At 51.8% G+C, this 53,145-nt stretch overlaps 1 protein-coding gene and 1 pseudogene across 2 annotated transcripts; both read right to left on the bottom strand.

Moving 5' to 3' along the window:
- Positions 1-4,945: 4,945 nt before the first annotated feature.
- LOC145510808 (MKI67 FHA domain-interacting nucleolar phosphoprotein pseudogene) lies at positions 4,946-5,877 on the bottom strand (annotated as a pseudogene).
- Positions 5,878-8,205: 2,328 nt separating this feature from the next.
- On the bottom strand, positions 8,206-47,451 carry NOTCH3 (notch receptor 3). Of its 2 annotated transcripts, none has more exons than XM_081501234.1 (33): positions 47,226-47,451; positions 44,577-44,655; positions 41,057-41,199; positions 40,639-40,977; positions 40,429-40,551; positions 40,118-40,351; positions 39,026-39,202; positions 38,771-38,956; positions 38,063-38,176; positions 37,715-37,828; positions 36,692-36,925; positions 36,461-36,571; positions 35,786-35,978; positions 35,558-35,709; positions 35,218-35,331; positions 34,103-34,258; positions 32,508-32,733; positions 31,927-32,128; positions 31,525-31,678; positions 30,932-31,116; positions 30,222-30,354; positions 29,880-30,137; positions 29,678-29,796; positions 28,683-29,269; positions 26,722-27,054; positions 23,069-23,223; positions 22,768-22,990; positions 21,217-21,301; positions 18,237-18,399; positions 15,983-16,287; positions 15,570-15,717; positions 11,136-11,233; positions 8,206-10,320 (listed from the first exon to the last, which is right to left on the bottom strand). In XM_081501234.1, the coding sequence occupies exons 1-33, from the start codon at positions 47,344-47,346 to the stop codon at positions 9,265-9,267; spliced, it is 7,020 nt and encodes a 2,339-aa protein (XP_081357360.1). In that variant the 5' UTR covers positions 47,347-47,451; the 3' UTR covers positions 8,206-9,264. The 2 variants fall into 2 exon arrangements, with proteins under 2 accessions (XP_081357360.1, XP_081357361.1); XM_081501235.1 differs by having other exon boundaries at positions 39,047-39,202.
- Between the last annotated feature and the right edge of the window lie 5,694 nt (positions 47,452-53,145).

Raw genomic sequence — 53,145 nt, 5'->3', positions numbered from 1 at the left:
GATGGGACCAGATGCCATGATCTTAGTTTTCTGAATGTTGAGCTTTAAGCCAACTTTTTCACTCTCCTCTTTCACTTTAATCAAGAGGCTCTTTAGTTCTTCTTCACTTTCTGCAATAAGGGTGGTGTTATCTGCATATCTGAGGTTATTGATCTTACTCCCGGCAATCTTGATTCCAGCTTCTGCATCTTCCAGCCCAGCGTTTCTCATGATTCACTCTGCATGTAAGTTAAATAAGCAGGGTGACAATATACAGCCTTGATGTACTCCTTTTCCTATTTGGAACCAGTGTGTTGTTCCATGTCCAGTTCTAACTGTTGCTTCCTGACCTGCATACAGGTTTCTCAAGAGGCAGGTCAGATGGTCTGGTATTCCCATCTCTTTCAGAATTTTCCAGAGTTTATTGTGATCCACACAGTCAAAGGCTTTGGCACAGTCAATAAAGCAGAAATAGATGTTTTTCTGGAACTCTCTTGCTTTTTCGATGATCCAGCAGATGTTGGCAATTTGATCTCTGGTTCCTCTGCCTTTTCTAAATCCAGCTTGAACATCTGGAAGTTCACGGTTCACGTATTGCTGAAGCCTGGCTTGGGGAATTTTGAGCATTACTTTACTAGCGTGTGCTGCTGCTGCTAAGTCGCTTCAGTCGTGTCCGACTCTGTGCGACCCCATAGACGGCAGCCCACCAGACTCCACCGTCCCTGGGATTCTCCAGGCAAGAACACTGGAGTGGGTTGCCATTTCCTTATCCTAGCATGTGAGATGAGTGCAATTGTGTGTTAGTTTGAGCATTCTTTGGCATTGCCTTTCTTTGGGATTGGAATGAAAACTGACCTTTTCCAGTCCTGTGGCCACTGCTGAGTTTTCCAAATTTGCTGGCATATCGAGTGCAGCACTTTCACAGCATCATCTTTCAGGATTTGAAATAGCTCAACTGGAATTCCATCACCTCCACTAGCTTTGTTCGTAGTGATGCTTTCTAAGGCCCACTTGACTTCACATTCCAGGATGTCTGGCTCTAGGTGAGTGATCACACCATCGTGATTATCTGGGTCGTGAAGATCTTTTTTGTACAGTTCTTCTGTGTATTATTGCCACCTCTTCTTAATATCTTCTGCTTCTCTTAGGTCCATACCATTTCTGTCCTTTATCGAGCCCATCTTTGCATGAAATGTTCCCTTGGCATCTCTAATTTTCTTGAGATCTCTAGTCTTTCCCATTCTGTTGTTTTCCTCTATTTCTTTGCACTGATCCCTGAGGAAGGCTTTCTTATCTCTCCTTGCTATTCTTTGGAACTCTGCATTCAAATGGGAATATCTTTCCTTTTCTCCTTTGCTGTTTGCTTCTCTTCTTTTCCCAGCTATTTGTAAGGCCTCCTCAGACAGCCATTTTGCTTTTTTGCATTTCTTTTCCATGGGGATGATCTTGATCCCTCACTCCTGTACAATGTCACAAACCTCTCTCCATAGTTCATTAGGCACTCTGTCTATCAGATCTAGTCCCTTAAATCTATTTGTCACTTCCACTGTATAATCATAAGGGATTTGATTTAGGTCATACCTGAATGGAAAACATACATCTACACAAAGACCTATCCATGAAGTGTTTATGACACCCATATTTAAAACTGCCAGAAACTGGTCACAATGCAGATGTCCTTCAATGTGTAAATGATTAAACAAACTGTGTTATATCCTTATAGTGGAATACTACTCAGAAATGAAAAATAGAAACTACTGAAACATAGAAGAAAAGCTATGACAAACCTAGACAGTGTATTAAAAAGCAGAGACATCACTTTACCAATAAAGGTCCCTATAGTTAAAGCTATGGTTTTTCCAGTAGTCATGTATGGATGTGAGAGTTGGACCACAAAGAAGGCTGAATGCCAAAGAACTGATACTTTTGAACTGTGGTGTTGGAGAAGACTCTTGAGAGTCCCTTGGACAGCAAAGAGATCAAACAAGTCAATTCTAAAGGAATTCAACCCTGAATCGGAGAAGGCAATGGCACCCCACTCCAGTACTCTTGCCTGGAAAATCCCATGGACAGAGGAGCCTGGTAGGCTGCAGTCCATGGGGTCGCGAAGAGTCGGACACGACTGAGCAACTTCACTTTCACTTTTCACTTTCGTGCATTGGAGAAGGAAATGGCAACCCACTCCAGTGTTCTTGCCTGAAGAATCCCAGGGACGGCGGAGCCTGGTGGGCTGCCGTCTATGGGGTCGCACAGAGTCGGACACGACTGAAGTGACTTAGGAACCCTGAATATTCATTGGAAGAACTGATGCTGAAGCTGAAGTTCCAATACCTGGCCACCTGATGCGAAGAGCGAATTCATTGGAAAAGACCTTGGCGCTGGAAAGATTGAGGGCAGGAGGAGAAGGGGGCGACAGAGGATGAGATGGTTGGATGGCATCACTGACTCGATGGACATGAGTTTGAGCAAACTCCAGGAGACAGTGAAGGACAGGGAAGCCTGGCATGATGCAGTCCGTGGGGTTCTCAAGGAGTCAGACAGAACTTAGCGACTGAACAACAACTGAAACATGAATCAAAGGAGGTAGAGTGACTGTTTAGCAGTTGTTTCCACAGAATTCCTGCTTTCACAAAACTGATAACCCTTAAATTTACTCCACCCCCCAGTTCCAGAGCAGAGACTGATTGCTTTAATAAATCAGCACGTTCTTTTTCTCTTTTTGATGGTAAAGCTGAATTAGCTGATGCACATGTCAAAGGCATCAAAAACTTAAAGACTGTTGAAAGGCAAAATCCAACAATTTTATTTCAAGATGGCAAGTTGCCCTTGCATACAGAAAAAACATAGAAAAAGTTTATTTGGTGGTCACTGCATGAATCTTGAAACCAAATTCCAGACTGATGATACTGATAAAAGATGGTAGTTATTAATTAATTCACGTTCAGTTCAGTCGCTCAGTCGTGTCCGACTCTTTGTGACATGAACTGCCGCCTGCCATGCTTCCCTGTCCTTTACCAACTCCCAGACCTTACTCAAACTCATGTCCATCGAGTCAGTGATGCCATCCAACCATCTTATCCTCTGTCGTCCCCTTCTCCTCACACCTTCAATCTTTCCCAGCAACAGGGTCTTTTCAAAAGAGTCAGTTCTTCACATCAGGTGGCCAAAGTATTGGAGTTTCAGCTTCAGCATCAGTCCTTCCAATGAATAATCAGGACTGATTTCCTTTGGATGGACTGGTTTGATCTCTTTGCAGTCCGGGGGACTCTCAGGAGTCTTCTCCAACACCACAGTTCAAAAGCATCAGTTCTTCGGTGCTCAGCTTTCTTTATAGTCAAATTCTCACATCCATACACGACTACTGGAAAAACCATAGCTTTGACTAGACGCACCGTTGTTGGCAAAGTAATGTCTCTGCTTTATAATATGCTGTCTAGGTTGATCATAGCTTTTCTTCCAAGGAGCAAGCGTCTTTTAATTTCATGGCTGCAGTTAGCATCTGCAGTGATTTTGGAGCCCAAAAAGTGAAATCTCTCACTGTTTCCACTGTTTCCCCATCTATTTGCCATGATGAGATGGGACAGGATGCCATGATCTTAGTTTTTGAATGTTGAATTTTAAGCCAACTTTTTCACTCTCCTCTTTGACTTTCATCAAGAGGCTCTTTAGATCTTCTTCATTTTCTGCCGTAAGGGTGGTGTCATCTGCATATCTGAAGTTGTTGATATTTCTCCCAGCAATCTTGCCTCCAGCTTGTGATTCCTCCAGCCCAGCGTTTCTCATGATGTACTCTGCATATAAGTTAAATAAGCAGGGTGACAATATACAGCCTTGACGTGCTCCTTTCCCTATTTGGAACCAGTCTGTTGTTCCATGTCCAGTTCTAACTGTTGCTTCCTGACCTACATTTCTCAGGAGGCAGGTCAGGTGGTCTGGTATTCCCATCTCTTTCAGAATTTTCCACAGTTTATTGTGATCCACACAGTCAAAGGCTTTAGCATAGTCAGTAAAGCAGAAGTAGATGTTTTTCTGGAACTCTCTTGCTTTTGCAATGATCCAGCGGATGTTGGCAATTTGATCTCGGGTTCCTCTGCCTTTTCTAAATCCACCTTTAACATCTGGAAGTTCATGGTTCACATACTGTTGAAGCCTGGCTTGGAGAATTCTGAGCATTACTTTGCTAGTGTGTGAGATGAGTGCAGTTGTGTGGTAGTTTGAACATTCTCTGGCATTGACTTTCTTTGGGATTGGAATGAAAACTGACCTTTTCCAGCCCTGTGACCACTGCTGGGTTTTCCAAATTTGCTGCCATATTGAGTGCAGCACTTTGGGATTGGAATGAAAACTGACTTTTCCAGCCCTGTGGCCACTGCTGGGTTTTCCAAATTTGCTGCCATATTGAGTGCAGCACTTTGACAGCATCATCTTTTAGGATTTGAAATAGCTCAACCGGAATTCTATCCAGTTACCCATGCTAGCCCACTGCAAACTAATTTACATTGGTAAAAATGATCATATATACATAAATGAGTCTCTATTAGTACTGACACCTCCTTCTCACCCCTCATAGAATTTAAGTGATAGTTTCAGCCATCTTATGGGTTCAATGTTCTTGGTCTAACACAGAACTATTTAGATGTTGTCAGGCAAGATTTTATTTGATGGTAACAACAGAGGCTACAGTTTAGTACTTAAACCAGCAGTTAATAGTGACCTTCTATCCAGGCAGAGTAACTAAAAGCAGCTGTGAAAACTGCAAAGAAAACTAGAGACAGGACAAGAGGCAACAAACGCCTGACTGCTGTAAACTGGTACACACTCCTGCATTTCAGCAAGCGCAGGGAAGCCAAAGTCACTGACTGCTTTCTTCACTGACTTGAATTGACAGTTTCTTCTCCAACCATCTTGTTAAGGTTGCATTCCACTATATCTAGTTAAATATAAAGAATCAGTCTCCATAGTAAAATCATCTTTTCAGAAGAACTATACACAATACATTCAAAATCACCGACTGTTTTTTTCTTCTTTTTTCCCTTGAACTTGTAGGTAGTTGAGTCTTTTGTGTTTCCTCTTTTTCACCAGATATGGGCTGTTTGAAAACTATTTCATTATCTCTATCATCATCATTCATTTTAGCCACTTCAGATTTTTGTTTCTGCAAAAATGTTGGTGTACAAATTGGTGTGGGACCCTGGCTATCCACAGCCTTCTCAGGAGTGTTAGGAGTGACTGAAGCTGGCTTTATTCTTCTTACATAAAACCTGGTGCTTTCTGAAACTTTGAGGACCAGTGTTTGAAGCATTTTCCTCATTTTTATATAAGACCTTAACCAATGAAGGGAAACTATAATCAATTCTCTTTTTAGCCAGTCTCTTCCAGAGTAATTGTTCCTCCTTTTTAAACCACTCTTCCATCCATAGCTTTTAAAGCAGTGACCAATTCTGATTGTACCATTTCACTGCTGGATATGATGGCCTTTTAAATGGCATATGCCACTCTCTAAAAAGTTCTTCACGTACCTTTTCAGGTGGTATAAAATGACACTTCAAGAGTCTTTCACCAAAAAGGTAGCTGTTCATTGTTTCAACAGCTATTTTGGCAACATCTTCAGACTCAAACTCTACAAAGCCATAGCCTTTGCTATTTCCAGTCTTTTTTACTCCTGGACAGTCTGAATTTTATAATGGTGCCAAACTGGAAGAGATATACTCGGATCTGGGTTTCATAAAGTGATGGTGGTAAGTGGCCCACATAGATTACTCCAGAAGTAAGTTTTTGTTTCTCTTGTTGTTGCTTGGTCACACGCCAGCAAATCTGAGCCACCTCCTTTTTAAATTTGGCATCCTCCTGCGGGTTTAGAGACAGGAGTGGCTTAGCTGGGTCATCGAAGGCTGCCATTCCACCAACTTGTACGCAGATGAGAAATCAACACATTCTATATCCTATTGCCATAGTGATTGGCTAGCACAGTGGTGCTCAAAAGCAGTTTTTCATTGCTTGGCAATTGGCAACATCTGGAAACATTTTTGGTTATCACACTGGAGGAGTGGATGCTGCTGGCATCTAGTGGGTGGAGGCCAGGGATGCTGTTAAACATCCTACAAGGCACATGACGACCTTCTACAGCAAAGAGTGATTTGGCCCTAAATGCCAATAGTACCAACATCGAGGAGCACTAGGCTAGAGGATAAATATGTGACCCAGTTGAACTCAATACAAAATCAACACCAAGACTAGAAGCTTCTCAACTCTCTGGAATGTACAAGATGGTCTATGATCCTTACACCTATTTTGTTAACACAGAGGGAGGATCAGAGCTGTGGAAGTGGGAAGAGAAGCCAGGTTGGGCACCACGTGGAGCCCGAGGATGAAACTGACACCCAGGGAAAAGTCTGTAGAGATGAGGTCAAATGTTGACCTCATTTGAGCCACTAGATCTAATCTCCCTGAAGCTGGCCCTTTTCAGTTTTATGAATTGAATGGTTTTTGTTTGTTTTAGCTAGCTGGATAGACTTTTGTGTTACCTGCAACCAAGAGTGCACCAGCTGACAGGGAGAAACAATGAACATTAAACTTCCCCTTTCCTGGAGGAGCCCAGCATAAACACAGCCTTGTCTTGTGCACAATTATCTGCAAGACATAAAAGCCCATTCAAGCTGGAGGACTTATTAAATGATGCAGCAGTCTCTCCAAACCCCAAGGAAGCATGAAGTATAGTTGAGATCCATGCAAAACCAGTCTTAGGCACTTAGAAGGCAATTAATAAATACCCACTGATTGCAAAGCTATGGTTTTTGCAGTAGTCATGTATGGATGTGAGAGCTGGACCATAAAGAAGACTGAGTGTCAAAGAATTGATGCTTTCAAATTGTGGAGCTGGAGAAGACTTTTGAGAATCCCTCAGACAGCAAGGAGATCAAACAAGTTAATCCTAAAGGAAATCAACCCTGAATATTCACTGGAAGGACTGATGCTGAAGTTGAAACTCCAATCCTTTGACCACCTGATTCAAAGAGCCAACTCATTGAAAAAGACCCTGATGCTGACAAAGATGGAGAGCTGGAGGAGAAAGGGGTGACAGAGTATGAGATGGTTGGATGGTATCACCAATTCAATAGACACGAGTTTGAGCAAACTCCAGGAGATAGTGAAGGACAGGGTAGCCTGACATGCAGCAGTCCATGGGGTCACAAAGAGTCAGACACAACTTAGCGACTAAACAACGAACAACACTGATGTCAATGGAATATATGTTCAATTAACTGGAATTTCCATTTGGAAATGAAGTACTCCCTCCAACATCCTGGAGCCATTTGAGTGCTCATCTCTGATTCTCCCATAGAATCTGATTCTCCCATAGAATCTGATTCTTCCATAGAAGACTGCATAGCTCTAGTCTTCTGCTGTTTTCTCATCAGTACCCAGTACCCCAAATTGCCCATCAATATTTCTCCCTCTGTCTCAGCCTTAGTAGCTCCACCAAATGATAGCTTTCTTGGCATCCTCATTTTAAAAACATTCTCAAGCAAGAATCTGATTGGCTCAACTTATTCAGGTGGCCACCACTAGTCCAATCAATGGAGTCATCCATCAAAAGAGGAAGCAAAAGTGGGTCAGCAGGTGAGCCAGATGGTTTGGCCCCAGGATGAGAGCTCAAGTTACCAACCAGGGTTCTTGGCCACCTTCATCAATAGAAATTGATCAGAGGCCAGGTAAGAAATTCAGGCAAGGTTTTATTGGGACCCCTGTTGCAGTAGTGGGGAGTGAGAACAAAAAACAGGTTTCCTTTACTTGCTCATTTCCCAACAGCAGAGAGGGGCGAGCTGGTTCCTTATGGGGTAAGTGAGGGCGGGGGTCCAGGGGTTGAGCTGGAGGGGTGGCTTAGATGGTACCCAGCCCTCAGGTGGTATTGTGTGCAGGAGGCATGCACAGTACCCTGTTCTTGCTCCCAGCTCTTCAGAAGTGGCAGTTGGGGTTTTCTGGTCTTTTTGTATCTTGTTGTCCATAATTTGCCCCCAGTACGCATGCCTGCAGGTGTTTTTAGTCCCTTATAGTTTCTTTGTATTTTGTTGCTCCAGGAGACGTTTGTCTAGGTGCAAGCACTGCAAGAAAGGGTCCCAGGTCCTGTGTCTCAGCCTGTCTCGGCCTGTCTCAAAGTTAACGCTGAAGAGACCGAAACCCCACACTACCAACACCCTTCCTTACCTAGACACACAACAATGAAACTGAGTGTTAACTATTCCTTTATTAGGTGGTGAGGGAACAGGGGGCTGTACAATGCAAGGCCTGGAGACTTAGCTACACAGGGATTGTGACCAGAAGCTATATTACAAAAATAGCCTACAAATACTTCTGTTTTGCCCTGGGGCTGGGCCAGGGGAGTACCAGGAAGAAGAGGTGCCTGGCAGGCAGCTCCTTCTCTTCCTGCAGGCCCACTGTTTACAGGGAGACAAAGTAGAATGCACACATCTCCCCTGGTCCTCATATTCCCACCAGCTACCCCACTCTCCCAGTTCCCAAAGGGAGAAGGCCCACACTCTAGGATGGGGGTGAGGGGACTGTGGGCGGGCTCTCTGGGCCAGAGGGCAAAGCTCTAGAATAAGTTCCATCTGGAATGCAGTGAAGTGAGGGAGGTGGAGCAGGGAGGAGGCTCCCAAGTCTCACCCGACCCCTAGCCCCGGAGGGTGCGCCCAAGGGTGCCTACTTGGTACACACCAGGGTTGTGTACTTGGTACACAGGAGCCCGGTCATGCCTGTGTACTTGGTACACAGAATCCAGCTTGGCCGAATGGGCCCACAGACTCAGCCCCACGGGGGCACTGGGGGGGTTCGCAGGGGGACAGAGAGCATCTCCATATATATATTTTGTAAAAAATAATAATAATAATAAGTTTGTTTAAATGAATTTGTTTCTATACAAAATGTAAAAAAAAATAATAATAATCCACTTGTGTCAGAGCAGGAGGAGTGAGGGGGGCCAGAGAAGGCAAGAAAAGGGGGGAAGAGAGAATGGGGGTAGGGGGATGTTGACCACAGGATGAGGGGAGAGGCAGGAGGATGTCCTAGACTCACCACAGGACCCAAAGGTGAGGGTCAGCCTGCGCCCCTTATAAATAAAGGAAGACTAAAGCCCTAGGCTGGTGACCTATCTTGGTCACACTGCAAGGAGAGTGGGGTGCAGGAGAAAACAAGCAATAGAATCAAATGGACTAAAAGGGGCAAGACAGAGAGGAATCATGATGGGGTGCCCCTTCAGCCTTCCCAAATCCAGGAACTGGGGAGCCCTCAGGCCAACACTTGCCTCTTGGGGGTGACTTGAGGCTGAGGCCCTAGTTGGGTCTGGGCCTGAGCAAGAGTGCCAGGGACCGACAGGGGGAGCGGCTGGGCAGACAGGGACCCAGCAGCTGTGGCCGTGGCCCCGGTGGCAGTGGCCGGGCTGGGCGTGGAGTCAGACCAGTCCGAGAGTGAGGGGGGTGAGGGGCTGGCCCAGTGCTCGGGGGACTCGGGGGATGGGGTCAAGTAAGGGTGCTCGCTGGGGACCCGCAGGAAGCGGGCCTTGGGGGGGCTGCCGTGGGCCCCAGCCACCGCGGGGAACTCCTCGCCGTGTCCTGGGGCGGCCAGGTAGGGTGGGGGCCGCTCCTGCGGGGACACAGGATTCCCGGGGTTCAGCAGCTGGGGTCCCGGGGCCAGCGGCAGCAGGAAGGAGGGACCTGGAGGGGCGGGTGGAGGCAGCCGAGCCCAGTCGAGGGGTACGGCCACGGGGTTCAACAGGCCCAGGCTGAGCACGCAGCCCCCGGGGGGCTGGCGCCCAAGACCTGCCCGGCCCGCGCCACCCAGCTGCGCCAGAGACACGGCCGTGGCCGTGGCGGCTGCGTAGGGCCCCTCGAGGGGGAAGCCGCCAGGGGACGCGGGGGGCCCGCCAAAGGGCCGCGGGGAGTCCAGCGAGTCCACGGGAGAGAGTGTGACCGAGCTGTCGGCCAAAGGCCCCGGGCAGGCCAGTGTCAGCTTCTTGCCCCGCCCGCGGGTGCCCTGCGGCCCCAGCCCCGCCTTCCCCGGGGGCCTCCGGCTCTTCTTGGCCCCAGACTGCGCCACCTTGAGGCCGGGGAGGAAGGCCCCGGGCGGGCAGAGCAAGGGCCCCAGGCCATGGGGGCCAGGGGGACTACGGGGCCCGCTGGGCTGGTCCAGCAAGCGCACGATGTCTTGGTGCAGCCTCTCCTGGGCCACGTCCCGGGGCAGCCTGTCCAGGTGGTCTGTGATCTCCCGGTTGGCAAAGTGGTCCAGCAGCAGCTTGGCCGCCTCGAAGCTGCCCTCCCGGGCGGCCAGGAACAGTGGAGTCTCTTCCTGTGGGGGCCCGGGAACCCACAAGATGTCAGGGTCACGAGTCAGGTTAAGTCCTGCCTAAGGTCACAGAGGCCTCTAGTCTCTGGGGTAAACAGAGCTAGGCGTTCATACTCTGCAGCCAGACAGACCTTGACTGGAATCTCAGTTCTGCCTGGGGGAAAAACTGGCCAAGTTCCTTCCTGTTCATCCAGCACCTATTAAGAAACTTCAGGCCCCAAAAGCAGGACTAGGGTGAGGAGAGTGAAGCACTCACCTTAGGCATGGAATTTAAGGGGGTGGCAAAAAATTCTGCTATCAAAATAAATGGTATTTAATGCAGTTTTTTAAAGTTAAGATTAATGCAAAAAAAAAAAATCCATAACAAATATAACATGGACATTTTAGATAAAGATGGAATCTACCCTTGCATTCTTTTGAACCTCATTTTTCCATTTGTAAAATGAGAGTAATACCACCTTGCAAGGGTTTCCAAACAACAGTCATAATAGCTATCTTTTGTTGAGGATCCGCTAAGCACTTTACAAAAGCATTAGCTCACTGAATCCTTGGAAGAGGCAATGAAGTGGGTACTGTTGCTCCTCCATTTCAAAAATGTGAACAGAAGTTCAGAAGAGTTAAGTAACTTGCCCAAGGTCACCAGCAACTGCCATACACTTCCTCCTCTGACCCACTATTGGAACCTCTTGGGCCCCGATCCCACCCCTGAATGCTGGCTACAGGCAGGGTGAATGTCCCCACTAGCCTCCCCCAATCTGCTCTCTGCTACCTGTGGAGGCTGTGCCACGGCTGAAGGTGAACCAAAGGCTGGGGCTCACCTTGCTGTCCTGCATGTCCTTGTTGGCTCCATTTTTGAGCAGAGCCAAGGTGGCCTCCACGTTGTTGACAGCTGCAGCCCAGTGTAAGGCCGATTTTCCTGCGGGGAAGTGAGGAGAGGTCAAGGTCAGGACCTGGCTCATTAGCTGCCCCTCCCCCACAGAGGGGAACAGGAAGTGTCTAGAATATGGGCTGGGCTGGGGGTGGGGAGGGGAGGCTTAGAGTATCTGAGTACCTATGTTTGGGTCCATGTGTGCACAGCTATAGGTGTAACTTTCCATATTTGGGGCATATTATGTGGGCCTCACTAAGTTGTATGTAGAGCTGTGCCGTCCAATGCAACAGCCACAGTCACATGTGGTTCTTTAGTTTATATAACTTACAAAAAAAAAAAAAGGAGTTCCCTGGTAGCCTAGTGGTTAGGATTCCAAGCTTTCATTGCTACAGCCCAGGTCCAATCCCTGGTCAGGGAACTGAGATCCCACAAGCTGCATAGTATGGCAAAAAATTAATTAATTAATTAAATTGGTGTCAAGACAGTTTAATGGGGAAAGGATAACTTCTTCAACAGATCGTGCTGGGGGGCTTCCCTGGTGGCTCCGTGGTGGAGAATCTGCTTGCCAATGCAGGAGACACAGATTTGATCCCTGATCTGGGAGGATTCCACATGCCTTGGAGCAACTAAGCCTGTGTGCCATGACTACTGGGCCTGTGGTCTAGAGCTCAGGAGCTGCAAATACTGATGCCCTTGAGCCCAGAGCCCATGCTCTGCAACAAGAGAAGCCACCACAGTGAGACGCCCACACACTTCAACTAGAGACTAGCCCCCAGTCACTGCAACTAGAGAAAACCCACACACAGCAACGAAGACCCTGCACAGCCAAAAATTAATAAAATTATTTTTTTAAATGGTACTGGTACAACTGGATCTCCACATGCAAAAGAACAAAGTTGGACCCCTACCTCACACCATATACAAAAAATAATTCAAAGTGAATCCAATATCTAAATGTAAGAGCTCAAACTATAAAACATTTAGAAAGAAACACAGGAGTAAATTTTCATAAGATCTTGAATTAGGCAAAGGATTCTTAGATATGACACCCAAAACACCAGCAACAGGAACAACAACAACAAAAATAGATAAACTGGACATAATCAAGATGAGAAAACTTTTGTGCTTATAAGGACATCATCTAGAAGGTAAAAAAGAAAACCTATAGGGAAATTCCCTGGCAGTCCAATGGTTAAGACTCCAAGCTTCCAATGTAGGGGGTGGAGGTTTGATTCCTGGTAGGGGAACTAAGGGCTTGCCCAATGGCTCAATGGGTAAAGAATCTGCCTTCAATGCAGGAGACACAGGAGTCTCAGGTTCAATCCCTGGGTTGGGAAGATGCTGTGCAGAAGGGAATGGCAACCCACTCCAGTATTCTTGCCTGGAGAATTCCGTGGACAGAGGAGCCTGGTGGATACAGTCCATGAGATGGGAAGAGTCAGACATGACTGAGCGACTAACGCACACAAGGACATCATCTAGAAAGTAAAAAGAAAACCTACAAGAGCTTCCCTGGTGGTCCAATAGTTAAGACTCCAAGCTTCCACTGCACAGAGTGGGGGATTTGATTCCTGGTTGGGAAACTAAGATCCCATATGCCGTGGGGTGCAGCCCCCACCGAAAGAAAACCTACAAATATATTACACCTACTGTATGTTTGATAAGAGACTTACCTAGAATATAAGAAGAATTCTTATAACTCAGTCACAAAAAGACAAATAACCAATGGGCTAAGAATCTGAATAGGCATTTCTCCAAAGATATACAAATGACTAATAAATGTGGAACAATGCTCAACGTCATTAGCCATCAGGGAAATGCAAATCAAACCACAATGAAATACTAAATCACATCCATTAGGGAGGCAGTACAAAAAGATAAAACAGATAAAAACAAGTCGTCAGTCAGGATGTGGCGATATCAGAACCTTATTTGTACACTGTTGGTAGGAATGAAAAATAGGGCAGCCACTGTGGAAAACAGTCTGGCAGTTCCTCAAAAAGTTAAAAAGAGTTATCATCATGTGACGTAGCAATTCTGCCCCTAGGGATACATCCCAGAGAAATAAAAACATGTCCACACAAAAACTGATACGTGAATTCCATAGCAGCATTATTCATAATACCCCAAAAGCAGAAACAACCCAAATGTCCATCAGTGGATGAATGCATAAACAAAATGTGATGCATCTATATAATAGAGTATTATTTAGTCATTAAAAGCAAAAAAGGGGGTTTCTCTGGTGTTCTAGTGGTCAAGAACCCAGTGGTTAAGAATCCTGCAACACAGGGGACATGGGTTCGGTCTCTGGTCTGGGAGGATCCTACAGATGGTACAGCAACTAAGCCTGTGCTCCACAACTACTGAGCCTGTGCTCTAGAGTCCGGGAGCTGCAAGTACTGAAGGCTGTGAGCCCTAGAGCCCATGCTCCCCAACAAGAGAAACCCCTGAAATGAGAAGCCCATGCACTGCAACTAGAGAGTAGCCCCCGCTTACTACAACTAGAGAAAGCCAGCACCAAAGACCCAGAACAGCCAAAAATAAATGATTTTTTTAAAAAAGAGGGAGTTCCCTGGTGACCTAGTGGTTAGATTCTGAGCTTTCACTGCTATGGCTGGGGATCAATCCCTGTCAGAGAACTGAGACCCCACAAACCTTACAGTAAGGCCAAAAAACAAACAAAAAATAATACTGGTACATGCTATCATGTATATACCTGCTATTTGCAGGTTCATGAACCTGGAAAACATCATGCTAAGTCAAAGGAGCCAACCAAGAAAGACCACATATTGTGTGATTCCATTTATATCAAGTACACAGAATACACAAATCCTTATAGAGAGAAAGTACATTAGCAATTGTCTAAGGGCCACGGAAAATGGGGGTGTGTGGAGAGGTGATGGTTAAGAGGCAAAGGCTTCTTTTTCAGGTGATGAAAACATTCTAAAATTTATTGTGACAAAAAATAAAATAAAATTTATTGTGATGATATTTGCACAACTTTGTGGTTATACTAGGGGGCTTCCCAGGCAGCGCTAGTGGTAAAGAACCCAGCTGCCAATGCAGGAGACATAAAAGATGTGGGTTCAATCCCTGGGTTGGGAAGGTCCCCTGGAGGAGAGCATGGCAACACACTTCAGTCTTCTTGCCTGGAGAATCCCAAGGACAGAGGAGCCTGGCGGGCTACAGTCCATGGAGTCACAAAGAGTCAGACATGACTGAGGCCAACTTAGCACACACAGAGGTGGTTATACAAAAAAATCACTGGATTTTACCCTTGAATGAATTGCATGGCATGTGAATTATATGTCAATTCAGCTATTTTTTTAAAGGCAAAACAAAGGTTACAATATTCAATGAAATAAAAGACTCAGTTCTTTGTTCACCCCAGCCACATTTCAAGTGCTCAGGAATCACCATGCGTTGCCAGTAGCTACCATATTAGACAGCACAGACCAAGAATATTTCATCATCACAGACAGTTCTATTGGCCAGTGCCCTTCTAGAACCATATTTCTCAAGCAGGGGTGATTTTCCTCTAAGGGGCATTTGGCAATGTCTGGAGATATTTTTGGCTGTCATATCCATGGGGTGGGGTGCTACTGGCACCTACTGGGTCAAGACCAAGAACATTACACTGCACAGGTGGCCCCCATGGCAAAGGATGATCCAACCCCCAAATGTCAGTGTTGCTGAGACTGAGAACCCCTGGCTCCAAAGATGTTTCTGAGAGTCCGAGTGGGTCTGTGGCTGTGTGAGGTTCTCTAGACACAAGGCAGGTTGCTGTTGGGCAAGCAAGCCACCTCCAAGCAAGAAGTGATCCTCACCTACAGATTGGCTGATTTGCAAATTTTACACCAGTAGTCCAGCAGGTGGCACCAGTGTACGTTCTTCTAACAAAGCAGATGGAAAGAAAGTGTCTTGGAGAATGGCATGCTTGCTTGCCTGCTCAGTCCTTCAGTCGTGTCCAACTCTTTGTGAAACCATGGACTGTAGCCCACCAAGCTCCTCTGTCCATGGAATTTTCCAGACAAGAATACTGTAGTGGGTTGCCATTTCCTACTCCAGGGGATCTTCTTGACCCAGGGATCGAACCCATGTCTCCTGTGTCTCCTGCATTGTCAGGCAAATTCTTTACTACTGAGCCACCTGGGAAGCCCATGGGGAAAGGCACCTTTTTCTAAATCACTGCAGCACAATATAGGCTAATGGGTGCCATTAAAAAAAAAAAAATGTATGAGAGTGTAAGTCCATGTTGAAACCCTGTTATGAGTGCATGGGTTTCACTGATTGGGTCTCAGTGTGGGTGTGAGCTCACACCAAGTCAGGGTCCAGGTGACACTGTCTCAGCCCCCACCCACCGCTACCTCCCACAGCCTACCGAGCTCATCCACAGCATTGACATCAGCATGGCTGGCGATGAGCTCTTCCACCATGCCCTCCACCGCCAGGCGGGCTGCCAGGATCAGTGCCGTGGAGCCGTCTGCCATGCGAGCATCCAGGTCTGTAGAGCGGTTCCGGATGAGAATCTAAGGGAGACGGGGGTGCAGCAGGGGGAGTCATGGCAAGAACAAGGGAACAAGAAGCACCCCCAAGCCCTCTGAGGACCCCAACCAATGCCTCCCATGGAACCGATAAGTTCAGGGAGCAGCTTCTTGACAGTAACTCTACACTCATATATCCCCATTTCACAAATGAGAAAGATGAGCTCTGACAGGCAGAACCAGGGCTCAAACCCAAGTCTGTCTGATGTGTGTCTCAGCTCTGAAGTCCCAAGAGGCAAGCCGATCTCACCTGGAAGACGCCCTGGGCATCGGCAGTGACAGCTGTGTGCAGGGGGGTGCGGCCAGAGTGGTCCTGGGCATTGGTGTCTGCCCCAGCGTCCAGTAGCCGCTTGGCTGCGTCAGCCCGGGCATAGCGGGCAGCCAGGTGCAGGGCCGTCTCACCAGTGCGGTCAGTCCGAGCCCCAAGCTGTGCCCCCTGGCAGATCAGGTCTGAGATGATGCTGGCTGATGTGTCTTCTGCCTCGTCCTCCTCGGTTGGGATTGGCTCCAGGGCTCCCCCACAGAAGGAGGCCAGCATTAGAGGGGTGAAGCCATCTGCAGGGACCAGGAGTGTGTCAGAAAGGAGGCGGACACAGCGCCTTTCCGGGGAATACGACACTGCATTAGGAGGAAGTGGGATGTGTGGAAGTACAAGATCGAGGGGCCAATCCTCCCATCACACACACGCACACATGCATACACACTTGTGCCATGTACCCCGAAGCCAACCCAGGATGAGGCTTCACAGGCATTTGGTTTGTGACAGGAGGCCTCCTAGGCAGTAGGGTACACAGAACAAGGGAGGAAGGAAGTCAAGCAAGTGGACAATGACCACATTCCTGGAGAGTTATTTCAGCCTGAGTTATTTCACTTTGTCAACAAAGGTCCATCTAGTCAAAGCTATGGTTTTTCCAGGAGTCACGTACAGTTGGGAGAGTTGGACCATAAAGAAGGCTGAGCACCCAAGAATTGATGCTTTCGAATCATGGTGCTGGAGCAAGGAGAGCAAACCAGTCAATCCTAAAGGAAATCAGCCCTGAATATTTAATGGAAGGACTGTTGCTGAAGCTGAAGCTCCAATAGTTTGGCCACCTGATGCGAAGAGCTGATTCACTGGAAAAGACCATCATGTTGGGAAAGATTGAGGGCAGGAGGAGAAGGGGGCAACAGAGAATGAGATTGTTGGATGGCATCACAGACTCAATGGACATGAATTTGAGCAAACTCCAGGAGACAGTGAGGACAGGGAAGCCTGGTGTGCTGCAGCCCACGGGGTCGGGAAGAGTCAGACACTACTTCGAGTTTGAATAACAACATTTCAGCCTGATCCCAAAGGGGAACTCTGAAAACTGAGTGGTACCCAGAGTTATAATCCAGCTTCAGACAAAGGAGCTGAGCCTTTCATATACCTGCATCCACTGCTTAGGAGCTGCACCGAGGGACATAAAGTACCTGGGGGCCTAATGGGAGTCAAAAGAGAGCCACAGGTGCGAATCATTTGGAGCAAAAGCAAAACAGAGCTGCAGGAGGCATATTATAAAATGTGGCAAAGACAGACCCAAGAGGATTCAGACACCATGGTCTGCTCTACTCTGCAAGAGCATTTGCTCCTGTTTCCCTTAGGAAGCCACTAGCACCCCATTCTCCATTCTCAAGCCCTAGGTAAAGGCAAATCCCCCCTGCAGGTACAGGCTTATAGCCCAGGCCTGTCAATCTGCATGTTCCACGCCCCAGGTCACACTGATTGGTTCACACATGGGGCACGTGACCTTAGACCATCCAATCAGAACTCATCCTGGGAGGACTTCCCTGGTGGCCCCTTGACTAAGAATCTGCCAGCCAATGCAAGGGGACCCGAGTTGGATCCCTAATCTGGGAAGATCCCACATGCTGCGGAGCAACTAAGCCCGTGTGCCACAACTACTGAGCCCGGATACCCTAGAGGCGTGCTCCACAACACGAGAAGCCGCGGCAACGAGAAGCCCCTGCAACGCAACTAGAGAAGACCAGTGAGCGGCAGCAAAGAGCCCACACACGGCAACAAAGACCTAATGCAGCCAAAAATTTTTTAAAAATAAATAAATAACTTTCATTGGCCAAAGATACAATAGTTTGAGCATCAACAAGAATGTGTGCATTATATTTAAACATAACAGCTACATTAAAAAAAAAAAAAAACTCATCCTGGGACTTTTGCTGTTACAGATGACAAAACGGTTTTGTAATGCCTGCAGGAGAAAGACTGCCTGGACTGGAGCCAAAAGCTGACAAGTCCAGGATCCAAATGTGGCTGAAGCTTCTGTTTACAAGAGCCAGTAAATCCCTTGTTTTACTTAAGTTAGCTTTAGTTGGGCTAGTATCACTTAACGACCAAGAGTCCTGATTAACACACACCCACAGACAGACAGACACACCCAGCTGTCCTCAGAGCACAGACTCAGATGGAACCTCTCATGAGCAGGATGGATCAAGGGCATTCTGGAGGCAGGGGCGCCATCACTGACCTGGACCGCGCACGTTGACATCCATGCCATCAGCATCTGCATCGCCCTGCGGCGGTGTCAAGGCCATGGCTGGTGCCACGCGGATGTCGGCGGCAACCAGGTGGTGTTGAGTCCACTGGCGGCAATCCACAGCGTCCTCAGTCCCCACACCAGGCTCCTCCACCTGGAGGCACAAGGACTCAGGTTCTCACAAGGAATTGGGAGACACAGGGGGACCATGTGGGCGTTCTCACAGATTTCTCTCAGAGATGCACACACGGGGGGTGCCGAGAAGCCATTAACATCCTGCTTGATAGGGGCTTCCCAGGTGGTTCAGTGGTAAAGAATCCGCCTGCCAGTGGAGGAGACACAGGTTTGCTCCCTGGGTTGGGAAGATCCCCTGGAGGAGGAAATGGCAACCCACTCCAGTTCTCGTCTGGAAAATCCCATGGATAGAGGGACCTAGCGGGCTATAGTCCATGGGGTTGAAAAGAGTCGGACACGACTGAGCGACTCAGCACACACAGCAGGACTAAACAGAGCCTGATGAAATCAGACCTGAACTTAAGGACCCAGGTGGGGAGTTTAATTTCATAAAAGGGGAGAGCCAGCTGACAGACAGCTAACCAGAAAAGGTCCTGGAGGATGGGACACCCTTCAATGTGGATTTAGTGTCTGACACTGTCACTTAGTAGGCTTGTAACCCTAGAATTCTGAGCTTCCCATTGGTAAAATCAAGATGATGCAGTCAGGTGGTCCAGTAGTTAAGAATCCACCTGCAAATGCAGGGGACGTGGGTTTGATCCCTGGCCTGGGAAGATTCATTATGCCTCGGAGTAACTAAGCCTAGGCACCACAACTACTGAGCCCTCGCCCTAGAGCCCATGCGCTGCAACAAGAGAAGCCACCGCAATGAGAAGCCTGCCCACTGTAACTAGACAGTAGCCCTAGTCGCCACAACTAGAGAAAGCCCACTCAAAGCAACAAAGATCCAGCATGGCCAAGGATTAATTAATTAACTTTTTTTTAAGAGATGATGCAATAATTCCACAATAGCCACATAAACATGCTGCACCATATACTTAACACCCACTTCTGGATGAGAAAGAAAGAAAAAAAAAGCATGAGGCAAGCAGATTTCTTTAGCTGTAATTTGCAATAGAAGTATCCATTTTAACAAACATTAAAACACAGGCAGGAGGAGAAGGGGACGACAGAAGATGAGATGGTTGGATGGCATCATCGACTCGATGGACGTGAGTTTGAGCAAGCTCCAGGGGTTGATGATGGACAGGGAGCCCTGGTGTGCTGCAGTCCATGCGGTCACAGAGAGTCGGACACGACTGAGCAACTGAACTGACCTGAAAACACAGGCAAAGGGGGGAGACTCCCTGGTGGTCCAGCAGTTGGGGCTCTGCACTTTGATCACAGAGGGCCACAGTGCAATCCCTGGTCAAGGAACTAAGAGTCCATAGGCCACCCAGTGTGGCCAAGAAAAACATAGGTAGGGGAGAGGCAGCTAAGCATGGAGGTATATATCAATAGGTGCTTTATAGCATCCTCACAAAGATGAAATAAGAGGCTTTGTGTACATCCCAGACATTCAGCAAGCTTCAAAGGAATGCTAGCAGGAGCCTGTTATGAACTGTGCTCTCCCCAAATCGTATGACATCACTTTGCCAACAAAGGTCCATCTAGTCAAAGCTATGGTTTTTCCAGGAGTCATGTACGGATGTGAGAGTAGGACTGTAAGGAAAGCTGAGCCCCAAAGAATGGATGCTTTTGAACTGTGGTGTTGGAGAAGACTCTTGAGAGTCCCTTGGACTGCAAGGAGATCCAACCAGTCCATCCTAAAGGAGATCAACCCTGAATATTCATCAGAAGGACTGATGCTGAAACTGAAGCTCCAATACTTTGGACACCTGATTCAAAGAGCTGACTCATTAGAAAAGACCCTGATGCGGGGAAAGATTGAAGATAGGAGAAGGGGGCGACAGAAGATGAGATGGTTGGATGGCATCACCAATTCAATGGACATGAGTCTGAGCAAACTCAGGGAGATGGTGAAGGACAGGGAAACCTGGCATGCTGCAGTCTGTGGGGTCGCAAAGAGTCAGACACGACAACAAAAATCATATGATGAAGGTGTAATCCCCCAACATGACTATATTTAGAGACAGAGCCTTTAAGGACGTAATTAAGGTTAAATAAGATCATAAGGGTGGAGCCCTAATCCAATAGGACCAGTGGAAGAGGAAGAGACACCAGAGTTCTCCCTCATTCTCTGCACACATAAAGGAAAGGTCATGTGAGGACACAGTGAGAAGACACAGTCTACAACAGAAGAAGCAGCCCTCACCAAGAGCCAATCCTGCCAGCACACTGATCCTGGACTTACAGCCTCCAGTGTGTATCTGTGCCTGCTAAGTCACTTCAGTCGTGTCCGACTCTGTGCGACCCCATGGACCGTAGCCCACCAGGCTCCTCTGTCCATGGGATTCTCCAGGAGAGAATACTGGAGTGGGTTGCCATGCCCTCCTCCAGGGGATCTTCCTGGCCCAGGGATTGGACTCACGTCTCCTGCCTCTCCTGCACTAGCAACCAGGTTCTTTATACCATCAGCACCACCTGGGAAGCCCCAGCCTCCAGAGGTGTGAGAAAATAAGCGTCTGTTGTCTGAGCCACTCAGTCTGCAGTATTTCATTATGGCAACACTCGCTGACAAAGACAGGGCCCATCGGTGTGGCCCCTGGACAGGAAAAGACTAGCTGGGGGTGTTCTCAGGCTAGGCACACTGGACTAAGGTGGCCGCATCAGAGAGAATGCAGAGTCACTCTCTGGGATAGGGGATCCTCTCTGGAAAAACGCCAGGAGCAGGATGGGGAGGTTGCCGGGACTGTTCTCCGGAACCAGGAACAGCAGGGATTCCCCTGGCTCTCCCACTGACCACTGGGCCCCCACCCAGGACCCTGAGGGCAGGGGTCACAGGAGGGAACACAACCTTCAGTCGCTTGGCCTCCGGGCACTCTGTATCCATCCAGTCGGTGGCCACCTCCCCCATCAGACTCTCCCCCTTGGCCATGTTCCTGTGGGGACAGTGGGAAGGGGGGAGGGGAGAAGGGACAATGGGGTCAGCAGGGGCAGGGCACACAGGGTCAAGAGATAGGGTCCAAGGATGGGATGCAGGATGCGGTCAGGGTTGCCGGGGGTACTGTCAGGGGTTGTGATGGGTGACAGTCAGGTGGAACTGGAGAAGGGACAGGAATGGGGTCAGAGGTCAGAGCAGATGTTTGTGGGACAGGTGAAGGTCACAGGCATACAGCATGGGTTACAGCAGATGACGTCATAGCTCATGGAAGACAGAGTTATCCTCATAGCAGGTGAGAGATGTAGCCAGGAATGAAGAGGTGGTGGAGAGGGAGCAGAGGGCACAGGGTCACAGGAGAGGTAAATGCAGGGATGAGGACAGGGTGGGGCTGGAATCCTCAGGGGCCGGTCAGGGAGGTGGAGGTCATGGCCAAGGCCAGGACTGAGGATCATGGGGAATGAGCACTGAGTTGGGGTGGAAAGGGGGTGAGAGGTGAGTCAAGAGTCAGGGTAGGTTAATCTTGAGGCTTTCAATGGCTAAGTCAAAGATCTCTGTTGGTAAATGTCACAGTGCACTTGCAAATATGTGGGTTATTTCAAATTTCTTTTGATATTGATTTCTAACATGATTCCACAGTGATCAGAGAACAGACTCTACATGATTTCAATAGCTTTAGACCATGACATTTTTGCACCTTGTTTTATGACCCTGGGTATGGGCCAGTATCTCTTGGTTTATAATCTATGGGAACTTGAAGATTTTGTACCCTGCTGTTGTGTGAAAATTGTATAATCTTAGTTATGTTGAATTGGCTCATACTGCTTTGCAGGTCTACCATATCCCTCTGCGTTTCTGTCTATTCATTCTGTTAATTTTTTGAGAGTTTGATATTGAAACTCTGATGAAAAATCTTAATTTATCTACTTAAAAAATAATTGTAATATACAGTGGAACTATATGTAACTTTCTTCTGTATTTTCCAAATCTCCTGTAAACATGCTATCATACTTTCATAAATTAAAAAATAAAAAATTAAAACCAAAAACAAAAAGTCAGAGTAGGTTAGAGCCAGAGGTGGTACTGGGGCTCACAGAGGATAGGATCAGGGGGTCCAGTGAAGGGTTGGGGTGCAGACAGGGGTCATGAGGTCCACAGTCATGTGGGAACACATTCTGAGTATCAGGGTGAAGTCTGAGAGGCTGGGGTGAGGGGAGGGGTAGTTACAGTAGGATTTGAGTCAGGGAACCGGACCATAGGAAAGGGGATCAAGGGTCACAAATCAGGGGTGATCCCTTAGGAATTATGGAGTCGTTGGTCAAGGAGACAGACGCTGATGTCCAGGCTAGAGTCTGAAGTTAGGGTCAGGTAGGGGTCAGAGGTCAGAGCCAGGTGAAGGTGGGCTCAAGGGCTCATCAGACCCCGCCATAGTCAGGGGCGGGGGGAGGGATCGGGCAGGGTCCTCACTTCATGCCCAGCGCGTCTTGACCCACGGGCTCCCGCCGGCCCTTGTGTCCCACGGCCACATCCTTGTGTAGCGCGAAGCCCTCGGGGAACCAGAGGGTGCTGTGCTCACGCTTGCGGCGGGCCACCATGACGCCGAGGACCAGGAGGACCAACAGGAAGATGCCGCTGGCCGCCAGCAGCGGTAACAGAGGCACGCTTGGTTCCGGCAGCTCCACCGGCTCCCCTGCGGGCAGGAAGCAGGGGGTCTTTACCCGGGGCGCAGGGGCCCACCCTCATCCCCCTACCCCGGGTCGAGCCTCACCCCGCGCTGCTCGCAGTGGGTAGGGGAAGTCAAGGCGCTCCACCGCCGACAAGGCTCCCAAATAGTCCGCCGCGCTCTGAGCGTCAGGGAAACAGTGGTCATTCTCAGGCGACTGCAGGCACAGACGGTTGTCGATCTCCAGCATCACTACAGAGCTGCGGAGACACAGGGGAGGGACAGGAGGCTCAGCAGGAGCCGCTACAAGCCCCGCCCACGCCCCGCCCCCACGCCCCACCCCCGAGCTCAGAAGAGCATCTCTACTCACCAGGTCACCACTAACTGCCATCTGGCATCCAATCCCGCCACATCCCCTCAAACTATCTTTTTTTAAATCCACTTACTATATATTTGGTGATATTAAGGATGTTTTTTTTTTAGCTGTGATCATGGTATTACAGTGTTTTTAAGAAGAGAGCGTTTATTTTTAGAAAAGCATAGTGAAATGTCTACATATGAAATGACATGCTATCTAGGAATTATTTTGACATAGCATGGGAACTAGGACAAATAGAAGGGACTATATATGAAACAGGAATGGCCATATGGGGAACTTCCCTCATAATCCAATGGCTAAGACTCCCAGCTCCAAGTGCAGGGGGCCTGGGTTCAGTTCCTGGTCAGGGCACTAGATCCCACATGCCATAACTAAAGAACCGGCAAAGAAGATCAAAGATCCCATGAGCCACAACTAAGCCAGCGAAGCCAAATATATAAATATAAATATAAATAAATAAATAAATACATATATATAAAGAATGGCCATATGTGTTCATTGTCAATGCTTGGTCCTAGGTACCTAGATGTCCATAACCCTGATCTGGTTTTGTATATGCTTAAAGTTCTTTGTCAGTTCCCAAGCCAGTCTTGCTGTGGCCACCAGTGTCCTCTAAGTCATGAATTCACTGGTCATTGTTTTCCCATCAACATCTCCTTTCTCAGGCTGGTGCATCCATCTCCTGCCTGCTATGAGCACTGGCTTCTAACAGTTGACAGCTGTCCCTTCCCCCACAGAACTGGCCTCAGCAAAGTGGGGAGCCCTTCACCTGGGAGGTGACACCACTTAGGGAAGCCCTAGGCCAGGGATCGACTGATGTGTACAAAAGCTGGCCCTTCTGTCTCAAGGCAGGACCAATTTTACCCTCCAGAGCTCTCCAAGGGATCAGGCTGTGGCCAGACCCTGGCTGAGGCTCCCTCCGGCCTCAGTTCCTGCCCCTGTCCCATCCTGACTCCCTCATCCCCTATCTACTCAGAGCACCCTTTCAATACACTGCCTATATCTGAATCTCCATCTCAGGCTCTGCTCCCAGGAACCCAACCCTCCAAATTTATTCCTTCTTCAGGATACCCAGTACCCCAAGCCCTGGGTCTCCTTCTGTCTTTGCGCCTTCCGCTTCTCTTTTCTGAGCTAATTTCTTTCAACCAATCTTTAGGACTCAGTGTCCCCATGTCATCCTTCTGTTCCCCACACCTCTCCCTACTTCTTCAAGTCCCTCCATGGCTACAATGGTTGCCAAGCTCATTGGTCTCACTCTTCAGACCCCTAGCCGCCTCCTGACGGTCTCCCTGAGACCCCCAGTTCCCTCCAGACTCTACAAGTCACAAAGTGACCCTTAATTTTCACCTGGTGTCTTAATCTTTTTTAAAAGAGATTTTTAAAATAATTTACTTATTTATTTATTTTTGGCTGTGCTGAGTCTTCATTGCTCCACGAACTTTTCTCTAATTGTGGAGAACAGAGGCTACGCTCTAGTATGCGGGCTTCTCACTGCTCTGACTTCTCTTGTTGCAGAGCATTGGCTCTAGGTAACGTGGGCTCAGTAGCTGCGGTTCCTGGGCTCTAGAGCACAGGCTCAGTAGATGCGGTACACAAGCTTAGTCCCTTCACCGCTGGTGGGAGCTTCCCAAAACAGGGATCAAACTGATGTCTCTTTGCACTGGCAGGTAGATTCTTTACCACTAAGCTGCCAGGGAAGCCCTGTGTCTTCACCTTTATGAGAACACTTCCAGCAACTCAGTCACCCAGCCAAGGACTGGCACATCACCCATCCACCCATCTCCTTCATCCCTGTCAGAGGTCCTGCTTCTCACCTCCAATGTCCAGCCCTCCTCTCTGTGTCAGGGTCCTACCCTGTTCAGAAGCCACATCTCCCTCTGGCTCCTCCACCAGGTCACCAGCAGGAGAGTTTTATATTTTCCATTTATATTAATTTTTTACAGTTTGATACTGAAACTCCAACTAAAAGTCATAATTTATCTACTTAAAAATGATGATAATATACACACTCGTGCTAAGTGGCTTCATTCGTGTCCGACTCTTGGCAACCCCAATGAACTGTAGCCCACCAGGCTCCTCTGTCCATGGCATTCTCCAGGCAAGAATACCAGAGTGGGTTGACATTCCCTTCCATAGGGGATCTTCCTGACCCGGGGATCGAATCCACGTCTCTTACATCTCCTGCATTGGCAAGAGGGTTCTTTACCACTAGCACCACCTGGAAAGCCCATAATATATAATGGAACTACATGTAACTTTGTCTTTTATTTTACAAGTCTCCTATATGCTTCCCTTGTGGCTCAGCTGGTACAGAATCCGCCTGCAATGCAGGAGACCTGGGTTCAATCCCTGTGTTGGGAAGATCCCCTAGAGAAGGGAAAGGCTACCCACTCCAGTATTCTGGCCTGGAGAATTCCATGGACTGTATAGTCCATGGGGTCACAAAGAGTCAGACACGACTGAGCGACTTTTACTTCACTATAAATTCTATAAGTTAAAAAATAAAAAATTAAAAACAGGGCAAGTTAGAGCCAGAGGTGGTATTGGATCTCATAAAGCATAGGATCAGGGGGTTCACTGAGGGGCTGGGGTGCAGACAGGGGTCAGGAGCAGGGGCTCTTCTTTTGCTCCCCAAAGGACCATTGCCCATGTCTGGAGACATTTCTGGTTGACACATCTGGGAGGGGGGAGATCTGTTGTCTGTATCCAGTGAGTAAAGGCCAGGGAAGATGCCAAACATCCTACAGTGCACCAGACAGAACAGCCCCTCACACTAAAGAATGATCTGGCCCCAAATGTCAATGGTGCTGAGGTTGAGATGTGTGTATTATATGTATTATATGACTCTGTATGTACTACCAAGAAGGCACTTCCACATGTTGGGCATTTCCTAAGTAGTGAAATCAATGAAAACATAACTGGACTAAATACCTAACCCAGTGCCTGAAACCTACTAGGTGCTTTATCAGATATTTCCGGAGTAAAGCCAAGTTCAGCCACAGAGTTTTAGAGTTTGAAGGGAACTTAAAAATAGCTAGAATAGTGGTTCCCAGATGTTAAGGGAAGTAAAACGCACAAGGGGCTTCCCTGGTAGCTCAGCTGGTAAAGAATCTGCCTGTAATGTGGGAGACCTGGGTTCCATCTCTGGGTTGGGAAGATCCCCTGGAGGAAGGCATGGCAACCCACTCCAGTATTCTTGCCTGGAAAATCCCCATGGACAGAGGAGCCCGGCAGGCTACAGTCCATGGGATCGCAAAGAGTCGGACACGACTGAGAGACTAAGCACAGCACAGCAAACGCACAAGGCCTTATGAATGGTGCCCCTTCCCTAGCATCTGCGTGCGCCTCCCACGGCCCCCCTGGGGGTGGAGTCACTCACCCGATCACCTCCGGGGCCAGCTCCCGCCGGTTCCGGGATTCAGCGCCAGTCCCGGGCCGGTGGTAAGGGAAGACCATGGCCTGGCCGTTCTCGTCCAGACGGAAGCGCAGCGAGGTGCGCAGGATGCCGCTGAGCCGCTGCAGGAAGTCGGCGCTAGAGCGCAGCAGCTCCTCCGGCGGCAGCAGCACCGTGAGCACCAGGACGCCGCGGGCCAGCAGGGCCGGCACCTCACCTGCACAGTCCAGGCCATCCCAGCCGCACTCCTCCGTGTTGCAGCCCTGGTCGCAGCGGCCGTCAGCAAAGTGGTCCGCGCAGTACTTCTCATACACTGGGCTGGGGGCGGAGGAGGGCGGGGTCAAGGGAGCCTCCCCCCCGCCCCCCACCCCCCCACACCCCCACCTTGCCCCCCACCGCTGCACGAATACACCACAAAGCACCCAAGACTCCTCAGGGAGCAGAGAACTGGAATGTATCCACATGCTTGTGGAATGTATCACGCTTTCTGCAAAACCAGCCAGTTGCTTTGCAATTATTAATCAGTCAATAACTATTGATAACCGCGTCCTAGGTGCTGAGGGCAGCTATAGGCGCTAAGGATATGAGTGAAGTGAAAATGTTAGTCACTCAGTCGTGTCTGACTCTTTGAGACCCCATGGATGGTGGTCTGCCAGTCTCCTCTGTCCATGGAATTCTCCAGGTAGGAATACGGAAGAGAGTAGCCTTTCCCTTTTCCAGGGGATCTTTCCCACCCAGGGATCAAACCCAGATCTCCTGCAATGCAGGCAGATTCTTTACCGACTGAGCTACCAGGGAAGTCCACTAAGGATATGGCCCCAACACAAAACCTTACCCACTTGAAACTGTCGTTACAATGGGCAGAAACATATATTAAAAATGATGAATGAGCAGAACATTACAGTATTTTGATTACACACCAATAAAGGCTAAATGTAAACACACACACACACGAATTAAATGCTAAGGGAAAAAATTAAGCAGAAGAAGTGCCGTGGGTGGCCAGGAAGGAGTTCACGGAGAGACTTGTGCTTGAGCAAAGACTTGGAGGAGCCATGTGACTTCCTGAAAGACAGCATCCCTGGCGGAGCGAACAGCCAGTGCAAAGGCCCTGAGATGGGACCAAGCCTGGGGAATCTAAAGACTGGAAAAAAGGCCAGGATGGCTGGAGCAGAATGAGACAGGGAGACAGAGGGACACACAGAAAGTCAGACAGGGCAGAGAATATGGATGGATAGATAGAATGTATAAGACAGATAGACAGGCCTCATGAACAGACCGAGAAGGTCAGAAGGGGGGCAGGGAAAGACAAGCAGGGCCATGGACAGATGAGTGGGCATACAGAGGGGCAAAAACATGCATGGATGGACATAAGGACAGAAGGGGCACATGAATGAACAGGTGGGGCACAAAGGTGCACAAATGGACAGATGGGGCATAGATGGACAGACTGGCATAGAGATAGACAGATGGACAGATGAGGTCCAAGGATGGACAAGCAGGGGTGCAGACAGACAGCTGGGTGCATAGAGGGACAAAACGAATTCATGGATGGACAGAAAGACCAACAAACAGGGTATAAAGAAGGACAGATGGGGTGCAGAGGCAGACAGAAAAACAGACAGAAAGGGCTAATGGATGGACAGACTGCCACACTGATAGGCAGGGAAAAAAGATGTACAGACAGGGCACAAGAATGGGAAGATAGACAGACAGACATAAATGGCACATGGATGGCTAGGTGAGGGGCACAGACAGACAAACTGCACACAGATGGGCAGACAAGGTACATCAAGAAACAGATGGGGCAAACCAAGGGACAACCCAACAGACAGAGGACGGACTGACAGGTCAAGGCAAACGGATGGACAGACAGAGAAGCAGGGCCCACTGGTGGTCAGATGTGGCACATGGATAGACAAGACCCAGACTGAGGACGGACTCACTTGCAGGTGCGCTCGCGGCCGCCGGCGCGGCAGTCGAAGTTGTCATAGAGGCAGGCGGGCGAACTGCAGGCGGGGTCGCAGCGGCTGTTGTTGAACAGGAGCCAGCACTGCAGGGCCGCGCACTGCCGCCAGGGGTCGCTCACGCTCAGCGAGCAGTCGCCGCCGTCCCAGCCGCAGCCGGGGCTGTTGCACTCGCGGTCGCAGTTCTTGTCGCCGCTCTTGGCCTCGCAGGCGGCTCTCGGGCACGCCGGCTCCTCCGGGACCTCGGGCATCGCCACGGACACCTCGGGCATCGTCGCGGGTACCTCGCAGCGTGGCCCGGCCCAGCCTGGCGCGCAAGCGCAGCGGAAGAAGGGCGCGAGTGGCTCCGGGCGGCAGGAACCCCCGTGGAGGCAGGGAAAGGTCACGCAGCTGGCATTGGCGGCCCCGGGGGGCGACCCCCGGGAACCCCGGCAGGCAGGACCCGACAGCCCCGGGGGGCAGGCGCAGCGCGGTCCACGGACCGTCTGCTGGCACGGGACACCCACTGGGCACTGCAGCTCCCGGCAGGAGCGTGCCACCCGCTCGCAACGCGGGCCCCAGAACGGCTATGGGTTGGGTGGGGGGAGAGGAAAAAAAGCGCGGGGGCAGGGGATGGAGGGAGAGAGAGAAGGGGAGGAGAAAGTAGGGAAAGTAAGAGAAATGGAAAGGTGGAGAAGCAGATTGAGGGTTGAAGGGGGAGAGGGAAGGAAATATGGAGGATCAGAACTTGGGGAAGGCTGTGCCTCTGATCTCCCCAGGTCTGGCCCAACCTCTCCCGGCTCCCACTGCCAGCCCCACCTTACAGGTAAGCCCAAGGTTTCCCAAGAGGCCGCAACTCCAAATTCTGGAGAGACACACACACAACTTCCAGGTAATTTCAACATTTCCCAGAAATCCTCTTCCACTTCTTGTCCCCTAAAGCCTCACCCTCTCATGAGGCCACGCCCCCTGACCATGCCCCCCCCCCCACCTACCGGGATGCAGTGGCAAGAGAAGGTCAGCACACCCCCAGGGCCCGGGCTGGGACGGCACTGGCCTCCATGCTGGCAAGGCTGAGACTTACAGGGAGACAAGACAGTCTGACAGCGGGGACCTGGGCAAGCAGAAGGACGTGGATCAGCTGCCTGCGGGGAACACAGGCAGGATCCCAGGCCAGCCCCCTCTTCCCATGCTCACCTGTGAAGCCAGGGTGACACAGGCAGCGGAAGCCCCCACCTGGGTCCTGCAGGCAGTCCCGGGTATGCGCCGCGTGGCAGGCACCTGGGCGACACTCATTGATGTCCCCCTCACAGCGCAGGCCAGTGTATCCTGGGGGGCAGGTGCAGCGGAAACCACCCACCAGGTCCACACAGGTACCATTGTGCAGACACAGGGGCCCCAGGTCCAGGGCTGGGCCTGGGCCACAGTCATCCTCATTAATCTCGCAGAGCACGCCTAGGGGGGTGGGGGATGGGGAACATCAGGAAGGCTCAGAAACCCAGCCTCCCCGCCTGTCCCCCAACCCTGGTCCTGGCCTACCCAGCGTCCCTGGGGGACAGGAGCAGAGATAGTGGGCCACGAGGTCAATGCAGATGCCCCCATGCTGGCAGGGTTGGGAGGCACACTCGTCTACATCATCCTCACAGTTGTCACCAGCGTAGCCAGCTGGACACTGCAGTGGGGCGAGACAGGGACCTCCTCAACCCAGAGGGACACAGATGCTCCCCATGAAGATACAGAGAATCCCAGGGCAAAGGGACACACACAGTCATCCCACGCAGGGAGACATGCTCAGTGAGCAAAAACACACACCCAGTACATGGAAACACCCAGACACAAAAGGATATCCAGACACAGAGCGCTACAGATACACTCAGTGCAAAGAAACACACATACATACAAATGTACAGACAGTCACACAGCAGAAATACCCAGATACAACCAAGACACACACAGCCAGAGATGCACACTCAGACACTGGCACATGTGTGCCACTCATACCTATAGAGACACCATGCACAGAGACACATATGTCCGAGAAATAACTAAAGACAGAGGTAGAGCCAGACAGAGACACCCTGAGATCTACCCAGAGTGACACCCACAAAGATATACCCAGAGTCACAAAAGCAAAAACCCAGACATGCCTAGAGAGGGACACCGCACCAGGCTCTAGATACACAGAAATGTGTAGCCAGACACAGCCAGGAGTGACTAGCCCTCCATCTCCTCCCCTGGGTGCTCCTTACCTCGCACACATAACCTCCCATGTAGCCTCGGCAGGTGCCCCCATGCTGGCAGGGTTGAGCCAAGCAGGGGTCCACCTCCTGCTCACAGTGGCTGCCGGTGTGGCCCTCTGGGCACACACAGTAGTGGGAGCCGTCCTTGTCCACACATTGCCCACCCGCCTGACACAGCTGCTCCGTGGGCACCCCTGAGCAGAGAAGAGCGGCATCAGGCAGACTCCCTCCTCCCTGCCCCCGTCATACACAGCACAGCCAGCATCCCCACTAGCCTCAGTCACCAAGGTGTCACACACATTCCACTGGGTTACCACACATCCCCTGAAACTGACACATACACACACACACACACACACACACACACACACACGCACGCACTTTCAAAGCTCACATAAGCTAGGTCACACACAGCATTGCAGACATCCCAGTTGTTTCACAATGATAGACACACACCACCTTGTCCTGACCAGCTGTCAGACAGTCACATATCCACACACACTCACACACCCCACCACGTCCATAAGCTCTGGTGCACTCTCGTTCAGCTCACACTAGGAGGAAGTATGTGCACACACACCCAATCACGTGCTCCCCCTCACCGATTTGGGCTGCAGCCTCTCTGCAGGGCAGGCTCCGGATGTCACATAGGCGGCCGCTCCACCCGGGGGAGCAAAGGCAGTAGAAAGAGGCCCCCTTCCGGGCACAGCGACCCCCATTCTGACAGGGCGAGCAGCTGCACCAGTCCACCAGCGTCTGTCGAGGAAGGCCAGGGTGTCCGCACTCGGGTACCCCTAGAAACCCTGCCCAGCTTCTCCTCCAGGGTCCTGCGCAGGCTCCAGAACGCCTCTCCAGATTTCTCCCCCAAGATCCCTGCCAGGCCCCTCACCGCAATCCCTCTGACAACTCCTCCCAGGATCCAGGCTGCCTTCTCAACCAACCAAGGTGCCCAAAAGGCCCCTCCCTCTTGACTCCTCCCCCAAGGCTCCAGTGACCCCGCCCACCTGGCACAGAGTGCCGGTGAAGCCGTCTGGGCAGGCACAGCGGAAGCCAGGCTGGGCGGCAGTGCAGACGCCCCCGTGCACGCAGGGCCGCGAGAGGCAAGGGTCCGCCTCATGTTGGCAGTGTGCGCCAGTGTAGCCCGGGCGGCACAAGCAGGTGAAGGAGTTCACACCATCCACGCAAGTCCCTCCATTGAAGCAGGAGCTGGAGGGAAAGGAGGGGCGCGTCAGGCCCCGCCCCTCAGAGGCCCCGACCCCGTCTTGGGGTCCTGGGCCCCGCTCCTGGCGGAAGAGTGACAAGACCCTTACCCCAAGGAGAAGCTTAGGTCCCCAAAAGCCCAGGTACTTCAGGGCTCTCTGGAAGCCACGTGGAGGCCCCACCCTGCCCTGGCCTTGCTCCCTCAGGGACCAGGGTACCTAAGGTGACCTCCCAACAGATGTCCTGCCCCTTCCCGGACACGTTCCCAACAGGCATCAAAGTCCCGAAGTGGGTGTCCAGCCGAGGACTCCTTGTCCCCGGCTCCTCGGGTCCCACGCCCCATATGATGCCAGGGTCCCTGACTCCCAGGAGAGGCCTCACCCACCTGGGACTGCAGTCGAGGAGGTCCTGCTCGCAGCGGAAGCCGCCGTAACCCGGCGGGCAGGTGCAGGTGAAGGAGGCCACGTGGTCTGTGCAGGTGCCTGAGCCGCAGGGGCTGCTCAGACACTCGTCCACGTCTCGGGCGCAGCGGGGGCCAGCAAAGCCAGGGAGGCAGGAGCAAGAAAAGGAGCCCACCCCGTCCTGACATGAGCCACCGTTCAGGCAGGGGTCTACGGTCAGAAGGAAGGAGGTCTGGTCATGCACCTCACCCCCTGACCTGGCCATGCCTTGTGTGGAGGGAAATTGGGAGAAAACCAGGCTTCATTGGGAGGGGCACACTTAGCCAGGGGAACCAAACCCTGTCCCCTCTGTGGCCTCATTCCCTCCCTTATCTGGTGGAAACCTCGTCTATGTAGAAGGGAGGAAAGGTTCAAGAAGCTCCCAAAAGGTCCCTTTGAGCTGCCAAGTGCTAGTTGCCTGTGTGCGTGCTATGTCGCTTCAGAGATATCCGAATCTGTTTGACTCTATGGACTGTAGCCTGCCAGGCTCCTCTGTCCACAGGATTTTCTGGGCAAGAATACTGGAGTGGGTTGTCATGCCCTCCTCCAGGGGATCACCCCCACCCAGGGATCAAACCCTCATCTCTTATGTCTCCGGCATTGGCAGGAGGGTTCTTTACCACTAGCACCGCCTGGGAAGCCCCAAGTACTAGTTGTATCTACTTAATTCCTGAGCTCAGCACAGGAGGTCTCCTCCAGGCCTGGGCAAGCCAGTATGGTGGCCACTGACCACATGTGGCTCTTCAGGACTTGACATGTGGTTGGTCCAATTTGAGATGTACTGTCAGCATAAAACAGACACCAGATACCAGATCATGAAGATCCGTATGGAAAAAGAAAAAAATAGTGTAAAATACCTCAATCATTTTATATTGATTACATGTTGAAATGATAACGTTTTTACGTATTAGGTTAAATAAAATATATTATTAAATTTAATATCACCTGTTGTTGTTTTGTGTGCTTTTTAATGCGGCTATTAGAAAATAATCAATTCAAGGACTTCCCGGGTAGTCCAGAGGTTAAGACTACCTGCTCCCAATGCAGGGGGCCTGGGTTTGATCCCTGGTAAGGGAACAAGATTTCCCATGCTGCAACTAAGATCCAGTGCAATGAAATCAATTTTTTTAAATTAATTCAAAAATAAACAAAAAAAGATTTAAAAAAAAAAATCAACTAAAACCAATTCAATTCATATGTGACTTGCATTATTTGTCTATTGAACAGTGCTCCCGGTGACTCACTAAGGGGCCTATTATCTCATACTTTACATACAATTTTAACTTGCTTGCTGCCAGAGGCAGTTTACAGGCTTCAGAGTCAAACAGACCTGTGCTTCTATCCTAGCTCATCTCTCTACTCGCTGCATGACCTTGGGCAAGTCACTTAACCTCTGTGGGGCCTCAATTTTCATGAACAAATGGGGAAAGTGAGACAACTGTGAAGACGAAATGAAAGCACAGTGCTAGGCATACTGTAGCAACTTGATGAACATGTATCCTAGGTCAGAACCCTCCCCAAAGAGCTCCCTTGAACTCACTGGGCTCACAGTCATCGATGTCCTGATCACAGGAAGGGCCACTGTAGCCCTCGTGGCAGGTACAGCTGAAACTCCCTGCCAGGTTGGTGCAGGTACCATGTGGACCACAGGGTGAGGGGCTAGCACACTCATCCACATCCTGCTGACATCGTGGGCCTGGGGGTGGGGAACAAAATAACATCCAGGATTAGCAGATGCAGGGTAGGGTCCGAGAGTACCTGGTGCTCAGGAGGAACCTTAAGACTGAGATGGATGAAGGCAAGAACAGTTTGCCTCTGGGCGTTTTGCACATACTGTTCCAGAACGCCCCTCTCCTTATTTTAGCGGGTGGAGAATGTGATTCTGTGACTGAGGTCTGCTCCTCCAGGCTCTCCCCAAACTCTTAGCCTGAATTCTAGATTCTCAAGCCCTTATCAAACCAAAACCAGTCACTCCTAAAGGAAATCAACCCTGAATATTCATTGGAAGGACTGAAGCCGAAGCCGAACCTCCAATACTTTGGCCACCTGTTGCTAAGAGCCAACTCATTGGAAAAGACCCTGATGCTGGGAAAGATTGAGGGCAGGAGGAGAAGGGGACAACAGAGGGTGAGATGGGAGGCTGTATGGCATCACTGACTCAATCGACATGAATCTGAGCAAATTCCGGGAGATGGTGAAGGATAGGGAAGCCTGGCGTGCTGCCCTGCATGGGGTCAAAAGAGTCAAACATGATTTAGCAATGAAACAATGAACAACACAGCCCATATCCCTTCCTCTTCTCCTGAACTGACTACACAGGCTGCAAGTGTCTGTGTCTAGCTCTGTTCCTTCCCAGAAGGAAGCTCCCTTAAAAGGCAGAACTAGGGGACTTCCCTGCTGGTGCAGGGGCTAAGACTCTGTGCTTCCAATGCAGGAGGCCTAGGTTCAATCCCTGGTCAGGAAATTAGATCCCACATGCTGCAACTAAGACCCAGTACAGCTAAATAAATAATAAATAAACAATTTACTAAAAAAAAATTTTTTTTTAAAGGCAGAGCCGGGGGGTGGGGGGGACTCCCTCTCTTGGTCCCCAGCATCACCCAGTATGGAGCAAGTTGCAAAGGAGGTGAGGAAGAGAAGAAGCAACTGGTGTACCTTGCCAACCAGGGGTGCAGGAGCAGACAGCCAGCTGGCCAGGAGCAGACTCACAGTAGCCCCCATGCTCACAGGGATTCGGGGTGCAGGGGGACAGCAGCTCACACTGATGGCCTGTAGGGGGCAGGCAGAGTGAGATAGTCTTAAGAGATTCCTTGTTCCCATCTCCCCGCAAGGTCCCCACCTTGATACCTACCTCCCAAGCTCCTGGGTAAGGGTGGGAAAGGAAGAGGAAAAAGGGGCAAATGCAGAGAAGGAAGAGAGAATGAAGCAGAAAGGAAATGAGAAGGAAGAAGGAAGGAGGGAAGAGGCCCTGGGGAGGAAGGGTGGAGACACGCACCCTGGGTGCCAGGGGGACAGATGCAGTGGAAGCCTGTTCCATCACTGGCGCAGGTGCCGCCTGCCTGGCAGGGGTGGGATTCACAGGCATCTCGAGTGAGGCTCTGACTGCACTGAGGGCCACTCCAGCCAGGTTCACACACACAGCGGAACCTGGTGAGGGAGGCAGTCAGGGCTGGCAGGAGGGTAGGGAAGCTGCGGGGGTCAGGGAGCTGGGGAGAGACCTCACCCTCCAGGTGCATCATGGCAGACACCATGACTGCAGGGTTCTTGGGCGCAAGGATGGCTTGGGGAAAGGCAGAGCGGGGGCAGGGAGCCAGGTGGGCAGAGGCATCGGAAGCCATTTTCACCATCCACGCAGGAGCCTCCCTCGCCGCAGGGGTTGGACGCACACTCGTTGATCTCCACGTTGCAGAGGGGCCCTGGGGAGCAGGCAGGCAACCTCGTTCCAGGACAAGGATAGCGGAGCCAACCAGGGAAGGACAACCTTGCCCCATTTAGCACAGTCACACCCTTGAGCAAGGACCATCTCATTTGCTTCATAACACATCAGCTCTTGTGCAAATTAGGACAGCCATCTCCGCAACCCAGAGATACTTCGCCCCAGATCACCCTTGCCCCCAAACTTACGTGAAGTCACTTTCATTTCCGCCAAGGATTGCCTTGGCCCCACTCAAAAACACCTCAACCTCTGAGTCTGAACACCTTCATGGACATACCAGGATAATCTTGAGCCAACATGGGGATACATGCCACTGAGAGAAAGCAAAAATCTCAGGGCAAAGCATGGACAATCCCTAAGGACAAGCACGTGCAAAGAGAGGGGCAAAACCTGGCCAGGAAAAATAGATGATTTCACTCTCACTCTATAAAGACCCCGTTTCCATGGTAGCCACATGCCCACCTGTGAATCCAGGCTGGCAGACACAGTCATAGCGGTTGATGCCATCCCGGCAGACTCCAAAGGTGCAGGGGTTGCTAGCACAATCATCAGTGTTCACCTCGCAGTTCACACCTGGGAAAGGGGAACATGACTGGGATTGCTACCACCGTGACCTGCCAGAAACACCATTCCTGAACCCTCTGTGTCCCATCAGATGTACTATTCCTGTCCCAGCCCAGCCCCTGGCCACACCTGTGGTGCCAGGAGGGCAGCGGCAGAGGTATTTGTCCACCAGGTCTAGGCATTTGCCCCCATGTCGGCAGGGCTGGCTTCGGCATTCATCCACCTGGCTTTCACAGCGCATGCCGGTGTAGCCCGGGGCACAGGCGCACGAGAAACTGGCGATGCCATCCACACAGCGCCCGTGGTGGCAAGGGTCTGGCGAGCAGTCATCCACGTTGCGCTCACACACTGTGCCCTCGAAGCCTGCGGGGGACAGAGGGTCAGGCTCCGCCCACTGGCCAAGGTCCTGCCCACAGCCATGGCCTCTGCCCAATCCTAACTCAGCTCTCCCTCAGGCCCGGCCCGTTGAGCCAACAGGAGGCGGGCTCAGTTCAGGCTCCGCGCCTGGCTGGCCTCCAGAGGCCATCCAGCTGCAAGCTCCGAGACTTGTCCCTGGCCAAGACCCTACCAGTTACATCACACCCCTAGCAAGACCCTGCTTCCAATCCTTACACCATCAGCCCTGATTTGCCTCTCCCTCCACTGGAAATGCAGACACATGGGAGGTTCCTGGGCTTCCCAGGTGGTTCAGTGGGTAAAGAATCCGCCTGCAATGCAGGAGAGATGAGTTCGATCCCTGGGTGGGGAAGGTCCACTGGAAAAGGGCATGGCAACCCATTCCAGTATTCTTGCCTGCAGAATCCCATGGACAGAGGAGCCTGGTGGGCCACAGTCCATTGGCTCGCAAAGAGTGGACACAACTGAAGTGACAGAGCAAGACAGTAAGGGGGGTTCCTGGGAATGGAGGGGGTGGGACGGGGTCCCTCCAATCCAGTGCACATCTATCCTGCCAGATCCTTTGGGCCCACCCCCTAGCCTTACCTCTGCTTATGTCCATGATTGGCTCCTCCTCTTGGCTCTTTCATTGGTCCTGCTCCAGTCCTGCCTTGCTGCAGCTCTGCCCCCAACTTTCCCCTAAGGGTATTATTGGCCCTTTTCCCCCACTAGCCCCGCCTCCAGATTCCTGCCGTCTTGTCATTGGCCCGCCCTCACCCTCTGCGCAGCGGCACTCATAGCCATCTGGCTGGTCCACGCACTTGGCTCCATTCCGGCAGGGTGTGCTGGCGCACTCATCCACGTCCAGCTGACACATGGCCCCACTGAAGCCTGGAGTGGGGAGTGTGAGATAAACAGAGAGACCCAAGTAGGGTCAGAGCAGTCACCCCTCACCAGTGCTGCCAGGTTTGGGTGGAAAGCCCGTTTACTTTTAAATTAACTTCAGTGTTTTTCATAAGGTGGTATCTGCTATATAGGAACCCACTAACATGATGTTATAAGCTCCCATCCTGGAGTCTTTGCCCCAGAAGGTCTTTCTCAGGCTCCCTGGCCCAGAGTCCTCACCAGAGGGGCACGCGCAGCTGAAACCATTGACTCTGTCCTTGCAGACCCCACCATTCACACACGGGCTGCTCTGACACTCATCCATGTCCACCTCACAATAGGTGCCTGTGAAACCTGGAAGGGTAGAGGGAGGGGGATTACGGCAATGAGGGTTTAGCTTCTGGTCTGAAGGGAGAGCAAGGGGGGACATACCTCGCTTCCCCTGAGCCTTGGCCTTGCCCCCAACCCATCCCTAGACTCAGTTTTCAGACTCAGGCTGGATCTTCATTCAGCGTGGCCCCAACTGGTTCAAGGCTTAAGAGACTCCATGTGGGCTTATCTTCAGACCACCTCCTTCCTTCTTCAAACTATGCCTCTTCCCCAGCTCCCAGCCGAGGACCCACCATAGCCTTGTGCCCAATCTCAATCCCACCCTAGCATCAGTGCATCTCTGTCCGCAGTCTCCACTTTGACCTCCACTCCAGACCCTGGTCCTGTCCTCATGTCATTCACATCCCACAGTGTGTCCTGAGGCCCAGACTCCACTCCCAGCCCATCTGACTCCACCGGACCATGCCCCCAGACTCTGCTCTGGCTCTGCCTCCACCTCACCCCAGGCTTTAGTCTCTCACCCTTCCAGTTCTATCTGCTCTGGGCCCCTCTGCCTGAAGGCTTTTCTCACCCCGCCTCCCAGCCTCAGGCCCCGCCCAAGCCATGCCCACCACACACCTGCCATGCAGATGCAGGTAAACTGGCCTATGCGGTCGAGACACGTGGCCTGGTTGCGGCAGGGTCCGGAGAGGCATTCATTGACGTCGGTCTCACAGCGCGGACCAGTGTAGCCACGGCCGCATTGGCACAGGAATGAGCCCTGTGTGTTCACACACCGGCCCAGGTGCTCACAAGGGTTGGCACCTGCAAGGTGGAGTCACAGTCAGTGTGGGTGTGGGTGGCTGAGGAGCAGCCTCTCCCCTCCTTCCCTACCCTCAGACTGCGCCCGCTCACCAATGGAACACTCGTCCACATCCTGGTCGCAAGCGCCGCCTGTGAAACCCGGTGGACAGGTGCAGATGGCCCGGCCATTCACCGGGTTCGTGTCACAGATAGCATCCTCGTGACAGGGGTTGCTGACACAAGCATCGTCCAGATGACACAAAAGTCCTGGGAAAGAGTAAGTAGAGGTCAAGGGCAGACCGTCCCCCAGCTCTGCCCAAAGGTCCCACATCCCTGAACATTGTAGTGTTTTGGTTTTTCGTTTGTTTTTATTAACCAGCAGTGTGTTTAGTGGGCTTCCCAAGTGGCGCTAGTGGTAAAGAATCTGCCTGCCAATGCAGGAGACATAAGAGATGCAGGTTCAATCCCTGGGTTGGGAAGATCCCCTGGAGGAGGGCATAGCAACCCACTCCAGTATTCTCTCCTGGAGAATCCCATGGACAGAGGAGCCTGGCAGGACTGCAGTTCATAAGCAACTTAGCATGCACACACATATTTAGTAGCTATTTCCCCCTAATCATTTATATAAAATTTAAACATAAAGAAAAGTTTATTCATATACCCACCCACCTAGATTCAACTATTGTAACTTTATTTTTTCTGAACCATTTGAAAATAAGTTGGAAACATCCACATATTGTTTTTAAAATCTATTGACTCTTTTTATGCTTCTAAGAGAGTCCCAGCATTAAGTCTTTGCCTCTGCAGTACCCTCTGCCTGACATACCCTGCCCTCCGCTCCAAGTCTCCCCCTCTCAAACATCTTCTCTGATCTTTGCCACTCCCAAAAGTCCCCTCTCCTCCTGAGTCACAGTTTAGCTCTCCATTCCTGTGACTTCTTCCCTGGATTGTCTGCCCTCCCAGGCCCCTCCCAGGCTTATCCTTCACCCCAAACCCAGCTTCTAGCATAAGCATTAAGCCTATGCTTAATTAAGCATTAAGCCTATGCTTAATTAAGAACAATATGTTTAATTATGCTTCTAGCATAGCGTAAGTCTGACTCAAGTCAGACTCCATCCTTGGCCCCACTCAAGAGCCATCAATGGCTCCCTGCTGCCTTCAGGGAAAAAAATAGTCACTCACCAGTTTTGCCCATGGGGCAGGCACAGTAAAAAGAGGCCACACGGTCATGGCACGTGGCCCCGTGGAAGCACACAGCCGTGGCACAGTCATCAATATTCTGACTGCAGCTCTCGCCCGTCCAGCCATTGACACACACACAACTGTGGCCACCCAATGTGTTGAAGCAGGTGCCCCCGTTGTGGCAAGCGTTGGGCTGCAGCTGACACTCGTCCACGTCCTCTGTGCAGAACTGGCCTGTGGCACACAGACGCATCACTCCGGTTACCTGGTGCATACCCATCCAAGGGCTTCCCTCAGGTCCCGCTGCTCACCTGTCCACTCAGGAGGGCACTGGCAGTTGTAGGTGTTGACACCGTCCACGCACGTCCCCCCATTTAGACACCGGTGCCCTGGACAGTCATCCACATTCACATCACAGTTCTGGCCCTCGAACCCTAGCGTGGAGCACAAGGATGGTCACTGCCAGGCGGACCTGCTGTGCCCCCACCTCCGCTGCCTCCCCCTGGGTACAGCTCCCTCACCAGGAAGGCAGGCACAGTCATAGGTGAGGTCACTGCTCTGTCTACAGGTGCCCCCATTACGGCACGGGGAGGGAGCACAGGGCACCGCAGGGTTCTCACACAGTGGCCCAGTGTAGCCACCTGGGCACTGGCAGCGGAAGGAGCCAGGCGTGTTGAGGCAGGTGCCACCATGGCGGCAGGGCCCGCCCATCCGGCACTCATCTACATCACTCCGGCAGCTGCGGCCCTGGTAGCCAGGTGGGCAGGAGCACAGGTAGCGGCCATCGGAGCCCACCAAGCAGCGGGCACCATGGGCACAGGGGCTGCTGAGGCAGGGGTCTGGCAGGGAGCAGTCGGGGCCTGCCGGGAACCAGAAAGGGTGAGCTCAGGCTGACCACACCCGTGCCTGCCTTCAGCTCCCTGCCAGACCCTCCTTTACCTCGGAAGCCCCGGGGACAGCGGCAGGTGAACCGGGCGGTCCCCGCCACCACCGAGCTCTGGCAGACACCACGGCCAGCACAGGGGCCAGAATGGCAGGGGTCTTCCAGCTGACACCGTTCACCCACCCAGCCTGGTGGGCACCTGCGGACAGAAACGACTCGGTGGGGAAAGTCAGGGCAGAACAGCCCAAAACACAAGAGATACACACCAGACAGACCAGAAACACACAGGTAAACAAACGCACACACTCATTCATCCATGCAACAGTTTCCCTGAGCACACCTACTATGTTCTTAGCAATAGGAATACAGCATGTGTGCTAAGTCACTTCAATCATGTCCAACTCTTTGCAACCCCATGGACTGGCTGGCTCCTCCATCTATGGGATTCTCCAGGCAAGAATACTGGAGTGGGTCACCATGCCCTCCTCCAGGGGATTTTCCCAACCCAGAAATTGAACCCACACATCTCTTAAGTCTCCTATATTGGCAAGTGGGTTCTATACCACTAGCGCCACCTGAGAAGCCCAGGAATACAGCAACGAACACAATTAAAGTGGTCCCTACCCTCTTGATGTTCATAGCCAGGTCTGGCAAAGAGAAGATACACAAATAATGAATGAATAAGCAACATGCCGGGGGTGGGGGGCGATGGTAGTTCAAGCCATGGGGACCGTGAAGGATGCAGTTGGGTAGAGTAGTGGCCCCAGAAAAATTATGTCCATGACCAAGAACCTGTGATTGTGACCTTATTTGGAAAAAGAAATGTAATTAACGATGTAATTAAATGATGGATGTCTAGATGAAACCATCCTGATTATCCAAGTTGGCCCTAAACTGAGAGACAACTGTCCTTACAAGAGAAAGGCAAAGACTTCTGGCCTCCAAAACTGCGAGAATAAATTTCTGTTGTTTTAAACCACCCAGTCTGTGGTCATTCGTTCCACAGCCACAAGAAACTACAACACAGGATAAGGAGGACAGAGGGATGTGGGTGGGGAAAAGGCAACCATGTTTTCACAGACAAAGTGAGGGAAAAAAGAAGAGGACTGTGTGGGAGAAGAAAGGGAGGGAGGGGGCCATGGGCCTGTGTGGGGAAGAGTAGAGGAAATGGCAAATGCAAAAGGGCTCAGGTTCCAGAAGACAACCACCTAGGCGCACACAGACCGGCAGAACCCCCAAATGTACCAGACGAAAGGGACACACTAACACGATGCACTGGGCCGGCAAATACTCAGACACCAACCCACAGCCTCATTCACCAATACGGACTAACTCTCACATGCCAGACAGGAGGACCTCCACAAAGCCTCAGTTCCTTTCCTGGGGGCACAGAGACCCTGTCCTCCCGTTGCGGGGAGGAGACGGCCACCAATGCCGGCGCCCCCTGTTGGGGGAAGGTCCTTCAGCCTCCAGCCCCCTCCAAACCCACCAAGGCCACCTTGAGAGTGAGAGTACAGACGGAGCTGGTCTTAAGACTAGAAACCTCCAGAGTGGGATCAGAGGGAGGGACTTGGACCCGCCCCCGACGCTATTCATCCCTCGCCTGTGTTCCTAACTCTGGCCTGTCCCGGTCGCTTGGGGCTAAACTTAAATAGCTGACTCAGTCCTTAGCGTCACCCACAAGATTCCCCCCCCCCACCAGCTCCCAGCGAAACAAGTCGGGGCACGGGCGGGTGCAGAGGGAGAATCCAGTTCCCAAACCCCCTCCCCAAAGATCCGCCGGGCAAGGACCGCCGCCAAGACTGCGCGCCGGGAGGGGGCGCGCTGCGCTGGGCGCCGAGCACTGCGGGTTCTTCCTCCCCCGACCACGCGCGCGCGCGCACGGCAGGCAGGGCGTGGCCGCGCGGCCCCTTCCCGGCGCCCCCGGCGGGTTCCCACGCTCTGTGCCCCGCGCCCCTGCCGACCGGTCGGGCTGGTTCTCCGCTGCCCGCGCCCCGCCCAATCGCCTGGGCTTCACCGGAGACTGATGGGGGCGGGAGAGTGGGGGGGCGGAGAGCATAGACTTGGTTGGGGGACTGGCTGGGGAAGAGGTGATGACTAGGAGATCGAGACTATGGTTTGAGAGACTTTGAGAGTTGGAGGATCCATGAAGGGGTGACAGACTGCGGGATCCACGAAAGGACTTTGAAGGAGACTGGGGATGAGGGCGGGCATGGGATTAGGGTTAGGGTTCCCACGGCCCAGCTCTGGAGACTAACCCCGGAGCTCCGCTCCGAGCGATCCGGGCTCCGGGCGGCCGCGCGGGCCGGTGATTCACCTGTCGGGGGGGGGGCGGGGCAGCTGGGGGTGCATTCACCTGTCGGCAGCTTTCCAGGCGCGGGGTCCCAGAGCGCAGGCGCCCGGTCCCGCGTCTCCGCCTCCCAAGTGAGTAGCTCCAGGTGAGATCACACTTTCTCCCCTATTCCCACCATCCCAACCCGAGGAACCCGCTCTACCAGGCTGAGACCCCCCCATCCAGGTGAGTCAAAGTGCGTGTGTAACTTCAAAGGGTCTCCGAAGTCACCCCAGACCCACCCAGCTTGGGCTGGACACACAAGTTGCTGAATAAATGGATGCATTTAATGAATCGACCAATGGCTACTGGGTGACCTGCTATTACTAATGATATTATAAAAGGAACCAAGCATTTTCCCATAACCTCAGAGGTTCCTCCTTATGGCACCTATTTTCCACATCTCTACCATTAATAATAATAAAAATACCATTTACTGAGCACTTATTGTATGCCCGACACTATGCTGATTTCACTCTTAATCTTTACAATCAACTCCATAAAGGAGGGAACTGTTATTGCCTCATTTTTCGGATGCAAAAATGAGGCTCAAAGAGCTCAAAGCACTTGCTTAAGGTTATCCCAGAGCCCAGAATTCAAATTGATCTCTGTCTGCCTCTGCTCAGCAATTTCCCAGGCCCTGCCCTGCTTTCCCAAACCTCTGCCTTTCCTTGTACTTTCCAACAACTGCATTTGGGGGGACTTTGGTCACAAGTCAGGCAGAAGGACCATATTTTACAGATCAATGAGGTTCAGAGAGGGGAAGTGACTCACTCAAGGTCACACAGAAAGTAAGTGGCAGAGCAGGGCTCCTGCGGCCCCACCACTAAATCTTGAGATGTGGGAAGAAGCAGCTGCTATACCCACTACTGCCAAACCACTGTTACTAGTCCCTGAAAATCTGTTGATTGAATAACTATCTGTCCATCAGGGGATTTACACAAGACCGCAGGAAGCAGAGAACTCTGTGTAGTTGGCATTAGTGGGCCCATTTTCCAGACTAGGGCACTGAGGCTTAAAAAGTCAGGCCATCAGCAACATGATGAGGGATTTGAACCTCAGCCAGGCAGACTCCAGAGCCTCTACTCCTAGCTCTGCTCCATTCAATGGGGAAACAAGAGGTTGCCCAAGCCACACACTTGAAGGAAGTGGTGGAAGCATCTATGGTGAACACAGAAGCAGGAGGAGAAGACAGACCGCCTCCCCACACAGGGCCCACTGATGGCTCAGAGCCAGGCACTCACAGGCAGGCAGCCTCCCGGGAGGGCAGCTGGGTGCAGCGACCTCCGTTCGCACACGGGCTTCCGTCCAGGCAAGGGGGGGCTGGGTGGGGGTGAAGGAAGGTGGGGGTGTCAGGCAGGCGCCCAGGAACCCCAGCCTGGATTGAGACTCCATCCTTTCCTCCCTTGGGCAACAGCTGCACCAGGCTGGGGGCGTCTCTGCGAGTGCAGGGAGCCCCCCCATTCACAGTTCCCACGGCCCCCCGCCCCGGCCCCAGCTGTTGGGGCTGCAGCTGTCACTGCCAACTCGGGCCCTGGGAACCACAAGGCAAGGGCAGGCAGGAGGAGGGGCCGACTTGTGCCAGATGTGGGGGCTCAGAAGCTGCCAGAATTGGGGGCAGGAAGTGGGGGTGCTGCGAGGGTTGAAGGGAGGTCTGGGACTGTGTGCCCAGATCCCGGGGTTGTGGAGGGGGCAGAGGTGGGGAGTCCTGGGGCCCCAGGTCTTCCTTCTGCTGATGCTGGGCATCTACTTCAACTGGGCAGGCCTGCGTGCTAGTTCTGGGGAGAGATGCCAGGGCATGAACGAATGCCATGCACAGCCAGCAACTGGGCGTTACAGGGACAGAGTCTGTGTTGAGGGAGGGGTAGCTAGCACAGGCTGACCTGTCCAGCATCCTCACCCCTAAGGGCTGTGTCTCTCTGCGGTGTGGCACAGTCTAACTGTCCTGCCGGATGGGTCAGGGGTGTGGCGGGGTGTGAGTTAGTGGGGCATTATGTGCGCCAGCAGGTGTGGGGCCACTTGTGCATGTGTGCCTGTGTGTGCAAGTAGGAGAGAGAGAAAGGGAGAGGAAGAAGATGAGAAAAACAGACCTAAAAGAAGGAAACTAGAAGCAGACAGACACAGAGAGGAGATCAAGAAGGACAGAGACAGAGTTTAAAAAAAGAAGAGAGAACGAGATAAACTGGACATGCGAATGCATTAAACATGGCTTCTGTCCCCTTCCTCAAGGCACAAGCAGCCTGGACACTATTATCCAAACAGGAGCCCAGGGGTGTTTGTGAACTCACGCTGGGGGCCACATGACAGGAGCCGTGGGCCTTGCTGTGCTGTGGGCCCTGTGGGCCATGTGTGTGTCTGCATGGCCTGCATGGATGTAGAGATGTTTGTAGGCTGAAACTTGTTGTGTGTCCACGTATGTGAACTATGTATCTGGGTATATAGCTGTGTGTCTGTGTGTGACTTGTCTGTGCATGGGTGTGTCTGGGTGTGGGTTGGATGTGCCTGTATACCTGCATGTGTCAGCTGGGTATAGGCATGTCCTTGCATCTGTCTACATGCATCTGAGTGTGTGCAGACAGTGAGTGTGAGGCCTTGGGCTGGTGGTGCAGGGTATGTATGAACATGTGTGATTGTACAAGCACGTGTGAGCTGTGAATATCTGTGTCTTGTGTGAGCTGGGTGTGCACATGTGCAGGTGTACTTTATGTGTGTGTGTGTGCACATGTGTGACCCAAGATTGTGTGTCCTGTGAGTGTGTGATAGGACATGTGTGTGAGCCGGCTGGCCTCTGGGGGCGGCTGCTCCTGCCCTCTCCTGCCCCATCTGCCTGCCCCCGGGGCTGGGCTGGGGAGGCCTGTTTCCTCCCCACCCCTCCCCGGGCTGAGCCCCACAGCAGCGGCCAGAGACCCAGGGCCAGGGCCACTGGGCTCGCGTCCCTCCCCTGCCGGCCAGGCCTCCCTTGGCTGGGGGTGCGCCCCAGCAGCCCCGGTCCGGCCCCGCTGCCGTCCCTGCTTTGTCTGGCAAAGAAAGCGCGAGGCTGCCGGGGGGGAGGGGGTGTCTAGACGGCGCGGCCATTGTCCCAGGCGGGGGAGGGGAAGAGTGGGGAGGGGAAAGGGGAGAGAGAGGGGCGGGGGGCTCCCTGGGCCCGCTGGGGAGGAGGTCAGGCTGCTGGGGGGGGGCGCTGGAGCAGGAGACAAGCACGTGGGCTCGAGCCCCCTGCCCTCCCCTCCCTTCCCCAGACGGGGACAGGGTCCCGGGACGCCGTCCGGTCCAAGCAGCCGGGGGAGGGAGCGGGGCCGCGGGCGGGGGAAGGGGCGCGGGCGCCTCTATGGCTCCAGCTCTGGCTCCGGTTCCGGGTCTTGCCGCGCTCCGGCCTGGGAAGTTTTCTCCGAGTTTAGAGCTCCGAGAACTTCGCGCCCCCTCCGGCCCCCGCCCTGCCAGACCTACCCCGGGTGTGTGCATGGGGAGGGGGAGCTTTTATGTGAGGGGTCCCCGACCTGGGGGTACTTGGGTTCCAATCGTGACCTTCCCAGGGCTCTAGACAGGCATGGTTGGTGAGAGAGCCCCAGATTCTTGGGTACCCCCCCACTCCTCGCTAATCTTGATCTGCTCACCTCCAGCTCCCAGTCCCGGGCTCCAGGGTCCCTTCATTGCCAGCCCACATCTCTCCTGGGTCCCAGTTCCTCCGATCTCTGGGGTCCTGCCTCGCCCCCCTCTCAATTCGGAGTCCCTGCCCCCGGCTCCTGCGCTTGCCGCCCCTGCGCCCCGGTCCCTGATTCCCAGGGACCGCCCCACCCACCCACCAAGTCCCAGACTCAAGGAGGCCTTGCACTCCATTCTTCCCCTTCCCCCACCCACTCACCCCATCCGCCCTCAGGGTCCCGGCCCCTCACCTGCAGCCCCCGGCCCCGCTAGCAGCAGCAATAAGGGCAGCGTCCGCACGGACGGCAGGGGTGGCGGCGGCGACATCGGGCGACGGTGGCGGGGGCGGCGGCCCCGGGGCCCCGGCCCCATGGCGGCCGGCCGCGACCCTCCCTCCTCCCACCTCTCTCCTCCCTGCTCCCTCCTTCCTTGGGCTCCGGGCGCGTCCGGGGCCAGCCTCCGCGCAGCCAACTTCGCTGAAGTGAGACGGCCGGGCCGCCCCGCCCCCAACCCTGGGCGGCTTGCCCCGCCCCAGGGCCGGCCCAGAGCTCCCCCGCCCCCGGCCCGGCCTCCTGGGGTCCCTGCCCACCCTCCACCCACACAGCCTGGGACCCGAAGACCCTCTCGGAAACTCAGGCCAGCGGGCCCAACCCACGGTGTCAGACACACCCAACTTCCTGAACATCTCCCTGCTCCCCAAAACACACCCAGAGCCCGAGACACACACGGAGCCAGGCACAAACAGACACTCCCCTACCCCTACCCCCCGACACCCCGAAACTGAAACCAGGCATGTCCTGCAAGGCTCATGAATACACAGCCAGGATGCACAAATGCAGAGGCGTGCACAGAGCTTCCTAGGGGACTTAAAATCTGAAATATTCACAACTCTAAACTCAGGCCCTCTCAGACCTAGAGCCTTGGGCGATTTTTGCTGCCTCCGATCTCAGACACAGGCTAGGAGTCTCAAGTGTGCTACCAAAGACCCACACCCTGTCTTACTCTCAGCGCTGCCTGAAAGTAACCCCTTCCTCCTCAATATCTAAAGATCCACCCCACCCCATAGCCTACACAGCTTTGCTGCTCAGCCAATCTTGCTCAGTTTCGTCCAACTGCCTTTTCCAAATTCAGTCATGCTGAAAAACAACCATCCTGCAGTGAGCTCTGTCCCTGTAGCAAGAACAGGGACTCCGGAAAGGCCCCAAGAGCCTAGAGAAGCCCCAATCTGGGAAAGAACAAACCAGACTCCAGCACTGTGGACTTAGGGTTGGGCCAGAGGGAGGGACAGAGCAGAGAAGCTGGTGAGAGCTCTGCTTGGGGGAAGGGGGTTACTTACTTATTCATTCATTCATTTATTCAACAAGTAGGTATAAAGCTCAAGCTCTATGTCTGGCGTTGTTTCAGCTGCTAGGAGTACACCTCCTCTCCCTCTCCTGGAGAGAGCTTCCCTGAGAAGTGGGGGCTCAGCCCAGAACTGGAAGAAAGACATTTCAGGAGAGGAACGGGTCTGCAAACAGAGGAGGGGGCTGAGTCAAGTAGGGAAGGAGGGAGGGGAGAGTGGGCAGGTCAGGGGTCGCCCTGGCCCTGAGGAGGAGGAGAAAGAGGCCAGGCTGACCTGTAGGCCCTGTAGGCGTTCAGCACGGTGATGAGGCTGTAGTGAGGAGGAATGGGTTGGGGGTGAGGTGCTGAAACCCAGGAGTCTGAGGTTCACCCATGAGGCAGCTGAGCACTGGGGCTAAGCACGGGGGCACCAGGGTGGGAGACAGTCACCTGGGCACCCTAGAGATCTTTGAGCAATTTTAAAACTTCATTTAGAAATAATTTAAAATGCAATTTCCATAGGCCCTTTATCCAGCTTCACCAACTCGGCCCACACTTTGCCAATTTACTTTATAATTATTGTTGTTGTTCAGTGACTAAGTCATGTCCAACTCTTTGTGACCCCCTGGACTGCAGCTCGATAGGCTCCCCTGTCCTTTACTATCTCCTGGAGTTTGCTCAAACTCAAGTCCATTGAGTCAGTGATGCCATCCAACTATCTCATCCGCTGTCACTCCCTTCTCCTTTTGCAAACTTCAGTCTTTCCCAGCATCAGGGTCTTTTCCAAAGTATTGAAAAACAGTTGGCTCTTCGCATCAGGTAGCCAAAGTATTGGAGCTTCATCATCCCAGCATCCATCCTTCCAATGAATATTCAGGGTTGATTTCCTTTAGGATTGACTGGTTTGATCTCCTTGCTGTCCAAGAGACTCTCAAGAATCTTCTCCAGCACCACAATTTGAAAGCATCAGTTCTTCAGCGCTCAGCCTTCTTCATGGTCCAACTCTCACATCTGTACATGACTACTGGAAAAACCATAGTTTTGAAGAAATTATATATAATTTTTAATTATATATAATATGTAATATATTATATAACATATGTATTTGAGAGCAGGGCTTCCCAGATGGGTGGTAAAGAACCCACCTGCCAAGTGCAGGAGACATAAGAGATGCAGTTTCCATCCCTAGGTCAGGAAGATCCCCTGGACAAGGGCATAGCAACCCACTCCAGTCTTCTTGCCTGGAGAATCCCATGGACAGAGGAGTTTGGTGGGCTACAGTCCATGGGGTCACAAAGAGTTGGATACAACTGAAGTGACTTAGCACGCACACGTATTGGAAAGCAAGATGTGGATATGATGTTCCTTTGCCCCCAAAATCATCACTGTATGTTTCCTAAGATCGAAGGCATTCTCCTATACAAACACACAACAGTTTTCACCATACAGACAGTTTTTGGTTTCCCCAGTAATATCCTCTATAGCATGTTTCTTTGCTGGTCCAGGATCTAATCTCTGACCATGTGTTGCATTTAGTTGTATGTTTCTTCATGTCCTTTAATCTGTATCAGTTCCTTAGCCTTTCTCTGTCTGTCATGATGTTGATAGTTTTGGATAGTCAAGGTCGTTTGTTTCACAGAACATCCCTTAGTGAACTGGGCTGCAGTTTCCTTGTGACCAGGTTCAGGCTCTATATCTTTGGCAAGAACTGCAGAAGTGATGCTGGTACTCTTCCATGGGTTGTATCAGGAGGCACCTGATATGGGTCCCCAACACTGGTCTTGTTAGATTTTGATCGCTTGAATGAAGCTGGTCCAGTTTTTCTGCTATAAATGTACCATTCTCTTCCCATCCCCTCTTGTAATGAGTAAATATCAATATCATGGGGGGAGATAGATTGAGACTGTGTGACTATCCTGATGCCTGTCAAACTTTCACAACTGTTTAGGGCATTTATTGGTGATTGCCTCTGATGATTTTTTTAAAAATTGAGATAAAATTTCCTTAAATAAAATTACTTACCATTTTAAAGTGTACAGTTCAGTGGCATTTAGTGCAACCACCACCTCTACCTAGTCTCAACACATTTTCATCAATCCTAAAGAAAACTTTGTCCCCATCAGCAGTCACTCCTCGTCTGTCCCTGGCAGCCATTAATATGCTTCCATCTCCATGGATTTACCTTGTTCTGGACGTTTCACATCTATGGAATCATACAATGTGTGGTCTTTTACGTCTGACTTTTTTCACTGGGTATAGTGTTTTAGAGGTTCATCCATATTGTAGCATGTGTCAGTTCTTCATTCCTTTTTATGGCTGAGTAACATCCCATTGGAGACATAAGAGATGCGGGTTCCATCCCTGGGATGGGAATATCCCCTGGAGAAGGGAATGGCAACCCACTCCAGTATTCTTGCCTGGAGAGTCCCATGGACAGAGGAGCCTGGTGAGCTATGATCCAAAGAGTTGCAAAGAGTCGGACATGACTGAAGCCACTTAGCACACAGGCACAGCATGCCATTGAATGGCTATACCACATTTTACTCATCTATTCATCTGTTTACCTGGGATGATTTTTATAATTATTTATTTTTGGCTGCGCTGAGTTTTCATTGCTGTGCTCTCTAGTTGCAGCGAGCGGGGGCTTCTCCTTGTGGTGCTTTCTCCTGTGGCAGAGCATGGGCTCTAGGTGCGTGGGCTTCAGTAATTGCAGCACATGGGCTCAGTAGTTGCAGCTCTGGGCTTAGTTGCTCCATGGCATGTGTAATTTTCCCAGACCAAAGATCAAATGTGTGTCCCTTGCCTTGGCAGGTGGATTCCTGTCCACTATAGCACTGTGGAAGTCCCCTTGGATGATATTACAATACTGGAAGAGGAAGAGGTGGTGGAGGCAGAGAAGCACCATTAGAGAGAAAGAAGAATGAAAAGCCGAGGGTGAAAGATGAACAACTGACCAGGGCCCAACATGGGAGATGATCCCCAGCCCTGCTGAGGGTGGCAGAGAGTCGAGCACCAGGGCACAGGAACTGAGGGTGTCCCAGCCTCTCAACTTATGAGTGCAGCCTCCATCTGGGAGGGGAGCCATTCACCCATCTTACAGGGTCAACCCTCATGGGGGTGGGTCTCTGCCCATCTTATGATGATTTGCTGGAGGCTTTCTAGAGGAAGAGCTGAGATTTGAACCCAGTGACTCCAGGCCACATGGAATGAGTGGGATGGGCGGGGGTGGGGGTGTGGACCGGGCAGAGAAAAAGACAAAAGTTGCATAATCAGAAGGGGCACAACTGACTCACTGTGAGCGTGCTGAGTCAACAGGCCCATGGGGATGGGGGAAGGCGCAGCTTAAGTCCTTCTCATACCCATCACCCCAGGAGGAAATCCAAGCCCCTCAGCCCTGCTTTCAGAGCCTTCAGACACTCCCCAGCCCCTCCTGTTCCCTTCATCATCACACTGAGTCACCCAGCAGGCTCTGCATTCTCACAGCCTTTCTCAGGTTCTTCTTTCTCCCTGGAACATCCGGCTAGTTAGAAGGACCCTTTTGCTTCCTCCCCAAGCAGGAACTCACAGCAGATGTGTTCTTTTTAAAAATGCATTTCCTGGGGCTTCTCTGGTGGTCCAGTGGTTAAGAATCTGCCTTGCAATTCAGGGGACACCAGTTTGATCTCTGGTCCCGGAAGATTCTACATGCCACCGGGCAACTAAGCCCATGTGCCGCAACTACTGAAGCCCGCTGGCTCTAGAGCCTGTGCTCTGCAACAAGAGAAGCCACCACAATGAGAAGTCCGTGCATCACGATGAAGAGTAATCCCCGCTCTCCACAACTAGAGGAAGCCAGTGTACAGTGATGAAGACCCAGCACAGCCAAAAATAAAGATAAATAAATGTATTTCCTGGGAGTTCCCTGGTGGCCTAGGGCTTAGGATTCCAGGCTTTCACTTCTGCGGCCCTGGGTTCAGTCCCTGGTTAGGGAACTGAGATCCTACAAGCTGCACGGTGCAGCCAAAGTACATAAATAAATAAAATTTTTAAAATGCGTTTCCTTCTAGCTAAGGGAATGCTGTACTATTTCCTGCACATGCCATGGTTTTGCGCACGCTGGTCCCTCTTTCTAGCATGCCTGTCCACCTCCATTCCTGTACCTGGTAAATTCCTGTTCTTCAAGATTTCAGCTCCAGGAAATCCTCTCTGCTCCCCACCCCTGGCTGTCCTAGCACCCTCTCACCCTACCACTTGGCCTTGTCCACAAGGGCCTGGGGGTGTCTGTATCCTGCTCTTTCTCTCCTCTTCTATAATGGGGGCTCACCAGTGGCCAGACATCACACAGCATGAGGTGGGCACTGAGGGGCAATATGGGAGGGAAGTGGCTGAAGGAATTGGCATGCTCAGTCCAAAGGAGCCACCACTGGGGGCCCAGACCACTCTCTTCAGTAACTTCTAGGGATCTAGGGGTCCTGAAAAGCGTCAAGTGGCCCAGGGGACAAAGGTAGAGACTTCAGGAGTGGGGCTAGTGCCTCCCCTGACCCCTCTGAGAAAGGACTTTCTGCTGGAATAGATGCCCTAATGGGTGCTGAGCTCCCCATCACAAGGAGCAACCAAGAACCTGGACACACATTTTGCTAGGCAGGAAGTCCAAAGTCTGCTACTCTGTTGATCCAATGGCCCCTGGTCTGTGGCAGACAGAGACAGAGAGGGAGCAGTAATGATGAAAACAAGCTGAGTATAGCACAAGGGGAGTGAGGACAAAAAGAAGATACATTCACAGAGTCCCTACTAGGCATCAGTCTCTTTTTTCTCCTCCAATTATTTCTTTATTTTTGGCAGCACTGGGTCTTCATTGCTGCGTGCAGGCTT

Source organism: Giraffa tippelskirchi, chromosome 6, assembly GCF_054371585.1.
Source record: "Giraffa tippelskirchi isolate mGirTip1 chromosome 6, T2T-mGirTip1v1.2.pri, whole genome shotgun sequence".
Classification (NCBI taxonomy): Eukaryota; Metazoa; Chordata; class Mammalia; order Artiodactyla; family Giraffidae; genus Giraffa; species Giraffa tippelskirchi.
The sequence above is the reverse complement of the archived record's forward strand: the minus strand, read 5'-3'. Positions and strand labels throughout refer to the sequence as shown.

Excerpts from the sequence above, each read along its gene's own strand:
- NOTCH3 (XM_081501234.1), bottom strand. The coding sequence starts at position 47,346 with ATGGGGCCGGGGCCCCGGGGCCGCCGCCCCCGCCACCGTCGCCCGATG. Across the intron at positions 35,979-36,460 it reads CTGCCAGCCTGGATTCACAG|GGCCCCTCTGCAACGTGGAG; the intron begins GTGGGCATGTGG and ends CCTGCTCCCCAG. Across the intron at positions 21,302-22,767 it reads CAAGACGCGCTGGGCATGAA|GAACATGGCCAAGGGGGAGA; the intron begins GTGAGGACCCTG and ends CTGTCCCCACAG.